The 57,842-nt window shown below is 37.8% G+C and overlaps 5 protein-coding genes, 1 long non-coding RNA gene and 1 pseudogene across 7 annotated transcripts; 2 read left to right on the top strand and 5 right to left on the bottom strand.

Annotated features, from left to right (window-relative positions):
* Positions 1-1,855: 1,855 nt before the first annotated feature.
* Positions 1,856-2,344, bottom strand: LOC148923089 (uncharacterized). Its single transcript, XM_089061388.1, has one exon. The coding sequence runs from the start codon at positions 2,342-2,344 to the stop codon at positions 1,856-1,858; it is 489 nt and encodes a 162-aa protein (XP_088917514.1).
* A 4,991-nt stretch (positions 2,345-7,335) lies between these two features.
* On the bottom strand, positions 7,336-7,824 carry LOC148923088 (uncharacterized). The gene has a single exon (XM_089061387.1). The coding sequence runs from the start codon at positions 7,822-7,824 to the stop codon at positions 7,336-7,338; it is 489 nt and encodes a 162-aa protein (XP_088917513.1).
* A 4,991-nt stretch (positions 7,825-12,815) lies between these two features.
* Positions 12,816-13,304, bottom strand: LOC148923087 (uncharacterized). The gene has a single exon (XM_089061386.1). It carries the CDS (start codon positions 13,302-13,304, stop codon positions 12,816-12,818), a length of 489 nt encoding a protein of 162 aa, XP_088917512.1.
* Positions 13,305-22,098: 8,794 nt separating this feature from the next.
* On the top strand, positions 22,099-24,098 carry LOC125207609 (aquaporin TIP2-1-like). The gene is made up of 3 exons (XM_048107016.2): positions 22,099-22,292; positions 22,569-22,819; positions 23,486-24,098. Exons 1-3 carry the CDS (start codon positions 22,166-22,168, stop codon positions 23,852-23,854), a joined length of 747 nt encoding a protein of 248 aa, XP_047962973.1. The 5' UTR covers positions 22,099-22,165; the 3' UTR covers positions 23,855-24,098.
* A 560-nt stretch (positions 24,099-24,658) lies between these two features.
* On the top strand, positions 24,659-31,568 carry LOC125206124 (adenylyltransferase and sulfurtransferase MOCS3-like; annotated as a pseudogene). Its single transcript, XR_016132865.1, has 7 exons — positions 24,659-24,706; positions 29,477-29,598; positions 29,698-29,776; positions 30,435-30,471; positions 30,594-30,702; positions 30,832-30,930; positions 31,100-31,568. The product of XR_016132865.1 is annotated as an adenylyltransferase and sulfurtransferase MOCS3-like (transcript).
* Positions 31,569-34,353: 2,785 nt separating this feature from the next.
* LOC125204557 (uncharacterized) lies at positions 34,354-43,149 on the bottom strand. The gene is made up of 2 exons (XR_007173585.2): positions 43,047-43,149; positions 34,354-35,969 (listed from the first exon to the last, which is right to left on the bottom strand). It is a non-coding gene; the product is annotated as an uncharacterized LOC125204557 (long non-coding RNA).
* A 1,864-nt stretch (positions 43,150-45,013) lies between these two features.
* On the bottom strand, positions 45,014-47,891 carry LOC125204999 (wall-associated receptor kinase-like 8). The gene is made up of 4 exons (XM_048103776.2): positions 47,256-47,891; positions 46,679-47,032; positions 46,381-46,557; positions 45,014-46,301 (listed from the first exon to the last, which is right to left on the bottom strand). Exons 1-4 carry the CDS (start codon positions 47,836-47,838, stop codon positions 45,175-45,177), a joined length of 2,241 nt encoding a protein of 746 aa, XP_047959733.1. The 5' UTR covers positions 47,839-47,891; the 3' UTR covers positions 45,014-45,174.
* Positions 47,892-57,842: the final 9,951 nt, after the last annotated feature.

The raw sequence follows: 57,842 nt of genomic DNA, 5'->3' as shown, positions 1-57,842 counted from the left end.
AACGTCATCAATCAAGGCCATGTTCATCACATAAGTTCCATTTGCATCTCAACTCTAGATCTAACATCAACATATGTCACACAAGAGTATTTTGCCAACATACACACAACACACACACGCACACACACTCGCCACACCCACACGCACACACGCCACACACATGCATACATATTTCCATATCCCCTTTATCCCACTTTCACTCAACAAGATGCACGAGGGTTCAAGAATACCGATTAATCGGTTAGAAAGAAGAGGAATCGAGTAGAAAGAAGAAGATTAATATGAGAATACCTATTTGAGAATAACGAACGGTAGAAACGAAGTAAAGACTTGGTTCTTCAAATATCTTGAGGCTCAAACTCTAATTCTTCTCAAAGGATGAAGGATTATTGGAGTAAAGTAGAAGAAAATTGAGAGAGAAGGAAAAGAGGGAGGGGGCGAAAATTGTGATGGCTAGGGTTAGGGGTTTCTCTTATTTATAGTGCTCAATAAGATCTTTAGGTAAATAATATAGAATATTTGGTAAGATTTGATTCTCCATGATTAATTAAAAACAAATACTGTGGAGTAGGGAGGAAGAAAAAGATCTAGGGTTCAAGCATGGGGATTTTCGAAATATATGGCTTTTAATTAGCCAAGATTTTGTTTTGTATATTTTACGGAGTAGAATAAAATATCACGGAGCAAAATAAAAATAAAAATCCTCTCCATTGGGAAAAGAAATAGGCGTGTATTTGCTCCTTTAAATAAGGAATGGATCTTTAATATTAACTAAAATAAGATATGACAAGATCTCCTTGAGGTATGTAAAGATTTGGTAGAATATTTAAATTCTAGATATGGAAGGAAATCAATAAGGGATCAATTAAAAATAAAATAATTCTTCCTTAAAACAATAGGGTTCGATTTTTCTTATTAGGAAATAGAGAATAATTGGGTTTTGGATTCAATTTGGATAAATATTCCAAGAATTAAATTAAATCCGGAAAAATGGGATTTTCTCCACTAAGGCTATGATTTTCGAAAATTCCAAGGAAAAGGTATGGAATAGTATCCTAAAAATCTCACTCACCCTTAAACAATTAAATCATCACATAATTTCACCTTTAATTCAAATATTTGCATGCCACATCATATAATCAACAAGTTTGACTTTTCAAACTTCCATCGCAACCCTAAACCCGACTCGGTCATAACTTCGTTCCTAAATTAATTCACGTCTCCTAAGTCATAAATTAGGAAATTAAATTTTCGGCTCTAAAATTAGGGTTCGAAAAAGTGGGGTGTTACATTCTACCACTCTTAAAAAAATTTCGTCCTGAAATTTGGTACCTTCATTGGAAGAGTTCGGGGTATAGTTCCATCATCTTATCCTCAAGCTCCCATGTGGCTTCTTCATGCCCGTGATTTCTCCAAAGTATTTTCACTGAGGCGACAGATTTGTTTCTCAAGGTTTGAACCTTTCGGTCCAGGATCATCTGGGTCGCTCCTCGTCGCTCAAGTCTGGATTCAACGCAACTTCCTCGTAGTGAATCACGTGCGTCGGGTCGAACACGTACTTCCGCAATTGCGACACATGGAAACGTTGTGCACGTTCCCAAGGCTTAGGGGTAGCGCTAATCGATACGCAACGGGTCCTACTCTTTCTAAGATTTCGTAAGATCCGATAAATCGCGGCTTCAACATTCCCTTAACACTGAAACGTATTATCCCCTTTGACGGGGATACCTTGGGAAAAACTTTATCACCGGTTTGAAATTGTAAGTCGGTCCGTCGGACGTCAGCGTAAGACTTTTGTCTATCTTGGGCTTCCTTCATTCTCGCACGGATTTGTTGAACGATTTCGACCATCTCCTCAATGGCCTCGGGTCCAAGTGCCCAATGGCGAAACACTAGGCCTAACGAAACCTAAATCCATGAGTTCTTGCAGTTGTCTCTTGAGTTCTTCCAATTCCTTAGGCGCCATTCGGTACGGTGCCTTGGATACGGTTGTGGCTCCAGGTTCGAGGTCGATCGTGAATTCTAATTGTCGATTTGGCGGCGATCCAGGTAACACCTCGGGAAAAACGTCTAGAAAATCTCGTACGACAGCGACGTCTTCTATCTTGCTTTCCTCCTTCTCCTCTCCGTGGAGATAGACAAGGCAGGCAGGGCGTCCTTTCTTCATCATCGCGGTGGCTTGCAGCGCAGAGATTATAGCGGTTCGCCGGTTCATCGAGATTCCGTGGTATACGATGGGTTCTTTACCCGGAGCGTGTAGGGATATCTGTCTCTCCTTACAATGAATCGTCGCAAAGTTCGCGGTCAACCAATCCATTCCTAAGATTACATCGATATCTCCCATCGACATAACTTGCAGGTCGTGAGCGACTAACTTAAGTTCTCCTAGTACGATTTCTACGTTCGAGCACGTTTGAGAGATTTCTACTATTCCTCCTACTAGTGAGGACACCATCATTCTACGTTCAAATTTTCTAACAGGCTAGCTCAAAGTACGCACACATAACTCAGATATGAAAGAATGCGATGCGCCCGTGTCAAACAGCACAACAAGATGAAAGGTACTTGAAAGAAAATAGAACGGACAAGTAGGTTCACGCAATAAGGTAGAAAAGAGTAGCAGTAGCTCATTGCAAGATAAAAGGTGCGAATTCCCCATAGAATCTCAAAATGTGGTCTCAAAGGGGTCTTAGTACAATGAACGAAAAGGGGTGACGCAAATGCGAAAGTAAAATGGTAAGGTGAATAAAAGCTTTAGAAATCTCAAATTCCATACCAGACTGTCCGATCAAAATTTGCAAAAATTTCGGACAGCGGTTATTGATCAAACATGTCAAGGCCTAAAACAATCAGTCGTGTCTGAGTTTAGAAATATAGACAAATGTCATGAAGTAGCACTGATAATGGTTCAACGGTTTTGTTGAGGGCAACTACCGTTAAGGAAGAAGAGAACATGATAGCCTTAACTTGGTGCTGAGGAAAGAAAAATCATTGGGTGTGAAACAATATATGTAGTGAAACCGAGCTAGAAAGAATTTCACTTCTGCCAGAAAGAGCTTGCCACAAACATGGTTACAAAATAAAGGGGTGAACCAAAGTTCCAAGAAGAATATTCCATCCTTTGAAGAAAAACAGGTTTGGAGATGTGATCATACCGAAGGTCATAACTACAAACAATTTTAGGAATGAAGTTCAATGACAGAAGCTCATAAAATCAAATATCGTTCTTATGAATGACGAATTAAAGAAGTCTACTCAATCAAGATGTCCAAAGTTACAAGGGCAAACACAAATTTTCAAGCCAAGTGAGTCATGACTCGATATAGGAAAAGAAATAATGGGTATTACTTGCAAATTGCGATTCCAACAAGGTCTTAGATAATAAGGGCTCACTGTTAATCGAGAGGTTCCGAAAAAAAAAAATTCTTAGGATCCAAGTAAGTACTGTTGAGTTAAAAAAAAATCGTTCATTCTAACTACGAAGGTCGCACTCCCTCGCAAATTTCTCCCGAGCCTGATCATGGCAACGTCGTTCTATGAAACCGTGGATTCCAAGTTGAGATTCATCGTATCGTCGAAAATAACTATTTTTGATGGTCGCATCTTCAAAGTCTTCTTCTCGCCATGTCACATAGTCTTTTTCGATTGCCATTATACACGTGGTCTTAATGTCGTCGTATTTGTGGCGTCGCCATTTTGGCCTGGTATGCAAGACTGCATAGTTTTATTAGATCTTAGGTATGATCTCGCCATTGTAAGGATACACCAAAGTTCGGAATATACTTATTTTCTTTGGTTCTATCACTCAGGAAAGTGATACTGCAGTTGTCAACCTACAACTAAGTTTTAGCACGTTCAGTCTGGCCTACTCCTTAGGCACTCTATAATTTCAAGCATAGCTTGAAGTCTCATACTAGTCATTCCGCGTTTCTACTGTTGATATAAGCGATGCGATCGTACAACTAAGGCATACTAGGTTCCAAGAAGTCCAGGTCTAAGCGTCGCAAACATTGCAACATAATCCCACGTAATCACATTCACATTTCACAATTTTCACAAGTTCTCATACAACATTCAATGGATCACCATCCGGGAAGCATCGCTTCACTTTCACAATATTTCCAACACTTATGGCATGCTTTCTATTTTCACAAAAATAACATTTCCCACCGAAATTTTCAAGAGCAATATATTTCAATCATAATCATGGTTATAATTTGTACCTCTTTCTTCGTGGTTGAACGGGACGAGTTGCGTTGTTGAGCCTTCCGTATTTAGTGCGTTAGTAAACGATTACAAGGATAGGTTTGAAATTTTGAAAAGACTCTTGGGTCCAGAGCGGAAAGAAACTGAGGCTCTGATACCAACTGTAACAGCCCGCCTTCCTAAGGTACAATAAATGCGGCGACTGCTACCAAAAACGGACTTAAAGAACTCAACATAGGCTAGGGTTTTCATTTAAAGAGTTTTGACCAAAAATTTAAAGGAACTATCATAGCATTAAAACAACAACTTAACCTAGAAGCTTAAATAAGAAAAAGGAAGATATCATAAATTACGATCAAAATCTCAAGAGTATGACATAGTTTCCAAGATAAAAACCACAAGATAGTCTAAGGCCTCTAAACCAAAAGGAGAGTGCAAAATATTCAAAGATACTAAAGTGTATCAAATAATTTCAGCGGAAACGACCAAGAGAAAGAGCAGCTATGTATGAAGACACAACTACGCTTGAATTTCAAAACATCCATCTTAATTAGTTATCATGCCCAACACCCGCCACCGCTCGTCGTCGTTCAACCTGCACATAAGGAAAACACATGCAGGGCTGGGTATTTTGAAATACTCAGTGAACTCGTTGCCAAAATATTTTATAAGTTATGCCACCCTTACCATAGTGAACTCGAGGTTTTACACTTTTCAAGATAAATATTCAACGAGTATCACAAAAATATTTCCATAGATTGGCCAATCAAACGACTCCCCAATTTCCTCACCACTTTCCACAATCTCATCATTTCCATGGTGCGACGAAAGTGTGGCCACACTTTTCGCCCACGAGACCGGCCGACTAGCAAGGACGGCTCCCGATCCCACCGTGTACACAGCCTGGTAGGGTTTGCGGCCCGTACTCAGACCCGAATTCATTTAAACATATCCATAGCCACTGTAGCCTAATGAAGCATACTCACAAACTAGACATCAGGCACACAATATCATCACAAAACAAATATAGGCATGGCATAACAGTTAAACCACCCTTATCTCTCCACTTTCATAAATTTGCAACATAAAAGAGTTTAGGAATAAAGCCCACCTCGACTGCTTAGATTTCAAGTATGTTATTTTCTTTGTTATCCTGCTTCGCAACCGAGGTTTCACCTTTTAATCACATAGGCATATATCACAAATCAGATTCAACACAAACTCCTAACTCATGCATGTCTCAACGCTTTTCCCTTTTCCCATCGATTTATCTTAACGTCATCAATCAAGGCCATGTTCATCACATAAGTTCCATTTGCATCTCAACTCTAGATCTAACATCAACATATGTCACACAAGAGTATTTTGCCAACATACACACAACACACACACGCACACACACTCGCCACACCCACACGCACACACGCCACACACATGCATACATATTTCCATATCCCCTTTATCCCACTTTCACTCAACAAGATGCACGAGGGTTCAAGAATACCGATTAATCGGTTAGAAAGAAGAGGAATCGAGTAGAAAGAAGAAGATTAATATGAGAATACCTATTTGAGAATAACGAACGGTAGAAACGAAGTAAAGACTTGGTTCTTCAAATATCTTGAGGCTCAAACTCTAATTCTTCTCAAAGGATGAAGGATTATTGGAGTAAAGTAGAAGAAAATTGAGAGAGAAGGAAAAGAGGGAGGGGGCGAAAATTGTGATGGCTAGGGTTAGGGGTTTCTCTTATTTATAGTGCTCAATAAGATCTTTAGGTAAATAATATAGAATATTTGGTAAGATTTGATTCTCCATGATTAATTAAAAACAAATACTGTGGAGTAGGGAGGAAGAAAAAGATCTAGGGTTCAAGCATGGGGATTTTCGAAATATATGGCTTTTAATTAGCCAAGATTTTGTTTTGTATATTTTACGGAGTAGAATAAAATATCACGGAGCAAAATAAAAATAAAAATCCTCTCCATTGGGAAAAGAAATAGGCGTGTATTTGCTCCTTTAAATAAGGAATGGATCTTTAATATTAACTAAAATAAGATATGACAAGATCTCCTTGAGGTATGTAAAGATTTGGTAGAATATTTAAATTCTAGATATGGAAGGAAATCAATAAGGGATCAATTAAAAATAAAATAATTCTTCCTTAAAACAATAGGGTTCGATTTTTCTTATTAGGAAATAGAGAATAATTGGGTTTTGGATTCAATTTGGATAAATATTCCAAGAATTAAATTAAATCCGGAAAAATGGGATTTTCTCCACTAAGGCTATGATTTTCGAAAATTCCAAGGAAAAGGTATGGAATAGTATCCTAAAAATCTCACTCACCCTTAAACAATTAAATCATCACATAATTTCACCTTTAATTCAAATATTTGCATGCCACATCATATAATCAACAAGTTTGACTTTTCAAACTTCCATCGCAACCCTAAACCCGACTCGGTCATAACTTCGTTCCTAAATTAATTCACGTCTCCTAAGTCATAAATTAGGAAATTAAATTTTCGGCTCTAAAATTAGGGTTCGAAAAAGTGGGGTGTTACATTCTACCACTCTTAAAAAAATTTCGTCCTGAAATTTGGTACCTTCATTGGAAGAGTTCGGGGTATAGTTCCATCATCTTATCCTCAAGCTCCCATGTGGCTTCTTCATGCCCGTGATTTCTCCAAAGTATTTTCACTGAGGCGACAGATTTGTTTCTCAAGGTTTGAACCTTTCGGTCCAGGATCATCTGGGTCGCTCCTCGTCGCTCAAGTCTGGATTCAACGCAACTTCCTCGTAGTGAATCACGTGCGTCGGGTCGAACACGTACTTCCGCAATTGCGACACATGGAAACGTTGTGCACGTTCCCAAGGCTTAGGGGTAGCGCTAATCGATACGCAACGGGTCCTACTCTTTCTAAGATTTCGTAAGATCCGATAAATCGCGGCTTCAACATTCCCTTAACACTGAAACGTATTATCCCCTTTGACGGGGATACCTTGGGAAAAACTTTATCACCGGTTTGAAATTGTAAGTCGGTCCGTCGGACGTCAGCGTAAGACTTTTGTCTATCTTGGGCTTCCTTCATTCTCGCACGGATTTGTTGAACGATTTCGACCATCTCCTCAATGGCCTCGGGTCCAAGTGCCCAATGGCGAAACACTAGGCCTAACGAAACCTAAATCCATGAGTTCTTGCAGTTGTCTCTTGAGTTCTTCCAATTCCTTAGGCGCCATTCGGTACGGTGCCTTGGATACGGTTGTGGCTCCAGGTTCGAGGTCGATCGTGAATTCTAATTGTCGATTTGGCGGCGATCCAGGTAACACCTCGGGAAAAACGTCTAGAAAATCTCGTACGACAGCGACGTCTTCTATCTTGCTTTCCTCCTTCTCCTCTCCGTGGAGATAGACAAGGCAGGCAGGGCGTCCTTTCTTCATCATCGCGGTGGCTTGCAGCGCAGAGATTATAGCGGTTCGCCGGTTCATCGAGATTCCGTGGTATACGATGGGTTCTTTACCCGGAGCGTGTAGGGATATCTGTCTCTCCTTACAATGAATCGTCGCAAAGTTCGCGGTCAACCAATCCATTCCTAAGATTACATCGATATCTCCCATCGACATAACTTGCAGGTCGTGAGCGACTAACTTAAGTTCTCCTAGTACGATTTCTACGTTCGAGCACGTTTGAGAGATTTCTACTATTCCTCCTACTAGTGAGGACACCATCATTCTACGTTCAAATTTTCTAACAGGCTAGCTCAAAGTACGCACACATAACTCAGATATGAAAGAATGCGATGCGCCCGTGTCAAACAGCACAACAAGATGAAAGGTACTTGAAAGAAAATAGAACGGACAAGTAGGTTCACGCAATAAGGTAGAAAAGAGTAGCAGTAGCTCATTGCAAGATAAAAGGTGCGAATTCCCCATAGAATCTCAAAATGTGGTCTCAAAGGGGTCTTAGTACAATGAACGAAAAGGGGTGACGCAAATGCGAAAGTAAAATGGTAAGGTGAATAAAAGCTTTAGAAATCTCAAATTCCATACCAGACTGTCCGATCAAAATTTGCAAAAATTTCGGACAGCGGTTATTGATCAAACATGTCAAGGCCTAAAACAATCAGTCGTGTCTGAGTTTAGAAATATAGACAAATGTCATGAAGTAGCACTGATAATGGTTCAACGGTTTTGTTGAGGGCAACTACCGTTAAGGAAGAAGAGAACATGATAGCCTTAACTTGGTGCTGAGGAAAGAAAAATCATTGGGTGTGAAACAATATATGTAGTGAAACCGAGCTAGAAAGAATTTCACTTCTGCCAGAAAGAGCTTGCCACAAACATGGTTACAAAATAAAGGGGTGAACCAAAGTTCCAAGAAGAATATTCCATCCTTTGAAGAAAAACAGGTTTGGAGATGTGATCATACCGAAGGTCATAACTACAAACAATTTTAGGAATGAAGTTCAATGACAGAAGCTCATAAAATCAAATATCGTTCTTATGAATGACGAATTAAAGAAGTCTACTCAATCAAGATGTCCAAAGTTACAAGGGCAAACACAAATTTTCAAGCCAAGTGAGTCATGACTCGATATAGGAAAAGAAATAATGGGTATTACTTGCAAATTGCGATTCCAACAAGGTCTTAGATAATAAGGGCTCACTGTTAATCGAGAGGTTCCGAAAAAAAAAAATTCTTAGGATCCAAGTAAGTACTGTTGAGTTAAAAAAAAATCGTTCATTCTAACTACGAAGGTCGCACTCCCTCGCAAATTTCTCCCGAGCCTGATCATGGCAACGTCGTTCTATGAAACCGTGGATTCCAAGTTGAGATTCATCGTATCGTCGAAAATAACTATTTTTGATGGTCGCATCTTCAAAGTCTTCTTCTCGCCATGTCACATAGTCTTTTTCGATTGCCATTATACACGTGGTCTTAATGTCGTCGTATTTGTGGCGTCGCCATTTTGGCCTGGTATGCAAGACTGCATAGTTTTATTAGATCTTAGGTATGATCTCGCCATTGTAAGGATACACCAAAGTTCGGAATATACTTATTTTCTTTGGTTCTATCACTCAGGAAAGTGATACTGCAGTTGTCAACCTACAACTAAGTTTTAGCACGTTCAGTCTGGCCTACTCCTTAGGCACTCTATAATTTCAAGCATAGCTTGAAGTCTCATACTAGTCATTCCGCGTTTCTACTGTTGATATAAGCGATGCGATCGTACAACTAAGGCATACTAGGTTCCAAGAAGTCCAGGTCTAAGCGTCGCAAACATTGCAACATAATCCCACGTAATCACATTCACATTTCACAATTTTCACAAGTTCTCATACAACATTCAATGGATCACCATCCGGGAAGCATCGCTTCACTTTCACAATATTTCCAACACTTATGGCATGCTTTCTATTTTCACAAAAATAACATTTCCCACCGAAATTTTCAAGAGCAATATATTTCAATCATAATCATGGTTATAATTTGTACCTCTTTCTTCGTGGTTGAACGGGACGAGTTGCGTTGTTGAGCCTTCCGTATTTAGTGCGTTAGTAAACGATTACAAGGATAGGTTTGAAATTTTGAAAAGACTCTTGGGTCCAGAGCGGAAAGAAACTGAGGCTCTGATACCAACTGTAACAGCCCGCCTTCCTAAGGTACAATAAATGCGGCGACTGCTACCAAAAACGGACTTAAAGAACTCAACATAGGCTAGGGTTTTCATTTAAAGAGTTTTGACCAAAAATTTAAAGGAACTATCATAGCATTAAAACAACAACTTAACCTAGAAGCTTAAATAAGAAAAAGGAAGATATCATAAATTACGATCAAAATCTCAAGAGTATGACATAGTTTCCAAGATAAAAACCACAAGATAGTCTAAGGCCTCTAAACCAAAAGGAGAGTGCAAAATATTCAAAGATACTAAAGTGTTTCAAATAATTTCAGCGGAAACGACCAAGAGAAAGAGCAGCTATGTATGAAGACACAACTACGCTTGAATTTCAAAACATCCATCTTAATTAGTTATCATGCCCAACACCCGCCACCGCTCGTCGTCGTTCAACCTGCACATAAGGAAAACACATGCAGGGCTGGGTATTTTGAAATACTCAGTGAACTCGTTGCCAAAACATTTTATAAGTTATGCCACCCTTACCATAGTGAACTCGAGGTTTTACACTTTTCAAGATAAATATTCAACGAGTATCACAAAAATATTTCCATAGATTGGCCAATCAAACGACTCCCCAATTTCCTCACCACTTTCCACAATCTCATCATTTCCATGGTGCAACGAAAGTGTGGCCACACTTTTCGCCCACGAGACCGGCCGACTAGCAAGGACGGCTCCCGATCCCACCGTGTACACAGCCTGGTAGGGTTTGCGGCCCGTACTCAGACCCGAATTCATTTAAACATATCCATAGCCACTGTAGCCTAATGAAGCATACTCACAAACTAGACATCAGGCACACAATATCATCACAAAACAAATATAGGCATGGCATAACAGTTAAACCACCCTTATCTCTCCACTTTCATAAATTTGCAACATAAAAGAGTTTAGGAATAAAGCCCACCTCGACTGCTTAGATTTCAAGTATGTTATTTTCTTTGTTATCCTGCTTCGCAACCGAGGTTTCACCTTTTAATCACATAGGCATATATCACAAATCAGATTCAACACAAACTCCTAACTCATGCATGTCTCAACGCTTTTCCCTTTTCCCATCGATTTATCTTAACGTCATCAATCAAGGCCATGTTCATCACATAAGTTCCATTTGCATCTCAACTCTAGATCTAACATCAACATATGTCACACAAGAGTATTTTGCCAACATACACACAACACACACACGCACACACACTCGCCACACCCACACGCACACACGCCACACACATGCATACATATTTCCATATCCCCTTTATCCCACTTTCACTCAACAAGATGCACGAGGGTTCAAGAATACCGATTAATCGGTTAGAAAGAAGAGGAATCGAGTAGAAAGAAGAAGATTAATATGAGAATACCTATTTGAGAATAACGAACGGTAGAAACGAAGTAAAGACTTGGTTCTTCAAATATCTTGAGGCTCAAACTCTAATTCTTCTCAAAGGATGAAGGATTATTGGAGTAAAGTAGAAGAAAATTGAGAGAGAAGGAAAAGAGGGAGGGGGCGAAAATTGTGATGGCTAGGGTTAGGGGTTTCTCTTATTTATAGTGCTCAATAAGATCTTTAGGTAAATAATATAGAATATTTGGTAAGATTTGATTCTCCATGATTAATTAAAAACAAATACTGTGGAGTAGGGAGGAAGAAAAAGATCTAGGGTTCAAGCATGGGGATTTTCGAAATATATGGCTTTTAATTAGCCAAGATTTTGTTTTGTATATTTTACGGAGTAGAATAAAATATCACGGAGCAAAATAAAAATAAAAATCCTCTCCATTGGGAAAAGAAATAGGCGTGTATTTGCTCCTTTAAATAAGGAATGGATCTTTAATATTAACTAAAATAAGATATGACAAGATCTCCTTGAGGTATGTAAAGATTTGGTAGAATATTTAAATTCTAGATATGGAAGGAAATCAATAAGGGATCAATTAAAAATAAAATAATTCTTCCTTAAAACAATAGGGTTCGATTTTTCTTATTAGGAAATAGAGAATAATTGGATTTTGGATTCAATTTGGATAAATATTCCAAGAATTAAATTAAATCCGGAAAAATGGGATTTTCTCCACTAAGGCTATGATTTTCGAAAATTCCAAGGAAAAGGTATGGAATAGTATCCTAAAAATCTCACTCACCCTTAAACAATTAAATCATCACATAATTTCACCTTTAATTCAAATATTTGCATGCCACATCATATAATCAACAAGTTTGACTTTTCAAACTTCCATCGCAACCCTAAACCCGACTCGGTCATAACTTCGTTCCTAAATTAATTCACGTCTCCTAAGTCATAAATTAGGAAATTAAATTTTCGGCTCTAAAATTAGGGTTCGAAAAAGTGGGGTGTTACATTCTACCACTCTTAAAAAAATTTCGTCCTGAAATTTGGTACCTTCATTGGAAGAGTTCGGGGTATAGTTCCATCATCTTATCCTCAAGCTCCCATGTGGCTTCTTCATGCCCGTGATTTCTCCAAAGTATTTTCACTGAGGCGACAGATTTGTTTCTCAAGGTTTGAACCTTTCGGTCCAGGATCATCTGGGTCGCTCCTCGTCGCTCAAGTCTGGATTCAACGCAACTTCCTCATAGTGAATCACGTGCGTCGGGTCGAACACGTACTTCCGCAATTGCGACACATGGAAACGTTGTGCACGTTCCCAAGGCTTAGGGGTAGCGCTAAACGATACGCAACGGGTCCTACTCTTTCTAAGATTTCGTAAGATCCGATAAATCGCGGCTTCAACATTCCCTTAACACTGAAACGTATTATCCCCTTTGACGGGGATACCTTGGGAAAAACTTTATCACCGGTTTGAAATTGTAAGTCGGTCCGTCGGACGTCAGCGTAAGACTTTTGTCTATCTTGGGCTTCCTTCATTCTCGCACGGATTTGTTGAACGATTTCGACCATCTCCTCAATGGCCTCGGGTCCAAGTGCCCAATGGCGAAACACTAGGCCTAACGAAACCTAAATCCATGAGTTCTTGCAGTTGTCTCTTGAGTTCTTCCAATTCCTTAGGCGCCATTCGGTACGGTGCCTTGGATACGGTTGTGGCTCCAGGTTCGAGGTCGATCGTGAATTCTAATTGTCGATTTGGCGGCGATCCAGGTAACACCTCGGGAAAAACGTCTAGAAAATCTCGTACGACAGCGACGTCTTCTATCTTGCTTTCCTCCTTCTCCTCTCCGTGGAGATAGACAAGGCAGGCAGGGCGTCCTTTCTTCATCATCGCGGTGGCTTGCAGCGCAGAGATTATAGCGGTTCGCCGGTTCATCGAGATTCCGTGGTATACGATGGGTTCTTTACCCGGAGCGTGTAGGGATATCTGTCTCTCCTTACAATGAATCGTCGCAAAGTTCGCGGTCAACCAATCCATTCCTAAGATTACATCGATATCTCCCATCGACATAACTTGCAGGTCGTGAGCGACTAACTTAAGTTCTCCTAGTACGATTTCTACGTTCGAGCACGTTTGAGAGATTTCTACTATTCCTCCTACTAGTGAGGACACCATCATTCTACGTTCAAATTTTCTAACAGGCTAGCTCAAAGTACGCACACATAACTCAGATATGAAAGAATGCGATGCGCCCGTGTCAAACAGCACAACAAGATGAAAGGTACTTGAAAGAAAATAGAACGGACAAGTAGGTTCACGCAATAAGGTAGAAAAGAGTAGCAGTAGCTCATTGCAAGATAAAAGGTGCGAATTCCCCATAGAATCTCAAAATGTGGTCTCAAAGGGGTCTTAGTACAATGAACGAAAAGGGGTGACGCAAATGCGAAAGTAAAATGGTAAGGTGAATAAAAGCTTTAGAAATCTCAAATTCCATACCAGACTGTCCGATCAAAATTTGCAAAAATTTCGGACAGCGGTTATTGATCAAACATGTCAAGGCCTAAAACAATCAGTCGTGTCTGAGTTTAGAAATATAGACAAATGTCATGAAGTAGCACTGATAATGGTTCAACGGTTTTGTTGAGGGCAACTACCGTTAAGGAAGAAGAGAACATGATAGCCTTAACTTGGTGCTGAGGAAAGAAAAATCATTGGGTGTGAAACAATATATGTAGTGAAACCGAGCTAGAAAGAATTTCACTTCTGCCAGAAAGAGCTTGCCACAAACATGGTTACAAAATAAAGGGGTGAACCAAAGTTCCAAGAAGAATATTCCATCCTTTGAAGAAAAACAGGTTTGGAGATGTGATCATACCGAAGGTCATAACTACAAACAATTTTAGGAATGAAGTTCAATGACAGAAGCTCATAAAATCAAATATCGTTCTTATGAATGACGAATTAAAGAAGTCTACTCAATCAAGATGTCCAAAGTTACAAGGGCAAACACAAATTTTCAAGCCAAGTGAGTCATGACTCGATATAGGAAAAGAAATAATGGGTATTACTTGCAAATTGCGATTCCAACAAGGTCTTAGATAATAAGGGCTCACTGTTAATCGAGAGGTTCCGAAAAAAAAAAATTCTTAGGATCCAAGTAAGTACTGTTGAGTTAAAAAAAAATCGTTCATTCTAACTACGAAGGTCGCACTCCCTCGCAAATTTCTCCCGAGCCTGATCATGGCAACGTCGTTCTATGAAACCGTGGATTCCAAGTTGAGATTCATCGTATCGTCGAAAATAACTATTTTTGATGGTCGCATCTTCAAAGTCTTCTTCTCGCCATGTCACATAGTCTTTTTCGATTGCCATTATACACGTGGTCTTAATGTCGTCGTATTTGTGGCGTCGCCATTTTGGCCTGGTATGCAAGACTGCATAGTTTTATTAGATCTTAGGTATGATCTCGCCATTGTAAGGATACACCAAAGTTCGGAATATACTTATTTTCTTTGGTTCTATCACTCAGGAAAGTGATACTGCAGTTGTCAACCTACAACTAAGTTTTAGCACGTTCAGTCTGGCCTACTCCTTAGGCACTCTATAATTTCAAGCATAGCTTGAAGTCTCATACTAGTCATTCCGCGTTTCTACTGTTGATATAAGCGATGCGATCGTACAACTAAGGCATACTAGGTTCCAAGAAGTCCAGGTCTAAGCGTCGCAAACATTGCAACATAATCCCACGTAATCACATTCACATTTCACAATTTTCACAAGTTCTCATACAACATTCAATGGATCACCATCCGGGAAGCATCGCTTCACTTTCACAATATTTCCAACACTTATGGCATGCTTTCTATTTTCACAAAAATAACATTTCCCACCGAAATTTTCAAGAGCAATATATTTCAATCATAATCATGGTTATAATTTGTACCTCTTTCTTCGTGGTTGAACGGGACGAGTTGCGTTGTTGAGCCTTCCGTATTTAGTGCGTTAGTAAACGATTACAAGGATAGGTTTGAAATTTTGAAAAGACTCTTGGGTCCAGAGCGGAAAGAAACTGAGGCTCTGATACCAACTGTAACAGCCCGCCTTCCTAAGGTACAATAAATGCGGCGACTGCTACCAAAAACGGACTTAAAGAACTCAACATAGGCTAGGGTTTTCATTTAAAGAGTTTTGACCAAAAATTTAAAGGAACTATCATAGCATTAAAACAACAACTTAACCTAGAAGCTTAAATAAGAAAAAGGAAGATATCATAAATTACGATCAAAATCTCAAGAGTATGACATAGTTTCCAAGATAAAAACCACAAGATAGTCTAAGGCCTCTAAACCAAAAGGAGAGTGCAAAATATTCAAAGATACTAAAGTGTTTCAAATAATTTCAGCGGAAACGACCAAGAGAAAGAGCAGCTATGTATGAAGACACAACTACGCTTGAATTTCAAAACATCCATCTTAATTAGTTATCATGCCCAACACCCGCCACCGCTCGTCGTCGTTCAACCTGCACATAAGGAAAACACATGCAGGGCTGGGTATTTTGAAATACTCAGTGAACTCGTTGCCAAAACATTTTATAAGTTATGCCACCCTTACCATAGTGAACTCGAGGTTTTACACTTTTCAAGATAAATATTCAACGAGTATCACAAAAATATTTCCATAGATTGGCCAATCAAACGACTCCCCAATTTCCTCACCACTTTCCACAATCTCATCATTTCCATGGTGCAACGAAAGTGTGGCCACACTTTTCGCCCACGAGACCGGCCGACTAGCAAGGACGGCTCCCGATCCCACCGTGTACACAGCCTGGTAGGGTTTGCGGCCCGTACTCAGACCCGAATTCATTTAAACATATCCATAGCCACTGTAGCCTAATGAAGCATACTCACAAACTAGACATCAGGCACACAATATCATCACAAAACAAATATAGGCATGGCATAACAGTTAAACCACCCTTATCTCTCCACTTTCATAAATTTGCAACATAAAAGAGTTTAGGAATAAAGCCCACCTCGACTGCTTAGATTTCAAGTATGTTATTTTCTTTGTTATCCTGCTTCGCAACCGAGGTTTCACCTTTTAATCACATAGGCATATATCACAAATCAGATTCAACACAAACTCCTAACTCATGCATGTCTCAACGCTTTTCCCTTTTCCCATCGATTTATCTTAACGTCATCAATCAAGGCCATGTTCATCACATAAGTTCCATTTGCATCTCAACTCTAGATCTAACATCAACATATGTCACACAAGAGTATTTTGCCAACATACACACAACACACACACGCACACACACTCGCCACACCCACACGCACACACGCCACACACATGCATACATATTTCCATATCCCCTTTATCCCACTTTCACTCAACAAGATGCATGAGGGTTCAAGAATACCGATTAATCGGTTAGAAAGAAGAGGAATCGAGTAGAAAGAAGAAGATTAATATGAGAATACCTATTTGAGAATAACGAACGGTAGAAACGAAGTAAAGACTTGGTTCTTCAAATATCTTGAGGCTCAAACTCTAATTCTTCTCAAAGGATGAAGGATTATTGGAGTAAAGTAGAAGAAAATTGAGAGAGAAGGAAAAGAGGGAGGGGGCGAAAATTGTGATGGCTAGGGTTAGGGGTTTCTCTTATTTATAGTGCTCAATAAGATCTTTAGGTAAATAATATAGAATATTTGGTAAGATTTGATTCTCCATGATTAATTAAAAACAAATATTGTGGAGTAGGGAGGAAGAAAAAGATCTAGGGTTCAAGCATTGGGATTTTCGAAATATATGGCTTTTAATTAGCCAAGATTTTGGTTTGTATATTTTACGGAGTAGAATAAAATATCACGGAGCAAAATAAAAATAAAAATCCTCCCCATTAGGAAAAGAAATAGGCGTGTATTTGCTCCTTTAAATAAGGAATGAATCTTTAATATTAACTAAAATAAGATATGGCAAGATCTCCTTGAGGTATGTAAAGATTTGGTAGAATATTTAAATTCTAGGTACGGAAGGAAATCAATAAGGGATCAATTAAAAATAAAATAATTCTTCCTTCCCAAATATAGGTGATTTTCGAAAATCACCTTAAAACAATAGGGTTCGATTTTTCTTATTAGGAAATAGAGAATAATTGGGTTTTGGATTCAATTTGGATAAATATCCCAAGAATTAAATTATATCCGGAAAAATGGGATTTTCTCCACTAAGGCTATGATTTTCGAAAATTCCAAGGAAAAGGTTTTGGGATAGTATCCTAAAAATCTCACTCACCTTTAAACAATTAAATCATCACATAATTTCACCTTTAATTCAAATATTTGCATGCCACATCATATAATCAACAAGTTTGACTTTTCAAACTTCCATCGCAACCCTAAACCCGACTCGATCATAACTTCGTTCCTCAATTAATTCACGTCTCCTAAGTCATAAATTAGGAAATTAAATTTTCGGCTCTAAAATTAGGGTTCGAAAAAGTGGGGTGTTACACTATATTTATGTTGCATTTCGACACAAAATCCCTGGTTGTTAGTGGCAGATCAAGGGGGCCGGTAGGGTTCGATAGCCCCCTCCATGTAATTAATTTTTCTTATTCAAATGTAAAATTTCTGTATTCGCCTGCTCTGTTTTCCTCATCGTCATACTATGTGTTGCGTACAAAATCAAGTGTAAGATTAGTGATGTGGCCTAGAATCGTAGATCCACACGAAAATGATGAGATAAATGGAAAATTGAGAGAGGAAGCTTGGAAAGTCAAACACATCGTGATAGAGCTGGCGATGCAGAATTTATAACTGCATTATACCATTTGATTAAATTATTGATTTCCCTAAATCAGAAAATTAATTTATTTTAAATGTGATAGTCTTTGCTGGATGTGGATCCTACGCCTCAACGTTTCAAGAATTCAAGTCATGCACCTATCGCATGATGAACAAATTGTTAAATATAATATCGAGACTGATCAATTTTGAAAAAAAACCTTTTTTTTAATAGGAGTATATTTTGGGGCCGGAAGACATTTGAAATGCAAGTTAGCCGATGTTGAATATTTTTAATAATAGTTATATTAAATTCTTAATATTGTTTTTAAATAATTAATAATATTAAATATTATAAATATAGTTAGATTAGTAAAATGTGTTGAGGACAAAAGGGTAAAGATTCAAAAAAAATTATCGAGCTAAGGAGTTACATAGGGAGATTCATAAAGGAAGTGGTAACGCTAACGCATTATTGTAATTCCTGAAAATGTGTGTTATTATTAATTGTTTTTATATTAAAATTTTATGAAAGAACATGCCTAAGCACATGCTTGAATGCAAAAGAAAAGAGCAAAATCCCGAACTATCTGAAGAGGATATATTTCTCCAAAACATACTCCATTCGCTTTCTTCAAGAGTCAAATTGCACGAATTAAGTAGACAGAAAATTTAAGTTTGTAATTATCAATTACAATAATAAATATATACACATCTAAATGATTACCAAATTTTTAAGAAAGTCATAGAGAAGAATGTTACAATTAGCTATGCATTCCGTTTAAAAACACCTGGTTCCATTTCTAATGCAACCAATTTCAACAATCATTTGTTTGGTTCTGGTTCGGCAATAATTAGCTCAACTTTTTTGAACTAATGTGATGAACATGATGAAATGTGATAAAAGAAGTACGAAAGTAAATATGAACAATACACCAAAAAAAAATCATGTTGAATTAATAATGAAATATTTAAAAATGAAAAAATTTAAGCAATAAACAAACTTCGAATTGAGAAATAATTATAAATATGCAATTGCACATGAAAATAAGAGAATTGCAAGAGTCAATAGTTGACCACGAGACATATAAGAGTTGTAACGTTTAAATCTCATGGTAAACTATTGACTCTTGGGTTTCTCCTATTTTAAAGGGGCAATGCATTTGTAGATTTCTCTTGAGGAACCATTTAGTCACACTGAATTTGTTGATAAGAGCATCCACGGTGGGGCACCCTAAAGTTTGCCCGATGAATCGGGCGCGCCTTAGGGCACCACTGCAGCTCCACGCCCTATGCGACTTCCGTCCTCCGCGCCCTATGCATCGTCTGCGGACGATGAACCATTTTTTCATCCTCCGACCTATCCTCCGCCCCATTGCGGGGGTAAGGAGGATAGTCCGGACGATGCACACATTTTTATTTTTTTTTTAATTTTTTTGTATTTTCTTCTATATATATCACCAATTTTTTACTTCATTTCACACCTTTCACTCCACTCTCTTCCCCATCTCAATTTCTCTCTAAGTTCAATAATGAATTCTGACGATTTTTCCCCATCTTAATTTCTCTCTAAATTCAATAATGAATTCTGACGATTTTCCATATTTGCAAGCATAAAATATAAAAAATAGAAAATAAATACTGGCAATAAGATTTGCCTTTAATTTGTGGTGTTTTTATATTTATTCTAGCTAATTGATATATTTGCAAACATAAAAAATTAAAAACAAATACAAAATAGGAGTTAAAATTATAGGGCGAGCTATAGGGCATCACACTGCAGGTGAATGGATTGGAGGATAAAATGATGATGTGACGGAGGATAGGACACCTTATAGCTATACAAAACAAGAATTATATAAAAGTTGTTCGCTAGGACCAAATAATGCTGAATCCTGTAATTTCTAAGGCTCTAAGCATGACGGCAGGTTGAATACGGAGCATTGGCGGTTGACATTCATGGTGTCGTTCTGCACAACCCATGAGCCTCAACCTCCATCGTTGCAAATATCAACTAGCCATAGTACCTAGAATCACAAAAATTTTGCATTGTATAGTCCCATTACCATTATTTCAATTCTCAATTCCAAAATCTTTCTTGTCAAGTTTATAGTAGAGAACGAGCAACCATAGTAGGACCAGTAAACGGTTTTGCATACGAGATTTTGAATTAATGGTAAAGCTCAATCTTTCGGCCACAAAAATTCCAAATCTTTTGAGACAAATGACACTAAATTCAAATTAAGATCTCATTAACAATAACCATACCCTGTTTAATACTATCCACAATATTTAATTAACTTTTAATAATAATTTTAATAATAACGATAAACAATGTCCCAACTAACCCAAAAGAGTTAATTATAGAGAGTTGGTTGGCGCAACAACATATAGGCCAGATTTAAATAGTCACCCCCTGCATATACAGACAGATTTAGCACTCCATATATCTCTATGTTAATAATGCTAATACTAATTTTAATAAAAAGTGACTATAATAAAAAGAAATTAAAAAATGGTAGAAATAGTGTTAAAAGAATATTAGAATATTAAACTCATCGTGATAGAGTGAGGAATTTATTGTAAATATAAATTACTTTTGATTTATGAAATAAAATAAAAAAATAAAATTATTTTTAATAAACAGAAGTAGTGTAAAATAAAGTAGTACTCCATATTCTTATCTCAAATCTGAAATATTTTTTTCTTTGTGGATCAAATCTCAAATTAATACTACTAACAATCTCACATGGATCATTCATTGGATACCTTCAAACAAATCCAATTCTCCACGTTATGGACAGCTTGGCGAGCAACAAGGTTTTTGATTGGATGTGCATGAACTTAGTGGCCATTGCCAACTCAATATTATTCTCTTTTCTGATTTTTTTTCGCTATGAATAGTATTTTTAAAATTTAAAGAACATTGCTATAAAATTTGAATCAATACAATACTAGAAATAGGGAGTAGTATATTTTCAGTACTTTGAAAGTTCACCAAATTTCATGTCATTTATTAATCAATCCAAAAAATTGGGATCATAAAATATAATTAATTTATTCCGGTGGACGGTTGATTTGTGTAATAATTTACACATTTTACCCAACTGTCACTAAAATAAAATTTTAGCTTGACGTTTGCTATAACTACTCCTTATTAACTTAATGATCTTCTAATTCAAGGATAGAAAATGATCACGGATAATTGACGTGCTCATCACATATTAATTCAATTTTGTTAATAAATAAAAAGCGAAGTAAATTTGATTTGTTTATACATTTATCATTTCATTATAATTTTATGTAATTATGTACATTTCAATAGACAAACACTCCCATAAGAGTGTCCACAAGCCGCGGCGGCTATAGATGGCCGGGAGACATCCCAACAGGGGAGAGAGCGCCGGGGAGGCGGCGAGGACGGGGCGGTCGCGCGGCAGCCTATTGTGAGCCGCCGAGACCGCTGCGGAGGTCAAAAACGTTTTTTTTTTGACATTTTCTTAATTTATTTTATGATGATTAGACAGACAAGTTTTTTGTGGCAGTACTGACTAAGCGAACAAGTTTTTTTGGCTGTGACGTGGCCGTTCCACCTCACTGTGTACACTCTAATATCTTCATAAAATGACTCATTGAAATAATCAACTTCTTCAATATTATCTTAGTTTACCAATTAAGATAATAAAATTAGTTAGCATAGTGGATGTCAAGTCGCATGACCCTTTTAAGAATTTTATTTTCACTTTAAACTGATTTTATATAGGAATTGAGTTTCCAAAGCACATCCACCCACGAATAACAACTACGTTTAACTACACAAAACTTATTATAGCTGGCTGCTATGAATTCTCAATAAAATAATAGTAACAAAACAGTCGCATAAAGTTTAAATAATTTTAGGATAGAATATTCCACGTAGGATGGATTATTTTGTCCCTTCATCTATCTCTTGTGACGAGGCATCTGGCATATACTAATCATAGATGCTCACATTAAACTATTTGGATAAAGTCGTGCGTGCCTTAGTATATAAAGTGCTATTTCTCTCATCCCAAACCACAATCACCTCTTCTTCTTTTTTCAAGAATTAATTTCTAATTATTTTTTGAAAAAGAAAAGAGTAGAGAAAATGCCAGGAATCGCAATCGGCCGTTTCGATGACTCGTGCAGCGCCGCCTCCATTAAGGCATACGTCGCCGAGTTCATCTCCACCTTGCTCTTCGTCTTCGCTGGCGTCGGCTCCGCCATCGCTTTCAGTTAGTACTCAACTACTTCTTCAATTTTTAAGTCTTTTTTTCAATTAATTTTTAAATTTGACATTCCAATTGCAAATGAGATTTATTTCTTTTAGGAATTTGTGGAATTGGTGATAGAATATATTAATTTCTTTTTACCATAATAGATATTAATCTTAATTACCCTAAGAGCCATGCATGCGTATGTGCTAATTTACCAGTCTCATCCCAAAATGGCAAAATGAGTCATTTATATTTCGACAGTATATTTTATTCTAAGTTTAATTTTGTGAACAGACAGTTTGACGGCGAACGCTGGTCTCGACCCGGCCGGGCTGGTGGCCATCGCTATCGCCCATGCTTTCGCTCTGTTCGTGGCTGTCTCCATCGCCGCCAACATCTCTGGCGGACACGTCAACCCCGCCGTCACCTTCGGCTTGGTTGCCGGTGGCCAGCTGACCGTCATCACCGGAGTTTTCTACTGGATTGCTCAGCTTTTGGGCGCCGTTGTTGGTTCCTTCCTTCTCTCCTATGTCACCGGCGGTTTGGTGAGTCAACTCATTAATCTCAGTTGATAAGATAATTAATTAAATTATTTGAGAATATATATACTAATTGCTATGGTACTTGTCGTGAAATATAGTGTATTATTCCACCAGATAATCTACCAACCAACTATAGTGTCCATTAGTGGCTAATATTAAAGTACACTGTATAATCATTAGGTGTAAAATTATTTAAATCATAAAATTTAAACAAATTTTATTCAAATCTCATAATTTTTGAATTCATATTATAAAATCATAAAATTTTAATTTTTCTCAGTTTTCCTATCCATGCACAAAATATTGTCTATTAATGATATGCAAAACGACATATTTCGATAAAATAAATTTTTTTCTTAATTTTATGTTTTTATTTTATTGAAACAGTGTTGTTTTTAACATCAGTGAAAACGTCCATGAATAAAATAAATGAAAAAAAAATAAAATTTTATATTTTAAAATTTAAAACTGATCAATGTTTATGATTTGAATAACTATTATCACACATGGTCCATGCCGGCCAGCCTCCAAGAAATTGACATGACTATTTGAGTATTAACAAAGGCATAATTCTATACAAATAATGCATACATCTAAAATTAAAGTCTTTTGTCACTATTTTTCTTCATCTATATATTGGTTTCAACTAGAGTCATAAATATTATGTAGGCTATTCCGATCCACGGTGTCGGAGCCGGAGTCGGAGCCATCCAGGGCGTCGTGTTCGAGATCATCATCACCTTTGCCCTCGTCTACACCGTCTACGCCACTGCTGTGGACCCCAAGAAGGGCTCATTGGGAACCATCGCTCCCATCGCCATCGGTTTCATTGTTGGCGCCAACATCTTGGCCGCCGGCCCATTCTCCGGCGGCTCCATGAACCCTGCTCGCTCTTTCGGCCCCGCCGTTGCTGCTGGAGACTTCACCGGCCACTGGATCTACTGGGTGGGTCCACTCATCGGCGGCGGCCTTGCCGGAGTCGTCTACAGCAACTGCTACATCCACCACGAGCACGCACCACTCGCTAGCGAGTTCTAGATTTGTTTTGTTTTTGCTTTTGTAATTTCACATTTGTTTGTGGCATGAAAAGTTTGTAATTTCTATTGTAATAAAAGGAATAGGGGAGGGGAAATGTATTTTTCTCTTTTTCTTTCCTTTTTATTTTAAATTTTTTAAATGATTGGAGAAATTTGGTGGGCTGTTTGAAGATGTAAATGCAATTTCTTTTTGTAATGATGTGGTTTTTCTGAAAAATATTGTGAATTAAATGTTGTTTATTTCCCATGTGTATCACCTGGCACATACTTATGTTGCATTAATTTATATATGTCCCCAATCATATAATATGATAAAAAACGGAGAGTTTTTTAGAAATGAAATATTACTCCCTCCATTGATGAATAAATGTCTCATATTTGACCGGCTCGGATTTTGAGAAATTATTTGATTTTATAAAGAAAAATGGATAGGAAAAGTAATTAAGTGGACCGTGAGTCCTATTTTTATACATTAGTTTTATAATAAAATGTGAGTTGAATGAGTTAGTGGAATGAGAGGTTTACCAAATATAGTAAAAGTGAGATATTTATTGACTGACGGACGAAAAAGGAAAAATGAGTCATTTAACGGTAGACAAAGCGAGTATTAGAGAAAAGAAAGACTTCAATTCTAAATAGGAATGTAAAATGTAGACCCAAAAAAAATCATGTAAAAGATGTGTAAATAAGAATGCAAAGAAAAAAAATATACTTATTACTCTAACTGAGAATTGATATCCTAGGCCATCCTTAACGCTGCGGGCCGGACCGCACCTGGGTCCCGGCCCGCAGCCCGCTGCGTTAAATGGACGAGAAGAACGGCCTAGGCCGCGCCCAGTTCCGGCTTGGCTCGGTGATGGAGCTTTCGAGGCCGTGATCCACCGCGTCCCGGCCCGGCGTTGGAGGGCCTTAGGGCCGTAACGCAAGCCCCAACTTTTATTTATTTATTTTTTTAAATTTATGGACTATTTATATATCCATTTCTTCAAATCGTTCCATCAAAGACATCACTAATGGTCTTGGCAGTGCGTAAGAATGGTCTCCCTAAAAGCACGCCACTAGACTCAGCAGACTCATTATCATTCATTTTGATAACATAGAAATCAACAGGATTTAGAAACTCATGCACTTTGACTATGACATTCTCTAACACACCTTCAGGACAAATGCAAGTTCTATCTGCTAACTGGATTACCACCTTGGTAGCGACCATCCTAACCCCTGACAGTTTCTTGTAGATCGAAAGCGGTAAAACATTTATAGACGCCACTAGATCACACATGGCGTGCTCGACTCTGATGTCCCCTAGAGAAACGGGTAATGTAAACATACCTGGGTCTGTGCATTTCGAAGGCATCCTTCTCTTTTGTATCACAGCAGACACGTTCTCCCCGATCACAATCTTTCCGTCTGGTTTGGTCTTCCCTGCTATGAAGGCAGACATCTTCAGGGCTTGCAAGAAGGGTAGGTTGATTTCCAGCTTGCTAAAAATTTCCATGAGGTCCTCTGTATCATCCTTCTTCTTCTTGGCTTCCCCTCGGTATGGAAACGGCTTTGCTCGCTTTACCGCATTTGTGTAACTCCCAGCTGGGATTTCGCCAGCTTGCTTACTTCCTTCCTTACTTACTAACTCAGGCTCTGGATCTAGGAAAAATGTATCAGCTGCTCGAGGTAAAGATCCCTCTAAATCTCCCTTCTGGAGGTCATCCTGTCTAGGGCTATCCCCTTGGAACTCTTGACTTTCCTTCCCCTTACTTGCCTGTGCAGGTATTTCTTCGTCAATCTCCAGCGTCGGTCCTTCATAGCCCCACCCTGATCTCAAGGTGATCTGACTAATGTTTGCTCGGTCAGGTGGCTTGACTGTGGCAGGGAGTTTTCCTTCATTTCCCCGCATCTCATTCAAAGAAACCGCAATCTGAGACAGCTGCTTTGCCATCATGTCCATGGCGGCTTTGTGCTCCAACTGGGCGTCTTGCAGTTTATGCACCACGTCATTGTTGGAATGCAGATTATTCTGCATGAACTGCTGCGAATTCACTAGGTCATGTACCATGTCATCCAAACTTCTTTGCGGTCTGGGGTTGAATTGATTCAAATTCGACCCTTGACCTTGGTTCTGTCCCTGGTTCTGCCGATAGTTTCCTTGATTTCCTTGGTGGTTTGGTTGGGAATTCTGATAGTTTCCTTGGTTACTCCTCTGGTGAGGTGGCACATAGGAGCTCCCTGGATTGTTCTGATTTTTGTTTCCCCAATTAGTATGGTCCTGATTCCTGTATCCCAATTGCAGTTGCCCCTCTTGATTCCTCCCTGACCAGTTGGACTGCCTCTCTGGAGGGTGTGCATAATTTGTGATCTGCAGTGGGGGTGGCTGACTTTGATCATTGTCAGTCCATCTAAAATTGGGGTGAGTCCTCCATGGGGCCTCCTTTTGCCTTCCTTGGTTCCAACTTCCATCCGGATTCCAGCTCCCCATCGAATTCGCCTGGGCCTGGTACTCTCCTTCACAGGATTGACCGTAATAAAGTTGAAGTTGCCTTTCCTCTGGACTAGGGGGTTTCTCATTTTCCGATGGAGCATGAGGGTTGTACTTCTCAATTGCATTTAACAGTGCTTTCTCCAATTTATCTATCCCGTCCTCCACTTTCTTGTCATCTTGTTCTGTTACTGCATTGACCGATCCCCTTCTCAAAATGCTCCGCGGGTTATCATAGGCCTTTTTCGCCTCGATCAATCTCCCCAAGGTCTCTCTGGCTTCACTTGCTTTATTCTTGGTAAAATTTCCCCCGCTCGAGGAATTCATCAAATCCTTTGATTCAGGGTTTGCACCTTCGTAAAACAGATAGTAAGTCTCTGCCTCGATCATTCTGTGGTTCGGACAAGCATCCAATAGTCCTTTAAAACGGGACCAATAAGAGCTCAGAGACTCATCATATTCTTGCTTGCACTACTGGATCTCTTTCTTCAAAGCGTTCGTCTTGTTGGACGGGAAAAAATAATCCAAGAACTCCAGCTTGAAATCCTTCCATGTGTTGATCGAGTCTGGTGGGAGCCTCAGCAGCCAAGTATTAGCCCCCCTTAAGGGCAAACGGGACTGCACGCAAACGGTAGTCCTCGTCAGTCGCCTCGTTGGGTCGCTTTTGGATGTTGTACAGCTTACTAAACTCGTTTAGAAATTCGTAAGGACACTCATTCTTTCGTCCAGAGAATGTAGGCAAAACCCCAAGCACATTTGTCTTAATATCGATAGACCTCCGGCGCGGGTTCGAGACTATGGCATGGGCGGGCTCAGCGTCTAGATGCGCGGTGAGTGAACCTATCTCCGGATCGGGATCCACTAAGTGTGCCATATTTTCGTCTTCCTCACCCTCGGTCTCGGAATGCTTTGTTTCTGTGGATGACTTCGGGTCCTCTTCTCCTGACGAGTTCCACTCCTTCTCACTTTCTGATTCGAATGGGAATGGGTCTACTGTCCTTAACCCTGATCTGGTGACAGTGGACATAGACTCTTTGACTTGCCACTTGTATCGGGCGTCTCCTGACCCAGATGAACTAGCCCAACTTCTAGAATGGAAGCCCGTGTTCATAAACTGTCAAGAAAAACAAAATAACAGAAATTAAACTATTTACACCAAATTTTCAAACGCATAAACAAATTACGCCATCCAATCCCCGGCAACGGCGCCATTTGAAGTGAGTGGTAGACTAGACTGTGTGCACAGTAAGGAATATCAAGCTTTCTGGGTCCAGCGAATCCACTAGATCACAGGGTCTAGGAACTCACGGATCGTTGGAAGATCTCGGTCGTCGGACACACAGACTACCTCTTCAAAACCCTCAACCACGTATACTAAAATTAGCACAGGGAAGTAGAGATCGATCCCACAGAGATGAATGCGCAAAGAAACATGTTCAAAGATTCGGGAACTATTTTTGGGTTGGCTGCTGCCACGCAATTTGAGTTGAGAAAATTAACTAGACTTGGTAATTGAGATATGCTATTCTAACAACTGGATCGAAAGAACTGCTTCCTAAATTTACCTAGACCTGGGAAAACACATGACGGCGGGGACCATTTACTGAAAAGGTAAAATACGGATGAAAAGCTGGAAAACAACTAACTAAAGCACGTAACTATGAATATAATGTCAAATTAAGAAAAAAGCACGTAACTTACCTTGAGGGAGAATCAATTACACGAATTTGGGCGATTTACGCAAGAATCGGACGAAAACGTGGCATTCTTGGAAGGGGTTCGCGAGAATGAGAACAGAGCGGCGAGTCTGTGAGTTGTTCTGCCCGTTCTTGAATTTTAAATTAGTTGAGACACGCATTCTAAGAATGCGTTATTAAATACGCATTCTAAGAATGCGTAACACCCACTTGTAGAAATAAAAAAAAACCGGCCTATTTACGGCAGCAGTTTTCCAGAACCACCTATTTATAGAGTTTTTCCCAAGGAGATCAATGCCTTGTCTCACTCTTCGCAGCTGACGAGTAAGACTTCCTTTTGTCTTGTTTTATATCATAATCTATTATTCTGCATAATGCTAAATGTGTGACTATTGCTCTATTGAGGCCACTCACCCGAAAGGAGATATAACAGCCTGCGAAGGAGATGGCATTTTCACATTTTTATAATATTATTGCTTAAAATTAACCTTACATTTTTTAACAAGAGAGAACATCTTTTTAGGTCCATGAACTTTGTCAAAGTATCATTTTAGGTCCATGAACTTTGAAAATATCATTTGAGGTCTGCCAACTATGGGTTAATATCAATTGAAGTACTTTTTTACTATTTCCAATTTTTACTGGACGAAAATACCCTCTATATTTTTAAAGGTATATATTTCTAATAAACTTATCATATACTCATATTTTTTATAAATATTTTTACTATATTTTTTGATGAATTTTCTAAATATAATTTGACCTTCAATATTATCACTTAATTTTGTGACATGCAAGAAAAGATCCTTATTCAATTTTTTATTATTGAAGAAAAGTTATTTATTCAATTTTAAAATTCATTAATATAAAAAGTTGAAGAAACAATTTTACTTGCCTGTCACAAAATGAAGTGATAATATTGAAAGTCAAATTATATTTAGAAAATTTGTCTAAAATATATTGTAAAGATATTTATAAAAAATATGAGTATACGATAAGTTTATTAACAATATATACCCTTTAAGGTATTGAGGGTATTTTCGTCCAAAAAAACTTGGAGATAGTAAAAAAGTACTTCAAATGATATTAAGTCATAATTGATGGACCTCAAATGATATTTTCAAAGTTCACGAACTTAAAATGATACTTTGGCAAAGTTCGTGGACCAAAAAAGATGTTCCCTCTTTTAACAAATATGCATAAATTTAAATAATAGTCTCATGGCCTTTGTTCGAAGGAAGATTTCTTTGTTTGATTAAGATAGAGTATGGATATGAATTTGTCTTGAGGAAATATAGTATCTGGCCTTTCAGTGCTCGGAAAAGCTATAGTTAGTTGGACCTCTATGGAAAAAAATATTCCTAGTCAGCTGATAGTGTTGTTGTTGGCTGATTCTTGCCATCGTTCATCTAGATAATTTACACGGAAGCATTTATAGGAAGATCAAAAGTAGAGTCAGGAGCTGCTTTATGTCTTTTTATCTTGGTATTGTGTCTTCAGGATTAACTCTACCGTCCAAATAGTAGAGCACAAGGAAGCGTTCCGGACATCAAACGCCTTGGAAATTATGAGAGGGTATGGTATTCTTTCTCTATTTTGATCCTCAGAGAACATGTATTGTTTGTGTCAAATACTGAGTTCAACTTCATTTTTGCGGTTTTCGGTGTATAACAGGTATGACATTGTCATTGATGCAATGGACAAGGTACCCAGTCGTTGCATGATCAACGATTGCTGTGTTGTGTTGGGAAAGGTGAGCAGTTGCTTATTTATGTACTATTTGTTAGAGTGCAAGTGACCGATTAAGGAGAGCACGAGAGGTGCTCGAGTAATACACAAAGAAAAGGAAAGAGGGCTCGACTTTATTGAATAAACTGAGAGTGTAACAATGCAGAAATCCTCCGGAGAGGCCCTACGACTAAGTCGTCCAATATATAAACTCTACAAAATAACTGAAATGAGAGATACTAGCAACAAACTAAATAATAAATGCAACAAACTATATATGCTGATGAATCTAGTCGAGATCTTGTGCAACCATTCCCCCTCCTTTACTTCTTCGAATCTGCCGGCCAAACTACCTCCCGATTCCCACGCTTATAGACTCTCCACGACTGATCACTATTTCTCTTGGACAATTAATTATGCAGAATGCATGGTATTGCTTTTATCTGTTTGTGGTCTGAATTTATAACTTTTGTCAATTCAATTCAGTTCTTATCTGCTACTATGGTAGTATTCAATGTTGTGACATGGACCTTGAAGTGCAAATATTATTCTATATTAGGCTATAAATATTTTCATGATACGATTTGATTTCTTCTCAAAAGTTATAATGTTATGTTGCCTGATCTTGTTTATTTGCATATGGACCTATGCTCTACTGACCAAACACACGTTTATGCTTGCAGCCTTTAATCTCTGGAGCCACTTGGACTGGAAGGACATGTATGTTTCTTGATAAATGCATCCCCCTTCGGTTAATGGTTATTGATAAGTCTGTTACAATTTTACAAACGTCCCTTTAACTCATTTTTATGTTCCTTATCCATTGTCATTTGCTTTTGCAGCTAACTGTTTACAATTACAATGGAGGACCATGCTATCGTTGCTTATTTCCTACTCCGCCCCCTTCAACAGCATGCCAGAGATGTTCTGACAGTTGAGTCCTTGGAGTAGGTATATCGAACATGCAACCACCATATTAATAGCTTTGGAGTGTTGAACCTTCTCTGTTTCTAAAATCTGGTACATGTTCGAATAAATGGTGTATTTTAATATTCTTGTACTTGTTACGTTTGAATGCAGTTCCAGGTGTTATTGGCTATAAAGGTTGCTGGTGTAGTTGGTGAACCTTTATCTGGAAGGATGCTTCTGTTTGATGCACTATCTACTCGACTTCGTGTTGTACGTCTTTTAGTCTTGTTCTTACCATTCAATGTAAACTATTCATTTACTCAACTTTAGCATTAAGAAACTGTAAATTCCTCAAAAAAATCAAATCATCTTTTTACAATAATTACTAATCTATAAAAGATCTAATTTTTTTCTTGACTTTTGTCACTTCATTTTATAGGTCAAAATCAGAGGAAGGTCGTGCCTGGCAGCTCAGCCGAAACTCAAGGAATTAATGCTCCTACCTAGGCTGACTTAGATCCTTCTGTCGAGCCGAAATAAGAGAGGAATTGTGCCAAAAATTGCGCCAAGAATTTCACCAAGAGGTGCAAGAGATAGTGAAGGAGATCATGATGACGTCGCACAAGTCTAGCCACATTTCTGATTGAGCAAGTATATGATTGACACACATATCAGAGAGATGATGAAAGAGATCATGATGACATCGCACAAGTCTAGCCACATTTCTGATTTAGCAAGTATATGATTGACACACATATCAGAGTTTGATATGATGTAGGATTTCTTTTGAACATCATACTTCTGTTGCCTTAACTACTTTGATCTCCAATCATTACAAGTTTTGGATTTAATGTTTATATAATAGATTTAATGTTTATCTAGTAGATTTTATATTTGCTAGTTATTGATTTTATGTTTATTTGAATATATAGGTAGGTTAAATAATGATTAAAATAGAATATAAATTGATCCATCAGATTAGTGCCGGAGTACGGCGTCACTAATTTTTGAATATGCAACACCAGATTTAGTGACGGATATACAGGCAGTAGTCTGTCTCTAATGCTGACTTCCAAACGCAGCCCCCATTAAGTTTTGTGACGGCTTATTCTGTCAGTGAAGTTGTCGCTAAATTTAGGGACGGTTAAATCTCTAAAGATTTTAGTGACAAACTTTTTAATTAAAATTTCAATCTGACCTTAATCTGTCACTGACACTATTTAGTGACGGAAATTCGCTGATTAGGGATGGTATAATCCGTCACTAAATGCCAAATATTTTGTAGTGTTAGCAAAATTTACAAAAATAATATAGGTATATATTCTTTTGACTTAAAAACGAGTTGATACCTTGAAATGGTAAAATAAAAAAATATACATCTCTTAGCAGGCCAATTTTAAATAACTCAGGAGATGATACGACAAAAATTAGTGTCAGAATGGAAAGTCAACACATACAAACAAGGTTGTTTGAATTTGTATGTATTTTGTGACAGAACATTATCGTTTTGGTCTAATTAGACATGCTGACAGGCGACATGGCACCTCATACCAAGACAATATCGTTTTAGACATTCCAGCGTGCCATCTTGGATGTAAATTGGATGAAATTTTCTTATAAGTTGGTGGTAACTATTTGAATTGGCTTATAAGTGATTGTTTTAAGCTATTAGCCCTTGATAAAATAAAAGCGACAAAAATTTATTTTAAGTACATATGTAGTAGCCAACTAACAAAAACATAGAGAGTTGGAGCTGGCAATCGAAGATATAGATCTACAAATATGTAGTGCTCACCCTCCTAGATATGTAACAAAGCAAGAAAAATCTGAAATACAAATTGAGTACTAGACTCCACATAATACAAAGCTTACTCATCAATCCAAACTTAAAATTAAACATTATATTGATAACCGTTTACCATATTGCACAAGAATTAACCTTAAAATAAAACTCAAGTCAAATTTTGACTAGTGAGATTTTCGAATATAATATATTTCAATAACTATGCATCATCAGCTGTCATTATTGGTTAGGTATTAGGACATTTTATGAGGTCATCGTTATCTTAGGTCATTTTTCTAAAACAACTTAAAAACAAACTTACAATGGCCTTAATTATATCTAAAAATGACCTCCCGTATTTTTGGTTCAAAAAATGACCTCCCGTATTTTTGGTTCAGTGTTTCGCAATAAAAATGAGTTTTGCATGAGATTGAGTTTCGCATAGATTACTGCATATTTACAATAAGACGTTGAAATCTGAATTATGGATGTTTTAACGAAATTGTGAACAAATCATACATAATTATATTATAATTCAATACTCAAATTATAACAAAACTGACAAAAATTTCTCAAACCATACAGTGAAATCGGGGTTAAGCGACCATCAATCTGCGATCACCACTAGTGCTCGGAAACATTTTTTCACACAAAACAACTGACGCTTCCAAGGTAATTTCGTGGATATTATGATACGATCCAATCTTCCAACATCACAATTATAAGATAATAACAGATAGGAAAGGAAATTGTATTGCAAAATAGAAATGAACATCACACGATTACAATATTGAAAATAGCTAACAACGAAATAAGAAGAAGATAAATTCAGGTAGGAAAAAATCTTAGAAAATAGGATATTAAAGAAATTACACGTAATTATTTAGAAAATAAATCTATCTCTAGAACCCAATTCAGCAAGACGCATATACAGATTAGGAATTGATCCTCGTAACATGCAAATAAGGTGTCGATTTGCATTTACTTTACAATTTTTCTTGTTGCGGACAAGGGCTTGTTACTCTCATCACACTACCAAAAGAATCTATCTTGAGATCATCTAGTTAATATCCTTATTTGAGGTTTGGTTATTGCATGGACAGTAAACTATCAAGCCCTAAGTCTAATAAAGGAGAAGAAAACCAACTATACCAATAGAACGAGTGAGTATGCGTATTTGCGAGTGTTTATAGTGTATTCCATGTTATTTAATTCTACATTTGCATACTTAATACTGATGAAATTGGGTTAGGGCTTCAAACGAATTTGGACTAACATTTAATGCACTATTTATTAGCACTAAAAATACTTGCAAGTGTATAAGGTAAATCTAGCATAGCTAAAAGTTAGTACCGGAATATCGAATACATACATGGAATAAGATTGCAACTAACTATCATATACAAAGCGTCATACACTATCTATAGACACATAGGTTTTTGGTTTGGATTTATAAACTAGGCTGAAATAAATACATAAATAATAGAAAGTATAAACACAAAATAATACAAAACAGGTTAAAGAATATAGAGTTTTAGGATCCAACTACTACGACCTAGTGATGATTAATCTCATAGAACCTTTACCTTTATGTGTCTCTAGGATTACAAGGAAAGAAGCGATTCTAGGATAAGCCCTCTCTCGAGTGCACCTATCCAGTAGATTAGACTCTAATTATCAAAATTTCATTTCAATAGATTAGATTCTAACTCCTTAAGTTCCTAAGACTCAAGCCCTCACAAAGGGTCCCCTCTCGCGAGTACAGATAAACCTATGTGTTGTACTCGTCCCTTTGACCACGTAAAACTAGCTATCTCTCGATTAATCTAGATAAACGGGCATAGTTCTAAAGTTTGGCTAGACAAAAGAACAATAAAAGCACAAAACAAGCAAAAACAATTACAAGAGCATGGAAAAGGTTCAATTCAATAAATCAAAGCATGTTCATAATAGTCTTCACCAAACAATCTACAAAGGAAGTTTAACTACTCATAGACAAGCAGTAAAAACAATAAAAGTACAAGACATGAAAGAAATTGATAAAACCCAAGGTTGAATCTTCAATCTTTACTCTTCTCTTGCCTGGATCAGCATAGCTCCAATGGACGATGGATGAATTATTTTTGGAAAATGGAATGGAAGAATGTGTAAAAGGGGAAAAGGATTTGAGACTCTGAGATGTATGACATGAATTAGGTTATGGGTATTTATAGGCTAGAAAAAGGTTTAGACATGGTAAAAAATTTCCTCCAATAATAGAAAATATGATATTTTCGACTCCTTTAATTAATAGGAGAGATTTGGGCAATAATTTCTTCATTCCTAGAATTTCCGTCTAATGTCTGTCAGCTTTGACTGCACTGCGCAATGTTCGTTGAATTAGTCATAACTCTCCACAGAACTCCGATTGAGACGTGCAAGCTATCCACTCGAAGCTATTTTGAAGACGAAGGGAATGGTATGCATTAATAACTGATTAGACTTCAAAACTGCCTGAAAACTCGGCTTGAACTGAGGCCACTGCACCTTGGACATTTGCAGCTTTTACTGCATTTTTCTATTATTTCTATCATCAGTATTATTATTATTAAGCTTGCAGGTTTTAATCAGGTAATTATTTTGCAACATTGATTTAGAGCATCTGCAGTGATGCTCTTGACTAAGAGCACCCTTCGTGCCATCGGCGCGGCGAGTACCCTGCTCGCCGTTGTGCTCTTGCCGACAGCATGGCCCTACTCGATAGCAATAGTACCGTTGTGCCGAAGAGCACACTGACATGGTGGCGCCATCTTATTCGCCAACAGAATTTTCGCTGGAATTTCTTTTTTTTAAATAAAAATAATCCTTAAAATAAAAAAATATATATTTTCGGATTCCCAAAAAATATAGCCATTTTATTACCCTTTTTTTGAATTTTTTTTTGAATTTTTTTAATCCCAAAATCGTCTATAAATACGCACATTTATCATCCATTTGTTATATCATATTATCTTCACTCATACTTCTCTAATATTTTTCCATACAACAAATCTACATCTTCCTCCCTCACTCAAACACTCTAAATTCAAAAATAGATCCGAACGAGATCATTGCTGAAGCGCAGCGCGAAGAACAAGAATTCTATCAACAATATTGTGCCGCCTATGAAGCCTATGTAGCGTTGCCACCCGCCCTTCTCCTCGATCAACGAGATCAAATCGCTGTTACATCCCTCATGACCGGGTGGGAGCCCATGAAAGGCTCATTCGCGACTATTTTCCGACGAGCCTCGATTTCTGGCAGATTACTTCCAGCGCCGTTTCCGCATGTCAAAACGCTTGTTTTTGCGTATTGTCAACACATTGTCCGCCAGTGTTGAATACTTCCAATCACGTACGTACAGACGCAACCAGTCGGCAAAGTCTCTCGGCGTTGCAGAATTGTACTTGTGCCATCCGACAACTTGCTACCGAGCAAACGACCGATACGTTCGACGGGTATTTGCATGTGGAGGAGTCAACTAGAATTCTATGTGCAACAACACCCCCTACCCGGCAAATGCAGGCCGAATAGGTGATGTCAAAGAAGAGGAGCTATTAAGTATGAAAAATTTAAAATTTTCATTTTTTTTAACCATTCAAAACCAAATATGTAAGTCATTTGTTAATATTTACAATTACTACAGTGGAATTAAGTTGGTATAAAAAAAAATTAGTGCTAACATGCTACAACTAACCATTCGAAAGATCTATCACTTATAAAACTTAATGAACCGCCAATGATGCAACGCTAAGACAGACATGAAGAAACATCGACTGGTACTCTCCAATGCCAACTAACCAGTAGCACACTCAACACTTTAGCCAAAATTCTCTTCAAATAATAATCATACAACTTAAAAATTTTAACAATTCTTCGTATTGTTTTATTTATCAATTATTACCACCTCTATCATATCATTATCATTTAAATTCTAACATAATTAGTATTTCCCCTATAACAATCACATACCCAAAAACCAACAACGAGTAATATCAATCCCAGAACATATAAACAGTCATCATCCTCTATCTTATTGAATTTACCAGATTTATAATCATATATCACTTCGTAAACCAATAGGATAGAATACAAAGTAAAATGCATATCACTTATTAATATTCACACCCTAACACGTATATAGATCACCAACATTTTCACATAATCAAACACATATAGCCCCATTAAGTGCTTAGCGACAGACTAGGGTACACGGACCAGATCAGAATCAGAATCAGATGCAGAGCGGAATTTGTCCTCGAGAGGACTCCGCACAGACCACCCATTTAGGGTGCAGACAGAGACAGAGATCAGAGATTAAATTAGAGCCAGAGATCAGAGTTCAGAGATACAGACGATCCTCGCTTCGGTTATCCAGAAGACGAGTGATCACAAATAATGCAGCACTGCTGTCCTATGACATGCCAATTGTACCCACATAATACACTAATGCACGGGGGCGTAAACACAATCAAATATACATGTTTTCGTATCGATACATATATCCAACATAACACATCAACACAGACAGACAAATCATAACTCATCACATATAGATAGATCATATTTGTATACATCTCATCAACATATATCATTTATCACATTCACCTTAACGCCCATTTCCACATTTATCTAACCATCGTTTCAGTCACAATCGTACTCTTCCCATTTTATATTTCATTAACAACTCATTCAACAATTCATTATATCCTCATAGTTTACTTCATAAGTCTCTTATTCCATAATTAATCACAATTTACCAAGATAGTAGGACACATAATAATCACATATAAGCACATTAGAGAATTAGACATTTTAAATATTGAGCATGCAATGTAATATCCCGAATTTCCGAACCCTAATTTTAGAGCCCTAAAATTTATTATTGATGACGTGGGAGATGTGAATTATTTGATAAATGAATTTATTGCATGAGTTTCTTTGATCGAGAAGTTTGAAAAGTTAAAATTGTTGACTATGTGATGTGGCATGTGATTTATTAAATTATGAGGTGAATTAATTGTTTAAGGGTGAGTAAGAATATTAGAGAAAATTTCCATAAATACTAGCCACCTATATATTGAGATTTTCGAACCCTTGGACTATTGGAGAAGGAATTCTATTTTTCCGGATTTTATTTAATTCTTGGGATATTTATCCAAATTAAATCCAAAACCCAATTATTTCCCTATTTCTTAATGGGAAAAATCGAGCCCTATTAATATTAATGTGATTTTCGAAAATCACCTAGCTTTGGGAAGGAGGAATTTATTTTATTTTAATTGATCCCTTATTTGATCTCGTTCCATACCTAGAATTAAATTATTCTACCAAATCTTTCCATACCTCAAGAGATCTTGCCATATCTTATTTTAGTTAATATTCAAAAATCCATGCCTTATTTAAGACACATATTACACGCCTATTTTCTATGCCAATGGGGGGAGGGTTTTTATTTTATTTTGCTCTGTGATATTTTATTCTACTCCGAAAAATATACCAAACAAAATCTTGGCTAAATAAGTAGCCAAGATTTTCGAAAATTCCATATTCTCCAACCCTAGTTCACTCCGTTTTCATTCTTCCTCTCTACTCCACAATATTTTGATTTATTTAATTGTGGAGAATAAAATCTTACCAAATATTCTATTTTAATTACCTAAAGATCTTGTTGAGCACTATAAATAAGAGGACCCCTAACCCTAGCCCCATAAAATTTCGCCCCCCTCACTACATACTACACGCCCCCTCTCATCTCTCTCACTCTCTCCAATTTTTCTTCTATTCTCCAATATTTTGTCATCTTTTGAAGAAGCATTGAAGTTCAATCCAAGAATCTTGAAGAACCGAGTCTAATACTTAATTTCTACCGTTCGTTTTTCTCATAAGGTATTCTTATATTTATCTTCTTCTTTCTACTCGATTCCTCTTCTTTCTAACCGATTAATCGGTATTCTTGAACCCTCATGCATCTTGTTTGAGTGAAAGTGGGATAAAGGGGATACGGAGAACATGTATGTGTGTGTCTGCGTTGCGTGTGTGTGTGCGTGGCGTGTGTGTGTGCGTGGCGTGTTGTGTTTGTGTGGTGTGTGTATGATGGCAAAATGCTCTTGTGTGACATATGTTGATGTTAGATCTAGAATTGAGATGCGAATGGAACTTATGCGATGAACGTGACCTTGATTGATTAATGATGCTAAGATAGATCGGTGGGAAAAGGGAAAAACGTTGAGACATGCATGAGTTAGGAGTTTGTATTGAATCTGATTTGTGATATGTGCCTATGTGATCAAAAAGGTGAAACCTCAGTTGCGAAGCCGGATAACAAGGGAAAGAACTTACTTGAAATCTAAGCAGTCGAGGTGGGCTTTACTCTTAAACTCTTTTATGTGCAAATTTATGAATGTGGAGAAATAAGAGTGGTTTAACTGCTATGCCATACCTATGTCTGTTTTGTTGTGATATTGTGCGCCTGATGCCCAGTTTGAGAGTTTGCTCCATTGGGCTATAGGGCTATGGATATGTTTAAACGAATTCGGGTCTGAGTACGGGCCGCAAACCCTACCAGGCTATGTACACGAGGGGATCGGGAGCCGTCATCGCTAGTCAGCCGGTCTCGTGGGCGAAAAGTGTGGCCACACTTTCGTTACACCATGGAAATGTTGTGATTGTGGAAAATGATGAGAAAAGTGGGGAGATGTTTGACTGGCCACTCTATGGAAAATATATTTTGGGCGAGAATGAAGGAAGCCCAAGACAGACAAAAGTCTTACGCTGACGTCCGACGGACCGACTTACAATTTCAAATCGGTGATAAAGTTTTTCCCAAGGTATCCCCATCAAAGGGGATAATACGTTTCAGTGTTAAGGGAATGTTGAATCCGCGATTTATCGGATCTTACGAAATCTTAGAAAGAGTAGGACCCGTTGCGTATCGATTAGCGCTACCCCCAAGCCTTGGGAACGTGCACAACGTTTCCATGTGTCGCAATTGCGGAAGTACGTGTTCGACCCGACGCACGTGATTCACTACGAGGAAGTTGCGTTGAATCCAGACTTGAGCTACGAGGAGCGACCCAGATGATCCTGGACCGAAAGGTTCAAACCTTGAGAAACAAATCTGTCGCCTCAGTGAAAATACTTTGGAGAAATCACAGGCATGAAGAAGCCACGTGGGAGCTTGAGGATAAGATGATGGAACTATACCCCGAACTCTTCCCATGAAGGTACCAAATTTCGGGACGAAATTTCTTTTAAGAGTGGTAGAATGTAACACCCCACTTTTTCGAACCCTAATTTTAGAGCCAAAAATTTAATTTACTAATTTATGACTTAGGAGACGTGAATTAATTGAGGAACGAAGTTATGACCGAGTCGGGTTTAGGGTTGCGATGGAAGTTTGAAAAGTCAAACTTGTTGATTATATGACGTGGCATGCAAATATTTGAATTAAAGGTGAAATTATGTGATGATTTAATTGTTTAAGGGTGAGTAATATTTTTAGGATACTATTCCATAACCTTTTCCTTGGAATTTTCAAAAATCATAGCCTTAGTGGAGAAAATCCCATTTTTCCGGATTTAATTTAATTCTTGGGATATTTATCCAAATTAAATCCAAAACTCAATTATTCTCTATTTCCTAATAAGAAAAATCGAACCCTATTGTTTTAAGGTGATTTTCGAAAATCACCTATATTTGGGAAGGAATAATTATTTTATTTTTAATTGATCCCTTATTGATTTCCTTCCATACCTAGAATTTAAATATTCTACCAAATCTTTCCATACCTCAAGGAGATCTTGCCATATCTTATTTTAGTTAATATTAAAGATCCATTCCTTATTTAAAGGAGCATATACACACCTATTTCTTTTCCCAATGGGGAGGATTTTTATTTTTATTTTGTTTCGTGATATTTTATTCTACTCCGTAAAATATACAAAACAAAATCTTGGCTAATTAAAAGCCATATATTTCGAAAATCCCCATGCTTGAACCATAGATCTTTTTCTTCCTCCCTACTCCACAATATTTGTTTTTAATTAATTTTGGAGAATCAAATCTTATCAAATATTCTATATTATTTACCTAAAGATCTTATTGAGCACTATAAATAAGAGAAACCCCTAACCCTAGCCATCACAATTTTCGCCCCCTCCCTCTTTTCCTTCTCTCTCAATTTTCTTCTACTTTACTCCAATAATCCTTCATCCTTTGAGAAGAATTAGAGTTTGAGCCTCAAGATATTTGAAGAACCAAGTCTTTACTTCGTTTCTACCGTTCGTTATTCTCAAAAAGGTATTCTCATATTAATCTTCTTCTTTCTACTCGATTCCTCTTCTTTCTAACCGATTAATCGGTATTCTTGAACCCTCATGCATCTTGTTGAGTGAAAGTGGGATAAAGGGGATATGGAAATATGTATGCATGTGTGTGGCGTGTGTGCGTGTGGGTGTGGCGAGTGAGTGTGTGTTGTGTTTATGTTGGCAAAATACTCTTGTGTGACATATGTTGATGTTAGATCTAGAGTTGAGATGCAAACGGAACTTATGTGATGAACATGGCCTTGATTGATGACGTTAAGATAAATCGATGGGAAAAGGGAAAAGCGTTGAGACATGCATGAGTTAGGAGTTTGTGTTGAATCTGATTTGTGATATATGCCTATGTGATTAAAAGGTGAAACCTCGGTTGCGAAGCAGGATAACAAAGGAAATAACATACTTGAAATCTAAGCAGTCGAGGTGGGCTTTATTCCTAAACTCTTTTATGTTGCAAATTTGTGAAAGTGGAGAGATAAGGGTGGTTTAACTGTTATGCCATGCCTATGTTTGTTTTGTGATGATATTGTGTGTCTGATGCCTAGTTTGTGAGTACGCTCCATTAGGCTACCATGGCTATGGATATGTTTAAACGAATTCGGGTCTGAGTACGGGCCGCAAACCCTACCAGGCTGTGTACGCGGTGGGATCGAGAGCCGTCCTTGCTAGTCGGCCGGTCTCGTGGGCGAAAAGTGTGGCCACACTTTCGTCGCACCATGGAAATGATGAGATTGTGGAAAGTGGTGAGGAAATTGGGGAGTCGTTTGATTGGCCAATCTATGGAAATATTTTTGTGATACTCGTTGAATATTTATCTTGAAAAGTGTAAAACCTCGAGTTCACTATGGTAAGGGTGGCATAACTTATAAAATGTTTTGGCAACGAGTTCACTGAGTATTTCAAAATACCCAGCCCTGCATATGTTTTCCTTATGTGCATGTTGAACGACGACGAGCGGTGGCGGGTGTTGGGCATGATAACTAATTAAGATGGACGTTTTGAAATTCAAGCGTAGTTGTGTCTTCATACATAGCTGCTCTTTCTCTTGGTCGTTTCCGCTGAAATTATTTGAAACACTTTAGTATCTTTGGATATTTTGCACTCTCCTTTCGGTTTAGAGGCCTTAGACTATCGTGTGGTTTTTATCTTGGAAACTATGTCATACTCTTGAGATTTTTGACCCTAATTTATGATACCTTCCTATTTCTTATTTAAGCTTCTAGGTTAAGTTGTTGTTTTAATGCTCTGATAGTTCCTTTAAATTTTTGGTCAAAACTCTTTAAATGAAAACCCTAGCCTATATTGAATTCTTTAGGTCCGTTTTGGTAGCAGTCGCCGGATTTATTGTACCCTAGGAAGGTGGACTGTCACATGCTACCTAGACAACGTTTATTTCCAAACATTTCCATTCTCGTTTCTTCTTTCGTCGATCTTTTTCCTATCCTTTACAAATATTTGGATTTAGCTACTTTATAGCATTATAACTCACATTAGTTTATAAGTAAAGGATACTATTACAAACTAAACTCTTTCTTTATCCTAACTGTAAAGTAATTCCATGATTTATCATTTAACTTCTAATATTTCACCTGCACTGGACTGATTTCTAATCAACGTGCTATATTCATTCAAAAGGCTTTAGAGGCGTAACTTAATATTTTCAAATACCTATGGAAGTCTAGTTTACAAAGCAACAAGATTCACTTGAAAATTCCTAATGGTTCGAGAGATATTCTCCTTTTACCACAGACTACCAAAATCTACCAGTTTCTGGCAACAATTACCCAACAATTTACACACATAGTAAATTAACTCCTAAAATTTCAATAAAAATCAGGAAACCTTTAGACCCATTCGAGTTATTTTTAAAATTGGTAAATCAAGGTTTTTATTGTTCTAAACTTGCTAAAGAATTCGGAACATGCGGCTGAAAACCAGAGGACTTAATCCACTCCAAATTAATGAAGAAAAACATGTTTATACCACATTCCCAAACCATTTCCAACAAACTAACAATAAAATCCCAACATCCCTAACTTAGGGTTTTGTCCTCTATGGCACTTTATAGATAAATCTCCAATCCATTCAAAGCAAAAGCTCAAACTATAATCAAATACGTCTAAATGTTATGTATTAACGTTAGTTCAAAGAATAAAATCAATCAATTGCCCTAAGTCATGAGGTCTGAAAATTTGAACATCTCAAACTAATTGAAATACGAAAATATATGCTTCAAAATTGGGACAGAAAGGTAGACCTACCTCCAAAATAATCCAATCATGCAATTGCTTCATCAATTCATCAATAAAGATGGGATTTGTGAAGAAAGTGGTTATGGAGGGAGGAAGAGGGGCTGTCGATTTTTAAGGGAGAAAGAATGAGGAAGAAGAATGCATATATTCATGCTTAAAAATGATCCCTAACAATTAAAATAATTTGTGGACAATATTTAGCCATTTGTCCCCACTAATTCACTTATTTGTATTATAAAATCTCTAAACCTTTCTTTACATCTAAGGCTTAACATATATTCATATAATACTTAATATTCAACAAAAACATATATTTATATAATACTTAATATTGCAATAAAAAAAAACGTCATTCACAAACTAGGCCATAAGGATAGGTTATTGTAGGTGAAAAGACCAATTTGCCCTTCTTTCGAATTCTCTATAATAACACTGTATAAATTCTAATTTCTTTCTCAATCTTATTCGAACTGTACATTTACATTAAACTGATATGTAAAAAATATGAAAATTCAAACAAAATTTAAATTTTGACATTAGAACATATGTAAATGAGATCTCGTTAGAATCCTTATAAAATTATCTTTAATTTGATATATATTGTGTATAAAAATAATTTAAATTGAGATAATTATAATCATTTAAAGTTTTGAGATATTTTTTAAAAGTTAGTTATAACTACTAATTTGTTGTTAATTGACACTAATTCTCCTAATTGACATTTTTTAAAACTATATTGATACTCGTAGCTGAATGACTTTATACCTTGATTTAATGATCCAATGTTCATCATTTAGTTGTAGTTAGCAATTTAAGAGTGAGTATAGCAATATAACACACCCCAATACTAGTAATTGTTATTTTATATTCTATTGATTATACTTTTCTCTTTATTTTAAACCTAATATAATACTTCCTCCGTCCCTGAAAATTTGTCACATATTTCCATTTTCATCCGTCCGTAAATATTTGTCACCTTTCACTTTTATCATTTTTAGTAGTGGACCTAATATTCCACTAACTCATTCACACTCACATTTTATTATAAAACTAATATATAAAAGTAAGACTCACATTCCACTTACTTTTTCAACTCACTTTCTATTACATTTCTTAAAACTCGTGTCGAATCAAATGGTGACGAATAGAGAATGGAGGGAGTAATTAGTTCCTAACTTTATTTTAAAAAATAAATAGATTCTGAAACAGAATTTTTTCAAATAAAAGATTTTATAAATTGAGATTACTAGACCCTTTGTCTCTGCCTATTGGGCCCTCTCATGACTACACTGTTTATATGCCCACGTCATTTTTATTCCATTCCCTTACCCAAGAAATAACACTAATAAGAATTAAAAACACATGATTCCTATTCATGATTCCTACTTTTCGTTTCTTTAAATTAAAAATACAATTAATTAAAAAATTATTAAAATAAATACAAAGTTAACTAAAAATTACTTAAATAAAAAAACAAAAATTACAAAAAAAATGAAAGAAAATGAAAAAATAATAGATTAGGTTAAAATCAGTAATATAAAAAATATATTTAGAATATTGCAATAAATGTTGAATTAAAAACTAATTTACAGTTTTTTTAAATAAAGTTAATTTAGAAATGGTCTTAGTAGGAAACCCACCGATGTGTGAGTTTTGCTGGGGGGAGGCTTGCAACACATCACCTGCGCTGCGGATGCTCTAAGCAGGCTAATATTTTGACCAAGAAACGACCCATTTTCCATTCAATCAATGTGAGAAATCAATCCTAGTCAACACTTGGTGTTCGACGAAATTCCTCATTATTATATACAGATATTGGGATTTTTTTAAAAATAGTCTATCAGGATCCAGGATATTATGATAATGGCCGAAACTATTAATTAGTCCTTTTTCTTTGCAAGACATATGGAGACTTTGGATCACATCTATGCCCCTACAGTAAACTGGCTTTTCTATATCTTTAGAAAAGCTATCAATAATGGAATAACTTTTATGACATAGAACAAAAGAAAAATAAAAGGAAAAGGAGCAGCTGGTTCCACAAAATAGAAAATGAAATACAATCTTAAATTATAAACAATCATAAAATTGGCATTAATAATAGAGTATCACACACCTTTGGACATAATGCATTCAATCATGAAGTATGATCACTGGCTGTCCAAGTGTACTCAATGTCTGAAAACATCATGTGCTTGGCTTCAGACACTGTTGCTTCTTCAGGCTTAGGAATTTGAGATATCATTAAGCTTTCCAATTCTGTGGCCACTTCCTTCATGGTTGGCCTCATTTTCCCCTTAACATTTAAACATCTTCTTGCAAGCCTTGCAACTGCTATAACCTCCTCCTTAGCACCTTCCTCGGAAACTTGAGTGTCTAAAATGGCTTCAAGATTGTCTGCTTCCATGTAGGAAAGGAAATGTGCTGCTAGATTTCTTCCCATTTCAGGCCTCTCCAAAGATATTGGTCTTTGACTTGTTAGAAGTTCGAGAAGAACCACACCAAAGCTATAAACATCACTCTTTTCCGTGTATTGACTTGTTTCGTAATACTCTGGATCTAAATACCCAAATGTTCCTTTAACCAGCGTGGTTAAATGAGTCTGATCTACTTGGACAAGTTTAGAAATTCCAAAATCTGATACTTTGACAATATACTTTTCATCTAAAAGGATATTAGTGGACTTGATATCTCTATGATAAATGGGTGTAGAAGATGCAAAGTGTAAATAAGCCAATGCCCCTGCTACATCTGCAGCTATTTTCAGTCGCATGTTCCATGTAAGTGGGAATTCGATTTTGGGGTGATGAATAAAATCGAAGAGGGTTCCGTTTGGTAAGAACTCATATACAAGTTGAGGAGCATTAGTCGCCAAACAACATCCTAATAATCTAACCACATTCTTATGATTGATTTGTGATAGTATCACAACCTCATTTATGAACTGTTCCACTTGATTCTCATCAACCTCCTTTAGTTTCTTGATGGCTACAATAGTACCATCAGACAACATACCTTTGTAGACGATGCCTTGCCCTCCTCGTCCACATATGCGGCTTTCATTAAAATGATCGGTGGCCTTCTCCAATTCTTTTGTGGTGAAAAGTTTGGTTTTCCCAAATGCGCCCTCGCTTGTTTGTTGTTGCGACGCAAGGTGTTTGAAGAATTTTTCTTTGCGGATTTTTTTCTTTTTCTTCTCAAACACCTTATGCAACCAAAAACATAACAAAAGAAGCAATAGAAGTCCCAAAGCAGAGGCTAGACCTGTGTGCAAAAATTACCCATTTGAGAAAGAAAAAGAAAAAACAAACAAACAAACAAGGAACTTGTGGATAAAATTTACCTATTACAACAAATTTTGCTATATTGGAAGTTGGCAAAAGTGTGCAACCTTTTCCGTTTTTCATTCCATCACCATAATAGCCTTTTTTGCAAGAGCAGTTGGCAGAGCCATGAGTGTTGATGCACTTGGAATTAACAACACATGGATCAAGAGTTCTATTGGCACATTCATCAATATCTGCCAAAAGTTGAGCAACAAAACCATCTTCGTTTGAGACAATTAAAGTGAGCAATTAAACCCACTTAACACTATCAGTACAAAACTTTTTAGCAGTAACAATTAAAGTGAGCAATCTCACCTCGACAGCTAGAGTCGAGGTATGGATTGCCTTGGAATCCTTTGGAGCATTTGCAGAGGTATCCCCCAACATTAGCACCAAAATCAACACATTGAGCGTTAGGCTGGCAAGCAAAACTAGAATTCCGCGGTGTTTTGGAGCAATTCTGGTTGCCGAGCCTCCAGTCCAAGCGCACCACATGATAATCATGTAAGATCGCCGTATTGTTTTGGTTGAGGATGGAGTAGTCATATGAATACTGCGAGTTTACCCGGCTTCCCTTCTCCCTGACAAAGGCATAGCTGCAAGAGAAAACCCTTGTACTATTCCAGCTTCTACTCAAGTCTGTTAAACTCGCGGAAAGGTACGAAGCACCTGTCAGATCAACAACTTTATAATCATTTTTTAACAAAATTACTCGCACCGTTCCACCATGGTTGATTTATTTTTAACATATTTTTTTCCTACTTTATTCTGTCACATATTAAGCACTTTACTTTATTGTCTCTGTTAATATAATATAGGAGAGTACATATTTTTCTTAATCTCGGCAGCGAAAAAAAATGTCTCAACTATGCAGGAATAAATGAAGCATTACCTTTGGGAACGGGTGACCGGCAACAGCCGTCACCTCTGGAATTCCCGTCGCCATTTCTGGGGCAAGTTCCGTATGAACCGTGATCGTCAAAACAGATGCTTATGCAGCCGTCACGGATTGCTTGGTCGCTGTCACCTATGTATGTGGTGGTCGTCATAGCATCATCGCAGCCAATGGCGGTAATCCAGTTGTCTTCCGACAATGTATATTGGGTCGACAACAGATTAATACGGTTGAAATCCCACAACATTCCTGAAGATTTGTTGTAGCAAGCAGTGTACAGAAGGAACGGGTACTTGATCCGAATATGGGCCGGGTCATCAACTCTTATTTCGACCACTTCGAAAGGGGTATCACTGTCACCAATGTAAATGTAAGGTTTGGGAGGGGTGGTGGAAGTATTGCAAGAGATGTTAAATGATGACCCGAGTGAGCAACCCAACCCGACTCCAAACGGATACGGAATCGTTACTTTTCCGCATCGGGCAGGGCAGCCTGGTTTATGAGCCGAGCTAGAAGCTGATGCTAGTGGATGAAGAAGAAGAACAAAGAAGTAAATGATCAATTGGAGTTTACAAATCATTTGCACTTGAAGCTTTGTCCAAGACAAGTGTGCTAATCCACTAGAGTACTATATATAGGCACATTTTATATATGGACAATGTGTTTTGGTTTACAAAATATTACTACTAATTTATAATATGAATACCGTTGTCATTGGGCAAGTGATTTCTAAAGTGATATAAACTTTTTAGTTGTACATAATATTTCCGTATAAGAGCATCACCAATGGTACTTCGGCCAGAAATCGGCCAGCAGTTTCTCCCCCTGCTACGTCAGCAGCACTAAAAATCCACCTGCCACATCAGATTTAGGCCAGCCATAGGTCAACCGAAATAAAAATAATTCAAAAAATACTACATTTACAGAATTAAAATCACAATACGGAATTAAATTTACGACATATATACGGAAAAAAATCGCTAATTTTATTTAAATAAAAAAAAAGTACATTAACTAAAAATTTAAAAAAATTCGGGCTTCCACACACGAGCCACCGCCCCACTCTACTCTTCACTAATTTATTAAAAAAATACATTAAAAAATGTTAGTATGCCTTGAATCTGTGTTAGTTTGCCGCTAGCCGAACGGGGGTCTCGCTGTTTTAGGTCTTAATTTTGTATTGGGCCTAGTTGTTGTTGTCCATCGTTAGATGTTGCTCTTGTACAGAAATTTAGAGAGAGAGAAAATCGCGTTTATATAGGTTTTTTATAAAAAAAAAATCAAAAATCGGCGGTGGCCGATCGGCACGCCACAATGGCGGCCAGCGCATCGGCTAGCGCCGAGCGATGGGCCAGTGCACGCCGAAATTTTCGCCGATTTTGCGCTGGCCGACTCCAATGGTTCGGCTAGCCGATCGGCCAGCGCGACGAATCGGCTAGCCGGTCGCTAGCCGACCATTGGAGATGCTCTAATAGACACATTATATCCAATCCTACTTTTTTACTCCCACCGACCACGAAAATTCGTCCCGATTTGACTGAGCACGAGTTTTAAGAAATGTAATGGAAAGTGAGTTTAAAAAGTTAGTAGATTGCGGGTTTTTACTTTATATATTAGTTTTATAATAAAATGTGAGTAGGAATGAGTTAGTGGAATATGAGGTCCACTACCAAAAATGGTAAAAGTGAAATGGGACAAATTTTAGGAGACGGACGGAAGTAGAAAAATGGGACAAATTTTAGTGGACAGAGAAAGTATATATTTTTCTATATCGACTTTTACATTCGACAATCGTTTTACATTTGAGATCAATCGTTTTTAGTCAACAATCGTTTTGGTGGCGAACTGAGATCAACCGTTTTTAGTCAATCAATTTCCGTTGAACAAGAAAAGAGGTTCATTATACATTAAAAAAAACTTGCATCTTACATTCAAAAAGTTACCTTATTTTATCCATTGCTAATTACAGTAGTGGGATTGACTGGAAATATAGTTGGGATCAATGTCCGCTGATAATTTGCAACTAACATATATTTCCCCAATACTTTATTAGTTCATGAAATGTTGTCTAGTTCTGCCATTGTGGTCCTTCTGAAAAGTTGTCCATTTGTTTTTCTCTTTTTTTTAAGTGAATCCCACTTAATTTTCACTAATTTTTTACACTCACGTTCTATTAAAAAAATTAATACTCTCTTTGTCCTATCTCAAGTGATTGACTGCTTTCCAGCATGTGTTTGAAGAAAGTGATAATAAATAGTTAAAATGAGAAGAGAGTAAAGTAAGTATGATAACGGTATAGATACGACTCTCTTCTATATTATTCTATCTCTTACTTTACTTTCTCTTCACTTTAAATACTTATTATCATCTTTGCAAAACAACGGCCACAAAGTAATCAATCACTTGAGATGGAACGGAGGGAGAATATAAATGTGAGGCATTCCATTAACTTTTTCAACTCACTTTTTTCATACTCCCTCCGTCCCAAAAGATTATGAACTTTGGATTCGGCACGGGTTTTAATGCATTATTGGTAAAGTAAGAGAGAATAGATAGAGAAAGTTTTTTAGGTATTGTTAGTGGAAAATGGGTCCCACCTTATTAGAGAGAAGAGAGTTTCTAAAATTGAAAGTTCATATTCTTTGAGAACGGGCAAAAAAGGAAATAGTGCATACTCTTTAGGAATAGAAAGAGTATTTATTAAAATCTGCACCGAGCCAAACTTAGATAATATTATATGGGAAGACGGAGTAATATTTTTCTTAATAATAAAGAAATAAAATATCAAAACAACTACTCCCTATAAATAATGAATACCAAAGCGTATGCAGAATATTGCAATAATGAAGTGTACATATATCGATCCTTTCCGGTTCAGATAAGTGATTAATTACTCCCATCGCAGGGCCCTCTTTTTTATTTTTTAAAGCATTAGATATAAACATGTGGTCTAGGATTTTTATTGTTTTATATAAATATCAAATTCCACTAGTAAAGCATCAAATTGCAAATTTGCAATAATGGAGGTGGGAGCATAAAAATATCAAATTACTATTGACATCCTTTTTCATGCATGTAGTGTTTGGTCACTTGGTGTGAACCCCATGTCACTTGCTCCCTCCGTCCAACAAAAATAGCTAGGCTGAATTTTCTTTTTCTGTCCATCCCACAAAAATAGTTCATAATCATTCATGCAAACCTTTTCTTCTCTTTTACTTTTATTATTTATGGGCTCCAATATCCACTATACTATTTCAACAATTATTTACAGCTTCTCCTATTTTACCAATTATACAGTAAAGCTAGTGTTATCCCAATAAGAGTTAGGACGAAGGGAGTATATAAAATTATAATAACGACAAAGGGATTATGCAGCGGAACAAATTAAAGGGGTAGATGTATCCTCAAATATTATCATCATGGAGTACTATACTCAATACGGTAACTCATTAGCATAGTTGGTCCAGCGGTATGTGTCTACTAGTTTCACAGCGAAGGCCTGGGTTCAACTCATATCAGATGACCTGATGTAGTTGCAGAAGACAAGACTCGGAGGCTAAGAAAAATATATTTTATGTTTTATTTATTTCCTAGTTAGTAAAATTTATAGATGGATAAATATAGTAGAGGGAAAAATATTAGGAGTAATTATTTTTCCTTCCACAATATTAGGTTTTCCTATTTTGCTTATTTTCCTTTTGAGTTTTTAGGGTTTTTAGATGGTTATAAATAGCGTTGTTTTTTTTATTTTTGGAGGCAGTTGAATTTTTATAAAAATATTTCGTTTTTCACAGAAACTAGGGTTTCTCTGAATTTCTTCTCCATTCAGTCAGTTTCTCTATACATTTTGCATTATTTGGTATCACGAGTCAGGTTGATTATCAATAGCTGAACGTAGATATGGCGGCAGATGTGGTGATGCTCGTGGTGGGGGACGTGGAGATCTCCTAAACAAAGAGGCTACACGACAGCGTGATCTGCGCGATATTGAGAACGATGATCTTAGGTTCGAGACCTCCAGCGCGACATCGAGAAAGGTGATCTGCGACAACAGGTTCGAGACCTACAACGACGATTGGCGCGATTGGAGAAGCGTCGGGGGACATCCAACCCGATGAGATCTAATGCGTTGGAGCGTCGTTCAGTGGACGATTCGTTATTCAATGATGTCTACGGTGGCCACTCTAAGTCCATATACGACAAGGATATATTGTCGATGTCGGTGTATGATGAGCCCGTATATGACGAAGATATATTTTCGATATCGGTGTATGATAAGCCTGTATATGACGAGGATATATTGTCGATGCCGGTATATGATAAGCCAGTATATGACGAGGATGTATTCCATGAGCTCCCCGGATTGATGAGCAAATCCCCGCCTCCTTCCGTGAAATTTGACGACGTTGCCGAAGATGAGGGCATCGTAGTCGATGACGATGAGGAGTATGCTGAGGCTGAAGGGGAAAACCGCCTCCTGGAGTTCATGTTTGGGAATGGTGACTGCGCTGATGATTGGCTCGAATTATTTTAACACGAGAAATACCCGCAAGTGTACGGGGCTAGTGTAGCATAAAACAAGTAAGAGTATCGTATCCCACAGAGTCAAAATTGTATCGACTCAAGTACCACGAACAAATTTTGACTACTATCTAGATAATCCAAAGAGAAAAGTTCTAACACTACTATAAGCATATAACAATGAAAAAGGAATTAAAAGAAACAAGAGGAAATAAACACAAGTGAAAAGATACCACAAAGAGGAGAGTACAGTTTTGGATCCAACTACAATGGAATTGTCGTGCGATTGATTCAACAACTTCGATTACCCATTTTATGTCTCTAGGGTTACTAGGAAAGTCGTTAGTCTAGGTTGAGCCCCCTCGCTTGTGTACTCACCCCGTTGATTAACCCTTAATATTGATGTCTCCTTCTAATATGTTTAGATTAACTCCATAGAACAAAAGACCCAAGCCCTCACTAAGATTCTCCTCTCTCGAGTGTAGATTATCAAAGTGATGCTCACTCTTTTATCAAACCTAGATAGGTATCTCTCGATTACAACTATAAAGGTAAACAAACCCAATTGGTAGCTAAGCAATTAAATTGGAAAATCACAAGAATGAACAAAGAAACCACAAGAGCTAAGTAATCAAAAGAAGTCCTTGAATTAATCACAAACATCCATTGTAGTCTTCATAAAAACCCCACAATAAATTTAGCTACTCATGTTCTTCATGAAAACCAAAACAGTGGATTCAATCAAATACATCAAAGAAAGCAAATAAATACTCCTGTGGAACGATTCTATGGATTAGAGACTCCAATCTCTCGATTTGTAGTCTTCAATCTTCAAATATCTCTTCAAAGTGTTCTTGGAGAAGTGTAGGGTGTGTTGGAGGCGGTGGAATGTAGAATGATGCTTAACCCTAGCCTTTTTCTTCTTTTTCTGTTCTCAAGAATCGTGTTTTCTGCAAAATAATTCTCCAAATCAGTGCACCCGGCCGCGTGAATTTATACACTGTAAATTCACCCGGCTGCGTGAAGATTTTTGACCCCGTTCTCTCTTTCAGCGCATATTTACGGTACCCGGCCGGGTTAATTTACAGTGTAATAATTCACCCGGCCGCGTGAAAGTTTCTGGACAACGCAGTGTTCTTGTAACGGCCATAACTTCTTCTAACGAACTCCGATTGAGGCGTGATACCCACATGAAGATCATTCAAAGACGAAGAGATTGATATGTATTAGGGGCTGATTGGACTTAATAATCTCTAGTAAAAATTGTCTCAAACCAAGGCTGTTGCACATCCACATATTTTGTACCTTTTTCTGCACATTCTTAACAAAATGGTCAACATACCAACATAATAGAGAAGTAGATATAAACACGCCCAATAATAGACAAATATGATCAAATTCATACAAAATCACCATCTAAAATCATGTAAAATCCAAGTATGTCACCTGGCTAAAAAAGGGTTGTTAGTTTGCAGTGCGGTTTTGCTATAAAACACATACATGAAACAGGCCTCATCAGCCCTGTTCCCAAAGTTGTTGAAGTTACCACCCCCTTGATTCTGGCGGTAGTTGTTGAAATTCCTGTTGTTGCCTCCTTGATGCAAATAATTCACATCTTCACTTTCAAGCCCAGTTGGCTCTGTTCCCATGTAGCCCAGCTTGATAGTCAAGAAGTCCAGCTGCTTGGACATCATGTCCATCTTGTCAACATCCGATGCGGATGTCACCCTGTAGGTCTTGCTTCTTTCATTCTTCCATCCTTCATCGTTGGAAGCTACCTTTTCAATCACTTCTAATGCATCATTCTCTCCCAACTTAAGGAGTGAACCCCTTGCATTCATATTCAGCTCGCGCATCGCCTTCGGAGTGCCTCCCCTGTAGAAAGCTAGGATTTGTTGCCCCGGGCTCAACCAGTGGTTGGGGCATCTCTTCATCTGATATTTAAACCTCTTCCATGCCTCTTGAATATTTTCCTGAGGCTGCATTGCATAGGAGATAACTTCTGCTTGTCGCTTGAGTGCCTCGCTAGGTAGGTAGTATTTATCCAAGAAAAGCTCAACCATCGCATCCCAAGTTGCGACCGAGTAAGGATCCATGTTATTGTACCAATCCCTGGCATCATCCTCCAAAGAGAAGGGGAATAATCTGAGGCGAATCCGTGTTGCTGATTTGTATGAACTTGGTCAAGTGCTTGTTGGCATCTTCTGAACCTGTTCCACCAAATGCATGTGCTTCTGCCCTGTTTATCAACCCCGGCTTTAATTCAAAGCTGTTGGCGGCAATCCCGGTATTATTGATTGGTGGATTAGCGACCCGTCTATATGCAAACAGATTCTGCACGGACTGAACTGCTGGTCTCGCGTTCTGCTCATCCAATTGCCTCCGCATATTGGCCATCTGCTCACGGAGTTGACGAATGACATGATCCTCATTGTTGTTCTCCAGATTGTTGTTCTCTCCCTCGTCCTCCATTATGATGGGAGAATTAGGCTCGTACTATATAGGTGATGGAAGTGGAGATGGACTTGGTGATGGAGTTCTCTTAATTGGAGAGAAGGTAGACGCCTATGAACGGGTGAAGATACCCAAATCCTTTGGTTTAGCCTCCTCTGTGCGTTCCTCTTTCTGTTGGATGCTTCGATCTCAAGATCAATTGGCTCTAGAGGTGGACCTTAACAACTCGTGTGCATACAACCTGCCCAAGGAAACACAAGAATTAGAGTACCCAAATATAAAAATAAATATAAAGCAAATAAAATCTAGATTAGTAATCTATATTATTATCACGATATTAAGCTATAATGACACAAAATCGTCCCCGGCAACGGCTCCAAAAACTTGACTCGAATTATTTTAACACGAGAAATACCCGCAAGTGTACGAGGGTAGTGTAGCATAAAACAAGTAAGAGTATCGTATCCCACAGAGACAAGATTGTATTGACTCAAGTACCACAAACAAAATTCGACTACTATCTAGACAATCCAAAGTGAAATGGTTTTGTTCTAACACTACTATAAGCATATAATAATGAAAAAGGAAATAAAAGAAACAAGAGGAAATAAACACGTGAAAAGATACCACAAAGAGGAGAGAACAGTTTTGGATCCAACTACAATGGAATTATCGTGCGATTGATTCAACAACTTCGATTACCCATTTTATGTCTTTAGGGTTACTAGGAAAGTCGCTAGTCTAGGTTGAGCCCCCTCGCTTGTGTACTCACCCTGTTGATTAACCCTTAATATTGATGTCTCCTTCTAATATGTTTAGATTAACTCCATAAAACAAAAGACCCAAGCCCTCACTAAGGTTCTCCCCTCTCGAGTGTAGATTATCAAAGTGATGCTCACTCTTTTATCAAACCTAGATAGGTACAATCAAATTGGGGGTTACGGTTCAAAGTTCGTCGGTAGTTGTGTAACACCGTCTCTGCGGAAGGCGAAGATACAATCTATTTCTTGCTTTTTAGTTTACATTCCAGAATTTCCCGAGTCTTCGCTGTTCGAAGCTCAACAGTATTTTGTTAAATTCCCGTTGGATATTGCGCTCTTTTGCTATGGAATTCACTACTGTGGTGGTTTCATGTTATCGCTTTCTTTTCTGTTTGCTTTGCTATTTTTGCGATGAATTTGAGTTGTTGAGTTGAAGTTACGTGGAGGTTGTTGTTAATCGGCTGAATCTGGTTAAATCTGTGTGATCGGAGATGGAATTTGCTGTGGTTTGTGGTGGATGGCTTGGATCCGGAGTGGATGAAGCATCCCGTAGCTAGATCTGTTTATTTCATGCATGGTTTTGAAGTTTAATCTCTGTTTTCTCGTTTACCTCGTCTAGTAATAGTAGATCTGCTTTGGTTTCAGTAGTTAATCGCATTAATCGGTTTAATTTAGTTTGCCTCGTCTATGAAGGAGCTAATCCCGAGTCTAAGAATTTGATGAATTCCTCAAGCGGGGGGAATTTCACTAAGAACAAGGCAAGTGAAGCACGTGAGATTCTGGGAAGGTTAATAGATGCAAAGAAGGCGTATGATAACCCGTGTACTATCATGAGGAGAAGCTCAGCTAATGCAATAAAGGAGCAAGAAGGAGAAGGGGTTGGAGATAGAATAGATCGACTGGAGAAGGCACTGCTAAGCGCTATTGAAAAGAAAAAAATTCCCCTACCTCGTAGGAAAAGGAGAAGTCGTCAGGTCAGGAGGACAATCAACTCCAGCTCTATTATGGTCCACCACCCGATGGAGAATTCCAAGCCCAGGTGAACGCAGTGGGGAATTGGAATCAGAATAATCAGAATACAAGATGGAATCAGAGGAAGATCAAAGAGGCCCCATGCAGAGACAACCCCTGTTTCAGGTGGGCTGATGGGAACCAACAGCTTCAACTACAGTACCCAGGTCCAGCAGAAACCCAGCAGAATTGGCCTAACCGTAATCAAGAAGGGCCACAGCACAACAACTCGAACTGGTCAGGAAAGAATCAAGAAGGGCCTAACAACTGGAGTTACCGCAATCAAGGGGATCGGTCTAATTGGAGCAATAGGAACCAGAGTAACCAAGGGAATTCTTATGTGCCACCACACCAGAGGAATGCCACGGGGAACAATCAGAATTTCCAACATAACCACCAAGGGAATCAAGGGTCAGGAAATCAATTCAGCAACAATCAGGGAGGTCAAGGAAACTATCGCCCAAATCAGGGGAGTGGACCGAACCATAATCAAGGGTCAAGTTCCAGTCAGCCAAACTATAAGCCTCAGAGGAATCTGGATGATATGGTATACGACCTAGTCAGCTCTCAACAACATATACAGAACAACATGCAGGCCAATAATGATGTGGTACATAAAATTCAAGATGCACAACAGGAGCAGAAGTCTGCCATGGACATGTTGGCCAAGCAAATGTCTCAATTAGAAACTTCGTTGAACGAGATGAGGGGACACGAGGGAAGGATACCAGCCTCGGTAAAACCACCAGACCGGGCAAACATCAGTCAGATCACTCTGAGGTCAGGACGGGGCTATGAGGGTCTCATGATGAAGGATGATGAGAGTATGCCCCCCATGACAAGCAAGGAGGATGAAAAACTTACCCCTAACCAGAGGGATACTGAGATAAGAAGCACCAGAGTAGAAGATGACCTCCAAAGGGTTGATTTGGAGAAGCTGCTACCTCGTATGGCTGATCCATTCTTCCTAGACCCAGAACCAGAGGTGAAGAGTGAAGAAACAAGGTAAGAAACTGGAGAACCCTCAGCTGGGGGGTCAGTAGGAACATTGACCCAAAAAGAAGAAGTATGATACCGAAGACTTCATGGAGATTTTTGGCAAGTTGGAAATCAACTTACCGTTCCTGCAGGCTATGAAGCTGCCCACTTTCAGCAAATTCATCAAGGAGTTCATAGCTGGTAAACCAAACCCGATGGGAAGATAGTGATTGGAGAAAACATTTCAGCTGTGATACAGAAGAGGAGAATGCCTTCAAAATGCACAGACCCAGGTATGTTCACTTTACCCATTTCCTTGGGTGATATTAAAATTGAGCATGCAATGTGTGATCTAGGAGCATCGATAAACGTTTTACCGCTTTCGATATATAAAAAGTTGATAGGGGTAAGTTTGGTTGACACGAAAGTGGTAATTCAGTTGGCTGATAGAACATGCATTTCACCCGAAGGTGTGCTGGAGAATGTGATAGTTAAAGTGCATGATTTCCTGTACCCAGCTGATTTCCATGTGATAAAAACGAGTGAGAATGAATCTGCTGAGTCTAGCGGAGTGCTTTTAGGAAGACCATTTTTACGCACCGCTAAGACTATAATCGATGTATTTGATGGAACCATATGCTTGGACTATCATGGGGAGAAATACACCTTTAGCATTGATGAAGCTATGAAAAAATCACTGGATGTTGAAAATTTGCATGTTGTCGATGTTATTAACCCCCTGGTCCAGGAATATCTTGAGACTGAATTAATGCAGGAACAGTTCAACAATTCAGAGTTGATTCACTCTATTGACAAGGAGGTAGCAAGGTGGTGTGAAACCCTATTGACTCGGGACTTG

The sequence above is a fragment of the Salvia hispanica genome, chromosome 6 (assembly GCF_029641045.1).
Source record: "Salvia hispanica isolate PSC_SH4W2 chromosome 6, Shi_PSC_v1, whole genome shotgun sequence".
Lineage (NCBI taxonomy): Eukaryota > Viridiplantae > Streptophyta > Magnoliopsida > Lamiales > Lamiaceae > Salvia > Salvia hispanica.
Note: the sequence above shows the minus strand (reverse complement) of the source record. Positions and strands in the feature narration are given on the sequence as shown.

Coding starts and splice junctions, on each gene's coding strand:
- LOC148923089 (XM_089061388.1), bottom strand. CDS start 2,344: ATGGGAGATATCGATGTAATCTTAGGAATGGATTGGTTGACCGCGAAC.
- LOC125207609 (XM_048107016.2), top strand. CDS start 22,166: ATGCCAGGAATCGCAATCGGCCGTTTCGATGACTCGTGCAGCGCCGCC. Junction 22,293..22,568: donor CGGCTCCGCCATCGCTTTCA/GTTAGTACTCAA, acceptor TTTTGTGAACAG/ACAGTTTGACGGCGAACGCT. Junction 22,820..23,485: donor CCTATGTCACCGGCGGTTTG/GTGAGTCAACTC, acceptor AATATTATGTAG/GCTATTCCGATCCACGGTGT.
- LOC125204999 (XM_048103776.2), bottom strand. CDS start 47,838: ATGATTTGTAAACTCCAATTGATCATTTACTTCTTTGTTCTTCTTCTT. Junction 46,558..46,678: donor CCTCGACTCTAGCTGTCGAG/GTGAGATTGCTC, acceptor AACTTTTGGCAG/ATATTGATGAATGTGCCAAT. Junction 46,302..46,380: donor AGCAAAATTTGTTGTAATAG/GTAAATTTTATC, acceptor TTTTGCACACAG/GTCTAGCCTCTGCTTTGGGA.
- LOC148923088 (XM_089061387.1), bottom strand. CDS start 7,824: ATGGGAGATATCGATGTAATCTTAGGAATGGATTGGTTGACCGCGAAC.
- LOC148923087 (XM_089061386.1), bottom strand. CDS start 13,304: ATGGGAGATATCGATGTAATCTTAGGAATGGATTGGTTGACCGCGAAC.